General features: G+C 35.3%; 2 protein-coding genes across 3 annotated transcripts; one reads left to right on the top strand and one right to left on the bottom strand.

Annotated features, from left to right (window-relative positions):
• The first annotated feature begins 22,169 nt into the window (after positions 1–22,169).
• On the top strand, positions 22,170–52,952 carry LOC120627137 (transmembrane protein 135-like). 2 transcript variants are annotated; one of them, XM_039895005.1, is made up of 10 exons: positions 22,170–22,272; positions 38,773–38,946; positions 40,254–40,387; positions 42,301–42,427; positions 43,422–43,573; positions 45,769–45,859; positions 47,435–47,587; positions 48,717–48,857; positions 50,154–50,320; positions 51,789–52,952. In XM_039895005.1, exons 2-10 carry the CDS (start codon positions 38,788–38,790, stop codon positions 51,844–51,846), a joined length of 1,182 nt encoding a protein of 393 aa, XP_039750939.1. In that variant the 5' UTR covers positions 22,170–22,272; positions 38,773–38,787; the 3' UTR covers positions 51,847–52,952. The 2 variants fall into 2 exon arrangements, with proteins under 2 accessions (XP_039750939.1, XP_039750938.1); XM_039895004.1 differs by lacking the exon at positions 22,170–22,272 and adding an exon at positions 25,451–25,524.
• A 1,094-nt stretch (positions 52,953–54,046) lies between these two features.
• LOC120627008 (BPTI/Kunitz domain-containing protein-like) lies at positions 54,047–58,871 on the bottom strand. The gene is made up of 4 exons (XM_039894846.1): positions 58,742–58,871; positions 57,714–57,902; positions 56,516–56,670; positions 54,047–54,429 (listed from the first exon to the last, which is right to left on the bottom strand). Exons 1-4 carry the CDS (start codon positions 58,869–58,871, stop codon positions 54,277–54,279), a joined length of 627 nt encoding a protein of 208 aa, XP_039750780.1. The 3' UTR covers positions 54,047–54,276.
• Between the last annotated feature and the right edge of the window lie 2,077 nt (positions 58,872–60,948).

The following is a 60,948-nucleotide window of genomic DNA, read 5'->3' on the forward strand; positions in this document are numbered from 1 at the left end:
TTTTGCGACAAACTGGGGGTATTCATTTACAAGACAGCATTAATGATAACAATTTTTACATCTTCGTCGCTTTTCTTCACATCACTGTGACTGTACGACTGTTAAACTGAAAAGCCATGCACTCGATGTTTATTTTGTAGATTTTATATTTAATATAATGTTATTCTGTTATTATTGATACTGTATTTAATTTACTTTTAGAGTTATAAATTTATTTATATTTTATTTATTTATATAGTAGTTATATAGTTCAAAATTTCGTCTGCTGTAAAAAACCTGTCGTAGCACAGGATTTCATACAAAGTAAATTTCGTCTTTCGCTATTGAGTCTTGATGTTACTACCTCGGTCCTACTGAAATGAAAGCACATAGCTTAGAAAAGTTAGTGTTGCGTGCTGGGATTCGAACTAGGCTCCCCGAAATTGAGGCCGAAGTTCTAACCACTAGGCTATAACCGCTTCCGATGGTTTGGCTTGGCTACCCAAATCGCATTTCAAATGATAGTTCAAAATGTCGTCTGCTGTAAACAACTTGTCGTAGCACAGGATTTCGTACAGACAGTAAATTTTTCGTCTCTCGCTATTGAGTCTTGATGAATAGCCAACTTTTGTTAGTTTAACATTTTCTTTCATTTGATGCCAGGATATCTTTTTTATAATACCATCATTATTTTCCTCCTTTCAGTATCCAAATTACCGCGTTGTTTCAATTGATGGTGTGGATTACTGGACGAGGATTTCTAGAAGTGCCAACGGAAAATTAGCATGATGGGAGCGACGTAGTGAGACTACCGGTGTAGCCTGGGCGCGGCGACGTGGTAACGATTGTATAGGAGTCAGCACTCGTGGCGTTGTAGTAATGTTCAAGCGAAGAGCGACGTAGTGGAAACAACTTCCCTTATTAATATGTCTAGATTTAATAGGAAATCTACCGACACTGCGTTTTCCAATACGCGCTACTCATCTACAATTTCAGCTGAGCTTGACCACGCCGTCCATTTAGTCTTTGAGCTAAGGTAAGCTATATAATATATATATTGGTACTCCCCTCACAATTATTTAAGCATATATGTATGAACGCTTCATAAGTGCCTGTGATAGGCCTACATGAATTAATTTTGAATTTGAATTTATAGTTTTATGAACTACCCCGTGGGAGGCACCGGGTTCGATCCCTGACAGCGGCAATTTAGGAATACATATTTTTTTATTTATATCTGGTCTGGTCTATTCACCAATGGTTTAAGCGTACCAGTACTATGCCACATAGTCACCGATTTCGGTAATGGTTAGAACTGCTATACATCTGGTAGAGGCTCACATCCACTACCATTTTATATTGCATGAGCTCTTACCACCAGAAGAAATTGCAGTGTTTAACTATTCCAGCTGCGCAAATCCTTGAGCATGAGTCTACGTAGATACTCGAAATATAGCGCCTGCAGATTATGGTTTAAATTTGCACTCCCAACTTATCGCGCGAGAAGTACTCCATTAGTGAACCAAAACTTAAGACACCCTATCCATACTCACTACTCATGTTATAAATGTGAAAGTGTGTATTTTTGTTCTTTGTTTAATTAAAAATAAACTTGTAGTGCAGTTTACTAGGCTGCATAAAATTAGTTATTCATTCAAGGGTAATTGTATATAATTTTATAACAAATTACCAGATGAAATCCTTGAGATGTCTCTCAATAAGTTCAACATTTACATAAAGTTCAAAGTTTATATAAAACGTAAGCTTATAGAAAAATCCTATTTTAATATTAAGGATTACATGTATGATAAAAAAGCTTGGGTATGAATTGCTCTAACTTCATAGCTCAAAATTAACTCGACTGTGAGATGGTGATAACATAAAAAAAATCTGGCTAAGTTTGTTGTGGACTCTTCTTAGACCGGGGCGGGTTTTAACCCTCCTAGCTTTAGTTTTAAGTTAACGAATGCAGTTATCACCATCACTAATGTTTGTGTAACATGTTAAATGTATGAACGCTTCATTAGTGCCTGGAAAAATGTCTACATGATAAAACATTTTTGAATTTTGAATTTTTGTTTCTTTGTTTGTTACTGGTTAAAGAAAAGGCTCACAATAAACTTAGCCGAGTCCACCTCTAAAACTGCCGATCGGGCTTAGCTTAGCAGCAGGTTTTTTTACTGGGGTGAGTATAAATAAGATAACTCTAGCTCTGAGCTATATAGAAAAAAAATAAGTAATCAATGCTTTTGAGAATGTATGAAGTGCACGCCACTTGTGTTTAGCATGTTCAATTATGGATCCTGGTTTCGATTCCCAATTTAAGTCAATAATTCTTACGGTCTGTGATTTTTCTGTTAAATAAAACAGAAAATAAAATATAGATGAATTCTCAGAATCAGTATTCTACTACAAGCTAACTTGTACCTTGACTGCAATCTCACCGGGTGCTAAGTAAATAAATAAAATAATTAAAAAAAAATAAGAAATAAATAAATATACCACGATAATAGACGCCATCTAGTCCCAAAGTAAGCGTTGCTTATGCTATGTATACTAAGATGAGTGATGAATAATATACATACGCACTTATAATCTATATATATATAATGAAAATGATCTTCGTTTGAGGCTCAATCACGCCTAAACCACTGATCGTATCGACATGAAACTACCACCATTCGATGCGAAATTTTTCCTAGATGGTTTATGGCTATCTATTTTTTGAATTCCAACATTCCTTCATTTTTTTATTGCTGTTTTACTTTTATGAACATTTATCCCGCTAATAAAAACAAAAGATAAGCATTTTCTCTTGATTCTTTTGTTTTCATGGATTTCAACAGAGTGTATTAAACGGATTATGGTTTTTTACATTCAGCTAAGAATCTACTCACGGTAGTGGAGAACGGCTGGACCAATTGGGCTTTTTTTTATCTTCAGAATTGTCAGGAGAAAGTTTTGTATGTAAGAAAATTTTAAAAAAGCCCGATAAAAAGTTAAAAATTTCGATGATAATCGAAGAATTCCCATCTAAATAGTCACTCACCACGAAATCTCGGGAACCATAAGACTTAGAAACGTGAAACTTGGTAGGAATATTACTTTTGCTATGTAGAGGTCAGCTATGAATAGATTTTAAGAAATTCATTCCCCAAAGGGGATTGCGGGGGCGTTAACAATGAACAATTCCCGTTTTTAAACTATAGCTCCTATAGACTTCAAATTTGGTAGGAATCTTCTGTAAGAGGTGTAGAAATAGGCTATGAACGAATTTTACGATAGCTCACCCCACAGGGGGTTGCGGGGGTGGGTATTAACAATTAATATTTTTAATTTTCCAGCTAAAGCTCCTACAAGCTCCAAATTTTGTAGGAATTTTCTATAAGTGATGTAAAAATGATTTATGAACAAATTTTACGATATCCCACCCCAAAGAAGATTGCGGGGGCGTTAACAATGAAAATTTTCAATTTCCAAGCGATAGCTCCTATAGACTCCAAATTTAGTGAGAGTGTTCTATATGTAATATAAAAATGATCTTCGAGCGGATTTTACAATGAATCACCTCCAATAAGGTTCGCGGGGGTGGGTGTTAACAATAAAAAATTTCAATTTCGAAATATAGCTTCTAAAAATTCTAAATATGGTAGGAATCTTTTATTATTCACATAAAGAACATCTCAAAATGGATTTCAATAAAGTCTACTTCCGACAGGAATTGCGGGGGTGGGTGTTAAAATCTAAAATTTTTATTTCTAACCTGTAACTTCTACAGACTCCAAATTTGGTGGGGATCTTCGTGTATGTAGGGATATTCGTGTATTTCCTTACAACAATCGTCTTTTTGGCAGCGGAGAAAAAGTCATTGAGAGGTTTCAAAAACTTAACTTTACATGTAGCTATCCAATCAACGGACTAAGAATTTTACATTCATTTTACTTTTGCAGACTACATAACCGACGAATTCTTTTATTGCGGGATCGCGGAAATGTAACAGATTAAAATGAATGCATTTTCCAAGCACATGAGATGTGGAAAAGAAATTTAGTTACTTATTCAAATAGAATTCATAAAAAACATGCACAATTAATTTTCTATAAAAAATTGATGTCACGGAGAAAATTTTAGTTAACAGAAAATTCGGCGCACTTGAACCTAGACAGATTTCAACTTAAACTTTCAATGCTCATTTCAAATTTTTTTCTTCATGTCAATTATTATTAATTTTTGGAAGAAAGGCACGGAAATGTTATAATGATTGCACATTGAAAGTTACAATGAATATTAGTGAGAAAAATCACCTGGATGAAAGATACAGGCTAAATCGATGGAATTTGGAATTTGAGTAAGTCTAAACAATATCGATGCTTACAGTTCTATCCGCGGGGCCTATTTATGTTCATACAAAAATAAAAAAAAAGGAGAATAATAAAAATATGAAAAAAATAAATAAAAATGAAACATAAAATGTAATTTATTTCCTTTTTCAATTCGCCCAGCGAAGCGGGCTGGAAACGGCTAGTATAAATATAAACACCCAGACACTGAAAAACATTCATGTTCATCATACAAACATTTTCCAGTTGCGGGAATCGAACCCACGGCCTTGGACCCAGAGAGCAGGGTTTCTGTCCGCTGCACCAATCGGCTGTCAAAGGGCAGTGAGGGCCGTCGAGTTATGTGATGAGTCAATCTCAGTTTCTATAACAGGGGATTATATATAATCTTTATTAAAGAAAACATGAGTAATTATAAACAAAAAGTCGATATAAACAGCCGACTTAGTAGAAACGGCCATAAATTAGTGATATCTGCATATCGTCTAAGAAAAGTACAGAAATCCTTTGTGGGGATAGGTATATGCTTTTTTACCATGATACCGAAGGTAATATTAGATCTACCTTTACCTAAGTTTAAAAAATATATTAAAACACATTTACTAAATCGTGGATACTACACGATTGATGAATTCCTTAACCACAAGGCTGCTTGGAAGCAGGCCACTCCGCTCTCACCTCTCACAAAACAGAAAAATTCTAAAGATTGTTAAAAAAACCTAAACTATAAAATGATGTTGGAAAAGAGCAATCTGCTAAGTTACTTGCCGGCTCTTCTCAGTGGAATCTGCCCTCCGAACCGGTGGTAGAGTCACTACAAAAAGACTGACTTGACGTTTCAAAAGTGCTTATGTATTAGGCCTACTTGAAATAAATGAATTTTGAATTTAACTAGCATCATTACCATTGCAGTTGTTAACTTCCTTCTTCATAACAGGTCTCTTCTCTCATAGGAGAAACGGTTTGGGCGTATAGACCTGTATGGTAGGTCTCCGATGCGGGTTGGTGGGCTAACACAAAATTATTATATATTGACGGCCTAGTGGCGCAGTGCGCAGCGACCCTGCTTTCTGAGTCCAAGGTCGTGGGTTCGATTCCCACAACTGGAAAATGTTTGTGTGATGAACATGAATGTTTTTCAGTGTCTGGGTGTTTATCTGTATATTATAAGTATTTATGTGTATTTCATTCATAAAAAAAAAATATTCATCAGCTATCTTAGTACCCATAACACAAGCTACGCTTACTTTGGGGCTAGATGGCGTTGTGTGTATTGTCGTAGTATATTTATTTATTTATATTTATTTATTATAATCGTTAAAGCCTACCAACCCATAATGAAGCAGCGTGGTGAATCTGTCCTCTTTAATTCTCTTTCCTATGAGAGATAAGGTCTGTGTCCAGCAGTGGGTCAACACTGGGAATGTAAGTTATAACTCTGAACATCTCCCAATCGTAGTTGCGAGAAAACATAGAAGATGAGGCGCTGTGAGATAAATTAATAATATTGCAAATAAGTGAAAGCGGGTGTTAATCTACTCTCTAAACAAAATAACCTCAGAAGTTTAAACACAACCCTAAATAGCCGCAAAGCGATATTTACAAAAGCGCAAGTTCGTATATCAGTGTTGTAAGTTACAAGCGATTCTCAAATTCAGTATAATGATAAAAAGCCTTGGTGACGCCATTTTTACTTTCGGGGAATCATCACCATAAAATGGTATTTATTTTCTTTGTAAATTTAGTGGACTGTATATTTTAGGTTTTGCTGGATTCTTTTCCCCTTTTTAATGTTTAAACTATGGCCTTAAAGGATATAGAACAAGGGATAACTAGGGTTGGACAGAAAAGTATTTGCACGTGGACTTACAGTTCGTCGTAATGCAGTTCTCTTGATTTCTCGTCACTTCACAAGGTTTCACAGGTTATCACTAAACACTAAAGCACTGATGTAGGTTTAAATACTATTAATCGTCCAGTATAAGGTTCTTTGGCCGGCCGACCATGCGGTTTTATTGAGCGGAAGATTGACGTGCGTTTGCCGCGGATATAGGTGTGCAACTAATTGGCGGCGTGATGCGGGCAGATAAGGATGCGGAAATATAAAAAATGGAGGATGGAAATCCATAGTGTAGCTATTATCTATTACTTCGACCACAGATTAATGAGAATTTATCAAGCATCCCCCCGGACATGAAGGAACCCTTCATAAAACGGATATAAACATAATTGCAACTTATAATACGACCTAATATTGTAAGTATACTATACAAGAGTAATGAGTAAAGATAAATAAAATAAATTAACTAAAACATAATAAGATTAAATGAGAACTAGTGATAAAAATTATTGAGTTGGCAGCGGACATAACTTAACGATAGGCCGGATATAAGTCCCGTTCTTAGTTTTTATTTGAACTACGCGGACAACTCCATCTTTGCCAGATAGCACCTTAGTAATGACCCCAAGTGGCCACTGTAAGGGCGGCGCGTTTTGTACAATAACTATCACAACAGTCCCTATTGTAAGCGGATTCGTGGGAGTGTTCCACTTTTGACGCACTTGCAAATTGTGCAGATATTCCGTTCTGAATCTCTTCCAGAATGACTGAACCAGAGAATCCAATAAAGAAAATCTAGACAAAAGACCAGCGCGTTCTCCAGTTACGTCTGGAGCTGGAATGAATTCCAAAGGTACGGTTGAAAGAAAATGCGAAGGCGTTAGCGCGGAGGGTTCAGAGGGATCTGAACTTAAAACATACAGAGGTCGACTGTTAAGTACAGCCTCAATTTCATTAAGTACAGTAAGCATTTCCTCGTATGTCAGAATTTGTTTGCCGATTACGCGAAAAAGTAGAGTTTTAACACTTTTAATATTACTCTCCCAGACTCCTCCAAAATGGCTTGCAGTTGGTGCATTAAGTTTCCAATCTATACGATATTTAGCTAATTCGGAACTAAAGTCCTTATAATAATCTTCTGACTTTAAAAAGGTATGTAACTCATTCAAATAAGCCTTGGATGAAACGAAATTGGTCCCTTGGTCTGAGTACAGGACTTCGCAATTTCCTCTCCTGGCCTGGAATCTTTTAAAACAATTTAAGAAGGCGGAGGAACTCAGATCAGAGGCTAGCTCTATATGAACCGCCTTTGTAACCAAACAAACAAATAGGCATATATATGCCTTCTGACTACGTATGCCGCGTTTCCTAGTCAATGTGATATAGAGAGGTCCAGCGTAATCTACACCTGTGTGTAGGAATGCCTTACTTTTCTCTATCCTACACTTAGGAAGGTCAGACATAAGTGGAAATGTAGGCTTAGGATTATGCCTAAAACATGCATTGCACTTATGTATGCGTTGACGTACCACACAACGAGCGGATAATATCCAATATTTTTGTCTCAATATAGACAGAAGCAATTGAGGGCCAGCGTGTGAATGATTACGATGATAGTGATCAATTAACAGATCTATTATGTGTCCCTTCTTGGGTAATAAAATTGGGTGTTTATGCGAGTAATCTAACGACGAGTAAGCAAGACGTCCACCCACCCGAAGAATGTCCTCAGAAACAAAAGGAAATAATTTTCGTAATTTTGACGAACATGGTTTATTATTTTTAATGTTGTCAATATCAGTCTGAAAGACTGAGCGTTGTACTGTGCGAATTATCAGTAATTCAGCTGCATTGATATCTTCAGCTGTAATAATATCTCTGCGCGGAAGTTTTTTCATGAATCTGAGTACATAAATCGTGGCGTGAAGAAATTTAGTCCAAGAAGAACATTTAGATCCAAGCTTTATAATTGTATATTCATCGTGCGATATTATTAAGTGCGTTGTAGTTTTCTCCTCAGGTAATGAAGAAACCTGCTGAGAGGAAAACTTTATTATGGGCCACTCTTCTGAAGATAAAGACAACCATGGGGGACCCTTAAACCAAAGGTCGTGTTTTGAAAACTGTGTGGGCATAAGGCCACGAGACACACAGTCCGCGGGGTTTTGAACACCAGGTATGTGATAAAAGTTCACCTTAATTGATGTCAATAGCGTATGAATTTGAGAGATGCGGTTAGCCACATATGTATTAAACCTGTGTGGCGAAGAGAGTGCCCAACAAAGGGCGACTTCTGAATCAGAAAACGCGAGTACTTCCTTTATTTTTATGCGGGTTGACAATATATTATATACTGAATTTACAAGTCGAGCAAGCAATACTATTCCATTTAACTCTAACCTAGCTAGCGTGACCGTTGGTTTTACCGGTGCTACGCGGGATTTAGAGCAAATAAGTGTAATTATAGGCCTTTGATTTCTGTTTTTAACGTATAAGTATAAAACAGAGCCAAATGCTTGCTCACTAGCGTCAGAGAATGCGAGAAGATAAATTTCAGAAGTGTCTTCTATTCCAACATGACGAGGATACTTAAGATTCTGAATAATAGGCAGTTCAATTATATAATTTTGCCATCTTTCACATATGTGTTGAGGGGGACACTCGTCCCATCCTATTTTTAGAAGCCATAACTCCTTTATGAGTAATTTAGCGAATAAAATGACTGGACCAACAAGACCTAGAACGTCATAAAGACGCGCGGTAGCTGAAAGTATAGCTCTTTTGGTACAATCACCTTGCGGTTGCGAAACTCTAAAAATAAATTCATCAGATGCGGGAAGCCAATGAAGACCAAGAATCTTAAAAGAGTCATCAGTGTCAAGAGAGATCGACTCAGATTGGCGGTGAAATGAAGGAATGTGTCCGAGCAATTCAGTCGAATTGCTGGTCCATTTCACTAAGTCAAATCCACCAGCCTTAAACAGTTGTATCAACTCTTGAGCTATCTTTACCGCTTCATCTAGAGATGAGGCGGAAGAAGCTAGGTCGTCCATGTAGACGTCTCTCTCAACCACTGATGCAGCGAGAGGCCATTGCTGGCGCTCGTCACTAGCCAGCTGGCGCAGTGTGCGTAATGCCAAAAAGGGCGATGAGCGGAGACCAAAGGTCACTCGAGTAAATTCATACATTTCAAGTGGGTCCTTTGGTGAAGATCGATAAATAATGCGTTGATATTTGCGGTGCGGAGAATTGACATATATAGACAAATACATTTGTCGGACGTCAGCAAAAAATGCGATGCGGAAAATGCGGACATTCAAAAGAATGTTAAATATGTCTGCTTGCAAATTGCAACCAGTATACAAAATATCATTTAAAGATAATTTCCTATTTGCGGAGGGTTCTTCTATTTTAAGAAGAGAATAATCAGTGGGACAAGAACCATCTAGTACGATTCGTACCTTGGTACTCTTGTCTTCGCGTATCACTGGATGATGCGCTAAGATATAACCTGGTGAAGCAGGTTCATCAGGTGGTAAGCGTTTGAGGATACCCTTATCAAGGTAATCCTTAATAACTTCATTATATCTAATATGAAGTTCGGGATCTCTAATGAATCGTTTTTCCAGATTGAGAAAACGCTTCTTTGCGGTAAAATACGAATCACCTAATAAATTAGGATCTTCTTTAAAGGGAAGATCTACCGAATATGCTCCGTCCTGTTGGCGTACAGTGGAAGCCGTATATATGTCCTCACACCTTTGTTCATCAGGACTTAAGAATTTGCGGGAAGGAGGCTCTTCTATTGTCCAAAATCTCTCTAACATTTTATCTAAAGGTTCACTCGTGAAAAAACACAAAGCGCGGGAATTATTAGGTTTAGATAAAATAGGTGCATCGCCCATAATTATATAACCCAAAGAGGTTTCAAATGCGGAAGGCATATTTTCATAACCATTTATTTTATCAGCCATTGCTATTTTGCGATACACATTTACCCCTAGTAATATATCAATTGGACCAGGTTCTGCGAAATCATCATCAGCCAGAGGTAAATTTTTAATAAGACCATCAATGGCTGTGATGTCTACATGAGAGTCAGGCAGTTGAGAAGTGATTCGCTCAACTACAAGAGGGCGTATTGAGTATTCATTCGCGTCATTAAAACGAGATTTAAACGTAAATTCTGAAACACCAATTATTTTTTGCGATACTCCGCCGATGCCTTGAACTTCAGAAAAACGACTCTGAAAGCTAATAGGTAGCGAATATTTTTCACAGCAACTAATTGAAACGTAATCTCTTTGCGATGCGGGATCCACTAGGCATCTTATAAGATGTGCACAATTATTTTTGTCATACACTCTTATTTTCGCAGTACCTAACAAAGTGGTTGTTGTGACGCGTTCTAAACAATCATATGATACGTTACATACCAAAGTGGTATTTGTGGTCTGAGATATAAAATTATTTTTATTTAGTGTATTTTCACTAGAGGAGCTTGTCGAAGGTGCCTCAGTAATAACTGATGACACGCGAGGCGAATTAATTGCGTTAGGAGATGAGGGCGGTTTACCTATGTTAGATTTGGACGTTTTAGGTAATAAATCTTTAGCGTTGTAATTATTGCGTTCAAAATGCAATTCAGTATGATGTGATGCCGATGAGCACCTTTTACAGTTTCGCTGAGAAGAGCAGTTTAAAGTTTTATGATGAGTCGATAAACATCGGTTACAAAAGTTATTATTTTTTACATGTAAATGCCGCTCATGCGGAGACAACTTCATAAATGCAGGGCAAGAATAAAGATGTGTGTGTTGACCAATTTTACACAAACTGCAAGCTGCACTATTTAAAGTATTTACAGTTTCTGTACTTACAAAACTTTTGGTAGAAGGCTTCGGAATCGAATTCCCCTTATATCTATTTTGAGGTAATTCTAATCCTTTATTAAGAGAGCGCGACATTACTTTATTCTGTTCCTTCACAAATTCTATAAGACTCCTATAGGTAGGAATTTGTTTTTTGCGATTTATTATCTCAAATATTTTAACTGTATCAGCATCTAATTTAAGCGTGGCTAAGTGAAAGAATATAAAAATCAGTAAGATCGATTTTTAATTGTTTGAGAGCTTCTACTGAAGAATTAAATGTATTTATAAAGCTATCTAATGAATTAGCATTAGTACTAGCAAGCGGTTTAAATTGCAATAATTGGTTTAAATAAGCGCAGGCTAACGAACGCGGATCGTCGTATTTTTGTATTAACGCCTCCCAAATAATAGGATAATTTTCTGCGGTGGCTGGCAATCCTGCACATACAGATGCGGCTTTCCCTTTTAACCTACCAACTAAATAAAATACCTTTTCATTATTGGTTAAGTTAGGATTATCATGTATCATGTTTTTAAACTGCTGGTAGAACAAAGGAAATTTAGTTAACTGACCGTCAAACTCCATTAAGTCTATAGGCGGAAGATGGGATTTTAATTTAGGAAAACTAGAGATAGGACGTGCGCTGTCATTCTCTGAACTCGTATTATTAACATTAGAGTGACGCTCCATTATTTGTTTGACATAGCAAAACATTTCTTCAAATGAAGTCCACGATTGGTAATTAATCATAGCCTTTGGATTCAACATTAACTGCGCCTCATTGAATAAATCTAAATTTAACTCAAACTCTTTGCGTAAAGTGTCTATGTTTGAAGCCTGAGACAATAAAGAAGGCAGCTTACTGCTGTCCGATTCGACTTGAATAGCGGTGTCAAACATTCTTTGCATACGAGCAAATATAACGTCCCGTTTGCCTTCCAACAACCGTAACTTACATTCTTCCTTGCTATATGGACTTGGTGAAGAAACCGACTCTGGTTTATTCATTCTGAAGGAGTAAACCGAATTATAAAAATAAAAATATAATAAAAAAGGTGTATATGTGTTTGCAAATGCGTCAAGAAATGCGTAAATTATATAAAGTAGTTGCAGTCTTATAATAATAAACACACAACCCCTTTATAGACGCGAGCGGTTAAATAAAAGCGTTATAATGCTATTTTAAAAACTAAACCGGGCAAAGAACTAGGTATAACAATTAACAAGTTAGCGGTCATGCGTGACCTTGAATGCAGCGAGCGACAAAAACGACTGCGGCCGAGCGCATTGTTTGGTAGGTATGATGCGTTTGAAATAGATATCTTTACCTACGATTCATCCGTTTTTAATACTAAGTAGCGGGGTAAAACTATATAGAAATACGAAGCAAGCGGTGCGGAAAAGAGATATATAATTATAAAATACTTAGTACTTCTTTACTTAGTAAACAAAACGTTAAATCTATTATGTAGACAATATCTTAGCGGTATTAAACTTACAAACTGAACTAGTGAATACCTACAATATGGCGTACTTTAAGTTGCATAGACTAATAATAATTCCGAACTTTAAAGTCATAGAATGTAATGATTAACGATAATTTAAATCCTAAAATTATGAATTTAAATCGAATCAGCCGATCTTCGGATCGAATGACTAAAATTTATGAAATTCGATGGAAGTGATCAAATATTTTTTATGAAATCGGCTCGAAGTGACCAAATTTTATGGTGACGCCATTTTTACTTTCGGGGAATCATCACCATAAAATGGTATTTATTTTCTTTGTAAATTTAGTGGACTGTATATTTTAGGTTTTGCTGGATTCTTTTCCCCTTTTTAATGTTTAAACTATGGCCTTAAAGGATATAGAACAAGGGATAACTAGGGTTGGACAGAAAAGTATTTGCACGTGGACTTACAGTTCGTCGTAATGCAGTTCTCTTGATTTCTCGTCACTTCACAAGGTTTCACAGGTTATCACTAAACACTAAAGCACTGATGTAGGTTTAAATACTATTAATCGTCCAGTATAAGGTTCTTTGGCCGGCCGACCATGCGGTTTTATTGAGCGGAAGATTGACGTGCGTTTGCCGCGGATATAGGTGTGCAACTAATTGGCGGCGTGATGCGGGCAGATAAGGATGCGGAAATATAAAAAATGGAGGATGGAAATCCATAGTGTAGCTATTATCTATTACTTCGACCACAGATTAATGAGAATTTATCAAGCAAGCCTTTTAATACCCTTTTTATTCACTAACAGACTGATTGATGTGCGTTACTTTGTCTGCATTTTTTTTTAATCGCGAGGATCCGCTTAGTTTTCGTGGATAAAAAGTACCCCGTGTCCTTCTCCAGGATACAAGCACAATATCTTATGCAAAAAATTAGCCAAGATAGTTTTAGCTTTTGATCCCCAGCGACATTTGACGGCCGATTAGTGCAGTGGGCAGCGACCCTGCTTTTTGCGTCCAAGGCCGTGGGTTCGATTCCCACTACTGGAAAATGTTTGTGCAATGAACATGAATGTTTTTCAGTGTCTGGATTTTATCTGTATATTATAAGTATTTATGTATATTATTTATAAAAATATTCAACGGTCACCTTAGTACCCATAACACAATCTACGCTTACTTAGGGATTAGATGGTGATGACGTGTGCATTGTCGTAGTATATTTATTTATTTACTATTGATTTATAACCCTATTACTTACTTATTACTGTTCCAAGATAAAAAGTATCTTATTATATTGTTCACCAGGTTGCAAGCTTATATTATATTTTTTTTCGACCTATTTTTCTTTTTTTAAACTGATAATTTTTGGCCCATGCATTTGGTTTACCTTTTAAGTACCATCACCTATAAACAAAGCAGACTGCTGCTAGGCGATAGAAATAATCATAGCGGCGAACGGACGAGCTTTGTCCGAAAAGCTTCCACTTCTGCAGAAAGTATTTTAGTAGAAGTATTTCTTCGCACGAGATTCATAGTTATATCCAATCAGATTGTTTGAATTGATTGGAGCAAGATTCAATAAAAAATAGGGTAAAATTTAAAGAACAAAATGTACCATTTCATTTATTATGTAAAAATGTAGTTAAGTTGTAGAAATCCTAATATACAAAGTTTGAAGGTAACATATGGAATTAAAATTGGACCAACGCCAATATAATTTCAAAGTAAGCTAGTATTTATCGCTTTGTGCGCGAAATGTTTATATCCGAAGCGTGCAATACACCTGACCATAATTATTACTATTATATTATGTAGGGCCGTGGATTTTTGAACTCCCTGCTATAACCTATATCCAGCAGTGCACGTCAATCGGTTGAATTGATGATGACTGCCACACAAATATTTTCCCGAAAATAGAATCCAGAGATAAATAAATAATAAATAAATATACTACGACAATACACACATCGCCATCTAGTCCCAAAGTGAGCGTAGCTTGTGTTATGGGTACTAAGATAACTAATGAATATATAGAAATTTTGAAGAATAATATACATAAATACTTATAATATATAGATAAGCACTCAGACACTGAAATCATTCATGTTCATCACACAAATATTGCCCAGTTGTGGGAATCGAACCCACGACCTTGGACTCAGAAAGCAGGGTCGCTGCCCACTGCGCCAATTGGCCGTCAAAAAAAGAAAAATATTCAATCAATCAATCAATCAAAAATACTTTGTTGCACACAAGAGTTCATCTCTTGTGTGCAACAAAGTATTTTTAAAAGAGAAGAAAGGTACAAAACATTTAAATTTGTGTAACAAAGGCACTTATAGTAATTTCTTCCAGGCCACAGATATGAGGTATTGGCTCACATATGAATCCTTATCCTATTCTATCCGTGGGCAGCGACCCTGATTTCTGAGTCCAAGGCTGTGGGTTCGATTCCCACAACCGGATTTTTTAGTGTGATGAATTTGAATGTTTTTGAGTAACTTGGGTTAATCTGTATATAAGGTATATAATAAGTTTTGTCTCCTAATAATTGATTAAGTTAATTTTTTTATTGTAATTTAGCTTTAAATATTTATACTTTTATACTTTTAAAGGTTTATATTAACTGACTAATAATTAATTATAAATAATTTATTGTAGAATGACTGTTTTACATTTTAATGCATGCTGTGATAACCTGTAAATAGTTGAACATTTACTATGTGACTCATTCCAAAAAAAAAAAGCTCGTTTTAATGTATCTACTGTTGGTTGTCCTTTATAAATAAATAAATAATAATCGCACAAATTATTCATCAGTTTTTAGCAAGAAAATATCCAAGAACGTAAGTCTATCACATCTATTGGCTGCATTTATACACGCATGTGGTGGAGAATGGCTAGTTTTATTTTTATTGGTTGTTGTTCTTATCTTTATATGATGTCATGATCTGTTTTGTGTGTTAAAAAAAAAAAAAAAAACTGTCATCTTAGTACCCATAAAACAAGCTACGCTTACTTTGGTGCTAGGTAGCGATCTGTGGCATGCATAAAGGGTATGCACGGGGTAGGCAGATGATATAAAATGAAGAAAATCTCCAGTATGACTTTTTAAAAACCTAAGGATAGGCATTGTAAGAGTTAAAAAAGCCGACCCTTAAGCATTAATAACTCGTACTGGACATTTTCTTCATTTTATATCATCTGTATACCCATACCCTCTATGCACGCAGCTGGTAGCCATGTGTGTATCGTCATAGAAAAAAAAAAACCATATACCATAAAGCAATGTTACGTAATTATAACGTACCTAATAATAATTATTTCCTTATTTGGGGTCGAGATAATTAATTGTGACAAAATGTATCGTAGCTAGTACATTACGTATTTTAGGGTTATACTTCAGTATGAAAGATCCTGTGTTCATCCTTATGACATACATACACATACATATTACATCAGACCTCTGTCAGACAGACATACACCCCCGTGTCTGCCAGACACCGCGTCGTTTTTGCGTCGGTGTTCATAAAATTAGGTGTATCCTAACTATTATAAATTAATGTAAGTTTGTTTTTTACGCCTAAACTTCTTATCCATTCAATTATGCAATCACGTTTTCAGTTGTACAGAAAAAAATCATTTCACGAAGGATGCAAAAATAATTCGAATTGATTGAAAAGCAACATTAACATGAGTGACGCTGCGGGCAAAAGGTAGTATTATTCACACTGATATTATTTAACCACAGCGTGTATAATATCTTAAAATTTCCAAATTCATCATTCAATCATTTGTGGAACCCTCTTCATACGAAAATGACTGTATTTTTTGAATTGTAGTAGATACCTAAAAATACATTATAGTAGTATTATTCACGTGTTTTGGCGGTTTTACCAACTGGATAAACAGAATCTGCTTCCCTATGAGATTGCATATGTAACTACGCACGTAACATGGGTTTAACATAAACTGCTATACCCCTAACAAGTAAGCCTGCTACCATCTTAGACTGCATCATCTATTACCGCCAGGTGCGATAGAGTTGACGGGCTAACGCGTAGTAGGATAAAAAATAGACTCTATACACTGTACAAGATAAGAGTATAATATAGTAAATGGACTGGTGGGAAGTTTCAGCCGTCGCTAGTCACCACCCTGCCGACAAAGCGATTTAGCGTTCCGGTACAATGTTGTGTAGAAACCGATTAGAAGTATTAGTTAAATAATGAAAATGAAATGAAAATGAAATGGAATGAAAATACACTTTATTGTACACCTAACAGAAATTAAATTATAAAAAAAACAACACAATAAAGCACAGGTACAATTTTTTTAACCTTAACGCTAAAAAGCGATCTCAGCAAAAAAAAAAATATAAATATATTATCGTTAAGCGATAAGACCGCCTTTGCGCAGTTTATATATATATATTTTTTTGCTATTTCTTGTTTTCACTTTTAACTTATACAATAAAGACTTAATCTATCTATCAGCCCGTTACAATCTTATATCATAACTTACCACCAGGTGAGACGACTAACTTGTAGTGCAATACAAAAAATAAGTGTCTGTACTTACTACTTATGTACACGCGTTAGAAGTTATACTACTTTGGCGTATGGAAAAAAAATAACTGAAATGCAGTAATGATTAACGATAAATATTAAAATTAATCAAACAGATTTTATTTAAATAAAAAAGGTTTTAGTAACGTAATAATATTTATTTATTCACACTGTTTGTACTGTTACGAAACACGTGTTCTAAATATAAAAATACTAGAATATATAACTTGAACATAGTTATCGATTTTCATGCCACCTAGAACTAACTTTACGATGTAGAATTCAGCCGTAAAAATTCACTCTTATCATTTTTCTCCATCGCGCCAAAAGAAGTAAACTTCAAAAAAAATAAATAAAGTGAAAAGTATTGTCAATAATATTGACTGTGTGCGGGCAGCCTAAGACTACGTGTATGACGTAGTCTGTGACGTAGGTGTCAAAACCCATTTACGCTTGTATCGCGTGTACATTCATACGATAAGGACAGACGCACACCTACGCATACTCTTCGAATAAATACCTAATCTATGCTAATATTACAAATGCGAAAGTGAGTTTGTTTGCTTATTTATTTATTTGTTTGTTACCTATATACGTACGGCTCACCGATCTTTTGGAGACAGAAATAAGATACTATCCCGTTTCCATACTCCTGTTCTTCTTTCATTAAGGGTTGTCTGGAGGAGATCGCTTAAAGCGATAAGACCGCCTTTGCGCATTGTTATTCGTCTTATATTTATGGTTTCAATTTATATTATAAATTGTGTGCAATAAAGAATTTATCTATCTATCTATCTATACTTGTTATCCCGCAATAATACCTTAGGATGTGTTCGAGTAGAGCAGATGTCGAAATAATTTTAATAGCCGTAGGTTGCATTTTAAGAACAGCCAAAAACACGTAGGCAAATTTTTTCCCAGAAAAATAAACGATTTGCAAGATTTTTTATGGAATTGAACTACGTTGTGTAGGTTTAAAGACATTTATTCTCAAAGAAACAGTTTCAATTAATGAGAAATTAAAATCATCGTAAAGAAGTGGTAATATATTATCTAGTTAGCAAAACTAGAAGCTTAAACTGATAACAGCTTTAAATAGTAAAATAAACAAAAGGTGGCGCGTTAATAAAACAAATATTATTTTAAAGATTTTTATTATTTGTAATACTAACAAAGAAAAATAATATAATCTGGGCAATTAAAAAATAGATTAATAATAGATGTGCGATGTCGTGATATATCTTTCACACAATATATTTGCAAGCGAACAATAAATAGCGCATTAGTTAGGAGCCCGACTTCACTTTAGGGGGGCCGAGTTTGAATCCCAGCGCACCTAACTTTTCTAAGTTATGTGCGCTTAAAGTAATTAAAATTTCGCTTGATTTAACGGTGAAGGAAAACATCGTGACGAAACTTGTAAACCTGAGAGTCCTACATAATGTTCTCAAAGGTATATGGAGTCCACCAATCCGTACTGGGCTGGCGTGGTGGACTACATCTTTAACCCCATTCTCATTATGGGAGGAGAAGGCCAATTGGATTGATGACGATGATCACCATATGCTATTTTCAACAGACTATCTACGCGGAATGGTGGACTTCACACCCGTTCGAGAACATTATGTAGAACTCTCAGACATGCAGGTTTCCTCACGATGTTTTCCTTGACCGTTAAAGCAAATGATATTTTAATTCCTAAAAATAATGTGATAATTATCTTTAAATCCCGACAACCCACATTATAACAGAATGGTGGGTCAGCGCTAAGAGGCCTGTGACCAGCAGTGAGACATTTAAAGCTGAGGATTACGTTCAAAACTGCCATTAAACTTTGCTTGTAATCAAATAAAGGCGCTATAATCTCGGCTTTGGCGAGTGGTAAAGCCCGAACCGCGAATGTGTAATAGGATTGTGCTAGTATATTAGAAACTACATTATGGGTTAATCAGCATGTAAACAATGTCTATTGTTTAACTAACTATTAATAACCTCTCTGCGCTGTGGTTTTATAAACGTAACCGTAGATTCGATTCCCGACCCAGTAATTAGGAAATCTAAAATAGGCATGATGACAGTAACAAATAATCGCTAAAATATTGTATTTATCGAATGAAATATGATCAATCAAAAATACTTTAAATCACTCAATAAAGAAGTAAAAAGGTTACACGTATTTTAACTTTGTGTAACGAAAGCGGCCCAATCACTTATATAGATTTCCTCCAGGCTACCATTATGAGGTATTGACTCACATATGAATCCTTATTGCGGTGCGCAAAGCTTTAAAAATATACATACATTTTTAAAATGCGAAAAACAGTACATATATAAAATAAACAAACACATATTTTTTTATATTACTTGAGATAAATTATTTATTTAAATAATTTGATATATTATTTATTTGAGATAAATAACATATTTGTATAATTTACTTACATTTTATACTTATTTATTTACTTAAGTACATTAATAACTTAAATAAATTATTTACTTATATGATTTACTTACATAATATACTTATTTATTTACTTGAGATAAACTATTTATTTATATATTTTACTTACATTATATACTTATTTATTTACTTACGTACATTTTTTTTTTAAATACATTATTTACGTAAGATAAATTACTTAAAAATAAGTAATTTATCTTCACATCTAACATAATTTACTTGCATTGTAGTACATTATTTACTTACAAATATTATTCACTTGCTTACATCATTTACTTACGTACATTATTTACTTGAGATAAATTATTTATTTATATGATTTACTTACATTATATACTTATTTATTTACTTACGTTCATAAAGATGCTTTTGATATCCTTTAAAACAATCTGTATTGCCAAATAAAATTGTAAATATTTTTCTTTTTGTAATGATGCCATTTCGGGTCATGATCTTGTATTACGCCTAGAGATATTAGTCTGTAACCGGAGGACTATAATAATACATAGCTGGATTTCCGATGCTACATTGATAGTAAATTTCCTAACATACTAGCCTACCACGCTGGCCCAGTGCGGATTTGTGGACTTCACACGATATGGAGAACTCTCAGACATGCAGATTTCCTTCAACGTTTAAAGCAAGTGGTTAAAATTGCTTAAATTAAAAAAAAAATAGCTCCGAAACGTGACTAGTGCGTGCCGGGGCTCGAACCAAGTCTCCACGTAAGGAAAGCCGCAGCCTTACCCGCTAGGCTATCACCGCATATATAATAATTATTATTTAAGTACTATACAGATGAATTTTTAATGGTTTTTTTATGTCTATAAAATGTGTAAAGTATCCATAAGCAAACGTCATTTTGATTCAAAATTACTTATTATTTTATGTGAATAAAACCTACCTGCCTAGCCTGCTGCTGCTAGTGATAGCAGGTGAAGCAGGCTATTTTTGGTCACGTTTTATTTATATAAGTCGGAAACGAGATATATATATATGGTCACAGTTCAGCTACGTGAAAGCGGAAATGAGAATATCTGTGGATGAACTAAACCGCCCAGTAAGTTGCAAAGTGTACCGATATTGGATGTAGGTGGCATGGATGGATCATCATATCAACATTACCGGCCCACTACAGGCAGTGGCGTGCATTGGGTTCCTTACGAGGGTATGCATACTGCAGGAAAATTGAATATAACGGCTAAAATTCTCCAATTTTAGGGTATGCAGTGCTTTTGTGCGTATATGAAGTGCACGCCACTGACTACAGGGCACGGGTCTCCTCCCACAATGAGAAGGGGCTGAGGTCGTAGTCCACCGCGCTGGCCTAGTGCGGACCGGTGGACTCAACACACCTTTGAGAACACTAAGGCATGCAGGTTTCCACACAATATATTTTTCTCAGTTGAATCAAGTGATATTTAAATTTCTTACACTAAAATTCAATTCGCACATAACTCCATTCAATTTGAATGAATGCATGAATGAATGAATATACTTTTATTCCACACCACAAAAAACATAAAACAAAAAGAAAAGTATAACAAACAACGTATACAATTCGGCCTTATCGCTACATAGCGATTTCTTCCAGGCAACCCATGGCGAAGATAAAAAACAGTTACAGGAAATAGTTAAGTGGTGCATATTATATACCTGGACCCATAAAATACATATTTCATTACTGAAATGTATAGGTACATATAATATATATAAATATCAATATATTGTGAGATGGTGATAACAGAAAAAAAAAACACCCGGCTAAGTTTGTTGTGGGCTTCTTCTTAAACCAGGACGCGTTTGGAACCCTCGTAGCTTTAGTTTTAAGTTTACGAATGTGGTTATCGCCATCATCTCACTACCGTGTGGTTCTTATGTACGCATCAAAAGTGCCACTTGTGGGGCCTACTTGAATAAAGATATTTTTGACTTTGACTTTGACTATGAATATCAACTCACTTCTATGTACATATTTTATGTACATAGAAGTGAGTGGATATTGATAACTACATTCGTTAACATAAAACTAAAGCTACGAGGTTCCCAAAGGCGCCCTAGCCTAATAAGAAGCCCACAACACACTTAGCCAGTAGTGATATTTTTTTACGAAAAAATCCGACATTTTACTTTCTTTGCCCTATCTAGGAATCGAACCCAGAACATCGTTATCTGCAGTTGACAATGTGAACCACTTGACCGATGTATTAATTTTTTTTTTGATATATCTAAAATTTTATTACATTGGCCTTTGAATTGATACCTGGTCACTTGACTGTAAAAGATCTAAATAAAAATATTATCGTGGTATGTACCCGTTGAACTATATTTAAGAAAAGTAAAAGATCAATTTATGTAATAAGGCTGCCTTTGCACCCTAACACTATGTACTTTTGTCTTTGTATTGTATATTTTTGTTTTGTTGCAATAAAGTTATTATTTCTATCTATCTATCTATAGCTTCCTATATTGTCACCAAGGAGGTAAAACTGCACGGTAAACCCGTAAATGTTATATAAATAAATAGTGTGGGCAAAAGTATACTCTAAATTGAAGAGGATAAGTTTTAAATTAACATTATTTTGATAACGAAGCGCTCATTTATAACTCTTATAAATACACTGATTTAAAGTTCAGGGAATCATTTATACTAACAGTTCAAAGACAGAGTGCGTGGAGTATAGTTTAATTTGCTTGGTTTTGATTTAGTTTATTTTATTTATAGTTAGTTAGTGCATCGATTTGACAGGTTAGTAATAGTTTAGTTATTGTAACAAACCTCTGGATTTAGTGTGCATTTAAAAATAACCGATTATCCTTTGCTTTCTGGATTTTTTAAGGATTTCTTTAAGGAACTCTAATAAGTCCAATTGAAATATAAATCACTGTGTCAAACACTGGATCTACCTCTTTGGGGGTCACCAATATCTACGATATCATTATAATTTGATCACGTAGAGATACTCCCAGACTTCAGCTTCAAGAACTGAAGGATTTTGGAAGAAAATATGTTTACACTGATGGTGACAAGGTGTATTCTGATCTGCCGTCAAAACACGGCCGCCACTCCACCGTTACTCTCATTACTGCATTGTATATAAACGCAATGCACTTCCCAGTTAGAGTATTTCAAAAGATAGTAGTTTATATGACGTGTACATCGGTCGATAATGAGAACTGATTATCAGTCCGCCGATAGTGGCTATTAGGCCTCAGCCTCACGCACGAACATGCTCGACGCTTTTTTTGATCCAAGATCTCTGCATTGAAGGTAAATTTACACTATTTATCCATTTTTTTTTTGACGGCCGATTGGCGCAGTGGGCAGCGACCCTGTTTTCTGAGTCAAGGCAGTGGGTTCGATTCCCACAACTGGAAAATGTTTGTGGCATGAATGTTTTTTAGTGTCTGGGTGTTTATTTGTATGTTATTTATGTACGAGTATATTATTCATAAAAATATTCATCAGTTATCTCAGAACCCATTACACACTACGCTTACTTTGGGGCTAGATGGCGATGTGTGTATTGTCGTAGTATATTTATTTATTTTATTTATTTATTTTGGTCGAGCATTGACAGTATTTGTTACTGTTATGTTTAAAATTGTATACATTTTATGTTTGAGGATCTTCGTCTAGGTATTTATTTATTATTGTATATAGTATTGTTAGTAGTGTATTTATATGTTGTAGTACCTATATGATTTTTTTTGTACCATGTGCCATGCATCTAAAGCTTTTTTTTTTTTATGTAGCAATAAGGACGCCAAATTGTCCTCCTTTTGTATCTGCAACTTTTTGTTTCCTGTGTTATGTACAATAAAAGTATATTTATTCATTCATAAATTATCAATTAAACCACAATTGACGTCCACTGCTGGACATTGTAGGGAACTGGCTTTTGTAGGGAGTACCACAATCCTTAGTCCTGGGCCGCTTGCCTTCAGCGGCTCCCAGCGTCTCGCTTGATGTCGTTTGTCGCCACCTCGTTGAAGGCCTGCCTTTACCGGTGCGGACAGATTTATAAACAGATAAACAGATTTTTAAATGTCAGCTTTGTACTGGAAAGCTAAATCGCTTAGTGGCACAACTTTGTGGAAACTACCACCATGGTAGGCTTCTCCCGTGGCTTGTTACCATTGAGAAAATTCTGAAATCATAAATTCCCAAACGGGGTTGAACTCGAGCCCTCCCACTTAAACCCACACTGCTCCCTGTTGCGCCAGGAAGATAAAAATTAAATATATCTCAAAAAACTGACGGCAAAGGTTTTTGCCAGAAATATAAATAACTTGACCAAAATGGCAGTCAATCCGTGTTATGCGAATCACAGTGTAACAATTTCCACGAATCTTTATTAGCTTGAAACGGAAGTGTTATGATTTAATAAGCCTATTGTAATTTTGACTGGGTCGTTGTTCCATTGGTTAGCATGATTAACTACGGATCACGAGGACCTGGGTTCGAATCCCGGGCCAGGTAAAACTTTTGGGTATTATATTTAAATTAGCAGTGTCAGAAGAGCACTTTTAGCCGTCGGTCTCAGCTGTTAGCCAAGTCTCAGAATTGTTAGTTATTGAGATTTTATTGAAAATCCTCAGCATTAGCTCCGAATTAGGAAGCTGTTGGTCTCCATACCACTTTCTTGGATATGACGTTAACATGTCAGTCTCAACACTAACATGTGATAAGAGTAGCTTAAGTCCCCTAATTTTCACTGGAGTAGCGTGATGGATTTATCTTTTAAAAGCGTCTGTCCTATGTCCCATTTAAACACACCTCCCGCATTCGAAGACGCTCTTCGTCTTCTTCAGTGGTTCTATCATCAAAACCCCTATCTTCCGTGATAGTGGAGGCCTATGCCCAACTGTGGGATATTAATAGACCAAGGTTGATGCTAACGATGACTTTTGTATGTTAACACGTTGATTTTCCTTTACGTTTCATTGTTTAAATTTCATATGACGTCACAACAATTAAATATGGCAATGAGATATACGCAATAAATTATTAATAATACATTACATATTAAATGACTTCCGTATGGAATGTATGTGCGTTGCTACAATGCTATAGAACTGATTGCAATTGGTTTTATAATGTCTCATGATAAGTTTACTACCTTCATTAAATCCCTTTCAAATTGAACCACTTTCATGGAGAAATTTCAGTTGAAGGGTAACTTCATCGTGACAACCCATAACCGGCCCACTACAGGGCACGGGTCTCCCAAAGTTATAAGGGTTTAGGCTCGTGTCCACCACGCTGGTCCTGTGCGAATTGGTGGGCTTCACGCTTTGGACTTTGAGAACATTATAGACAATTCTCAGGCATGCAGGTTTTCCATTAAAGTATATATAATAAAGTGATATAGTAAATTGCTTCAAAACGCACATAACTTAGAAAAGTTAGAGGTTCAGGCTGGAATTCAAACTCGGCGCCCCGGAATAGACGCTGAAGACCTAACCACTATGCTACCTGCGCTTCAAAGTTAACTTGAAGTGGATTTTATTTTTCACTACACCACAAGTGAGCCCTTGACTGCAATCTCACCTGGTGGTAGGTTATCATGCAGTCTAAGATGATAGCGGGCTTACTTGTTAGGGAGTATGGTAGTCGTATTCCTAATTGATGTCGCGACATCGCACCGGAACACTATATCGCTTCGCGGCACGTCTTTGTCGGTAGGGTGGTAACTAGCCACGTCGCCAGGCCTTCCACCAGACCAGACCAGGGATAATTCAGAAATTATAAATTCCCAAATTCAACCTGCCGGGAATCGAACTACTTAAATTGACAGCGCGCACCCCGTCAAAATAAAAAAATAACCCTAGAGGTAATGTAAAAGGATTGCTCGTCGAGCATGTTCGGGCGTAAATATCAGCTTAAGATACAAGGCAATGTTTGTTCAATAATTCAGTGATGCCTCAACGCTTTCGTAGTGCAGTTCGCGTCAGTGTTTAAAGGGATATGAAATAGAATACGAATAATAATTATTTGGTATGTTAATGATTTAACTCCTATTTGGAAGCATACTTTATTTTTTTTTATAATAATATTTAACAATAATAATATTCTTCATTTTGGTAACTATAACCCAATTTCAGTTCTACACTATTGTTTAAGCGAATAAATTAGATTATATATTAGTAACAATCAAAAACAAAATGAGAAATTTTCGTTTGATATTATATAAAATTAAAAAAAAACCAATTAAGTATTAAATAAATAATAATATAATAATAAAAAACTAAATTATAATACATAAAATATGGTTAAAAATACCTAAAAATTCATTTATTGCAAGTAGGCCTAATATAAGCACTTTTGAAGCGTCAAGTCTTTCTGTTTCTAGTGACTCACCGATTCCGAAGTTTAAATAAGTTCGGAAGGTCAAATAGTTAGTTTATTAAAAAAATGATAATTGTTTATTTTTTTGACTACTTTATTGCTAAAGTTTTTTGTTTATTCCCGTACAAGTTACCATTTGCCTGAAATCTCACCTGGTGGTATACAATTGATGATGTATTCTTAGATGGTGGCGGGCTAACCTGTTAACGTTATATAATCATAATAATCGTAATAGCTTGAACTTCGAAAATCTCTCAAGTAAATATATGATAGTAAGTATTTTGTGATTTCAAACTAGTAGTTTCTAAGTTTTTTGTTATTAATACCAAAACCAATAAACTTTAGCTAGGAAACTAGGACTATAAAATACAGCTCTAATTTGCCTATGACGTCACCAGTACGGCCATGAAACCCGGCGGGAAATATTTTTTGAAATATAATTTACAATTTGTATTAACAAATCCTTTTGTTTCTGCAAATATTAGATATTTTTTTTGATATATACTTCCGAATATCTTATGGCAATTTTTTTTTTAATTATTCATTATGCCTATTCTAGTCATAAATATAAAGTACTATTATTCATGCTTATAAATCGCATTAAAAGTAGAAAATCCACTTTGTTTTTTCGTCATCATCATCATCTTCATTACCCATTACCGGCCCACTACAGAGCACGACAATAAGCACATAAATAAATAAATAAATAAATAAATATACTACGACAATACACACATCGCCATCTAACCCCAAAGTAAGCGTAGCTTGTGTTATGGGTACTAGGATAGCTAATGAATATTTATATGAATAATATAAATACTTATTACTTATAATATACATATAAACACCCAGACACTGAAAAACATTCATGTTCATCACACAAACGTTTTCCAGTTGTGGGAAACGAACCTTTGGACTCAGAAAGCAGGGTCGCTGCCCACTGCGCCAATCGGCCGTCAAAGGAAATGAGAAAAGTTTAGGCCGTAGTCTACCACGCTGGCCAAATGCGGATTGATAAACTTCACATGCCGTTTCCTTACGATGATTCCCTTCACCGTTAAAAGCAATTGATATTTAAATTGCTTAAATTAAAAACGCACGTAACTCCGAAAAGTGAGTGGTGCGTGCCGGGACTCGAATTCGGTCTCAACAAAAGGAAAGCCGAAGCTTTACCCACTAGGCTTCTATAGAATTTAGTTTAAATCGGTTCATAAGGTTATCTTGAATCGTGAACATTCATTTACTTTACATGTGTTGATAGTTTTTTATTGCCTTGGTCAATGAAATTAATAAAACTATTGAAGGCCCAACTACTATAAGAAAAATAATAACGATGTCTCCTATCGACAAACTGAGAAACACCTTGTCACTCTACGTCTATGTAATATCCACATCATGACGTAGATATGCCTAGCTAAGGTGGGATTTTGTTAAAATGGTATCGTACTCATATTTTTGTATACTTTTATATGAATTAATTTGGCTCTATATATTTTGGCATATTGAATTAAGTCTTTTCATTTGTGTAACACGCTCTGACTTGCAACGTCAGCAAATTTTGTCATGTAATAGCTTTAAGTTTTCATGCAAGTGAATGCTGTTCTAATGAAAACAATTAATTTCTTAAACCGCAAATAGAGGTTATCCATCATCATCATATCCACCCATTACTGGTCCCATACATTCTTTGTATGGGACCAGTAATGGGTTGGGTTAAGGCTTTTAGGTTTAATAAATAAATATAAATACATAAATATACTACGACAATACACACATCGCCATCTAGCCCCAAAGTAAGCGTAGCTTGTGTTATGGGTACTGAGATAGCTGATGAATATTTTTTTATGAATATAATACACATAAATACTTATAATATACAGATAAACACCCAGCACTGAAAAACATTCATGTTCATCACACAAACGTTTTCCAGTTGTGGGAAACGAACCCACGACCTTGGTCTCAGAAAGCAGTTTCGCTGCCCACTGCGCCACTCGGCCGTCAGATTTATATTTAATATATTGGAGTATAGTATTTTGATGTCGATTTTTTTAATATTAACCATAGCATACTGAGGAAAACTTTATTTTAGTTGTATATTAAATATTACAGGTTTATGATCGTGTTATATTTAATATACAAAGTTGACTTAATGTTTTTAATAAAATATGATAAATGCACGAGCCACTAGCATCTCGCGTTACAAATTTGTACGCCGGTAATAAAATGCAGTTAAACTTAAATACTTCTCTGAGTTAGCTGCTATTCTTTCCGTAATAGGATCTATATTAGTATCTCCAATTATCACAATGTACCTACAATTGGAATAGCTCTGAACTATATTATTTAAGGATATCAGGGAAATATCAATTTGTTTAAAAGATGGCGATCGGTGAATTGCAATCACTAAAATTTTTTTGTGATATTAAAACAAGACAATTTTCGTCTTGAAATTATGGTTCTAGCCCAGTGTGGATTACTGGAATCCACCAACTTTGAGAACATTATCGATAACTCTCAGGCATGCGGTTTTTCTCACGATATTTTCCTTCAACGTTAAAGCAAGTGTTGCCATGGCCCACTGGGCCATCACCGCTTCAACGCGGACTGCCTTGTAGTGGAATAAAAAAAAAAACGTCTTATTGTGGTTAAAAGCTTTTTAGGTGATTCAAGGTTTTGCAGTCGAAGCCGGAACTTTCGGAAAGTTGTTAAAGACCACGTATATGTCGGCGTCACTTTATATTATTGAATTACTACTTTTATTTTAATAGTTCTCGTATTTAAAATTAGCATTTTACTTGACTTAAGTAATCACAGCGTAATATTACACATTCGTTATTTGGTAAAGAAAAATGATACATATCTTCAAGTAATTAAACTTTTTCCAACGCTTCAATGAAAACCCAAATAACACTTCACAGGCTTTAGAGGTATGTGTGTACTATCTCTGAGTCTTATCGGTGAAACCGAAAACCTAATAGTTTTTGAGTAAACTACTGCCATAGTTTCTACTGAAAGAAATCAGATACAGCCCTAACAACACATGCAAAATTAAAATCATGTGACTCATGTCACTTTATTAGGTAAGCGTCGCGTAGCGTAGGTACTATACGCGTGTCGGTCTTTTGATTTCGATAGGGTTGTCAAAAGCTAATACTTAGATTTTTTTGAATTCGTTTGTATGGAAATAAATATGCTTCTTTTTATTTACACTATTATTTCGTAATTCTGTTACACGTTGTGTAAAGCACTAGCGGCTTCTAAAGTGAAGGAGTCCAAAATAAAACCAGTTTTCAAGGCAGTTACGGACGGTAGGAGACTATTCAAAAAGCGCAGGCTGGTATCACAAACTGTAGCTATTGAGCCCCTTGGTAGACCCCAGAAAACATAGACTTAATCGTTGGCAATCTCTGAGCATATACGGTACAATACCGTGTAGCTAATAAGCACTGTAGAAACATCAAGTCTGGATGTTTATACCGAGAAGAAACCAACTTTTCCAATCACAACTATTTACGTTTTACATTTTAACATTAATTTTGAGTGAGAGTGAGAGATTAAAGCGGAGCCAGATGTTTCAACGCAACCTTGTCGTTACTTACGTGTGTCGTGGTAGCACTTTTTTATACTGATAGTTGACAGACCAAGCAGATGTCCCACCTAAGTGGAGAACCAAGGCAACAGAGAATGCAAGGAACTCCCCGCATAGGTACAAAGTCTCATATGCCTGTAATTACAGGGGCACCCACGCCCGTATACGCAGAAATAAGCATGGCGTTAGTACTTACCCGGACAAGATCGGTCAAATAAGGCTTTACTACCTTACAAAAGACCCGTCATGCAGTGGGCGTCTATAGGTTGAAATGTATGTTACAATGATGTTTAATACGTTTCTATTTAGACATCATCGTTACACAAAATAATTGAAGCTATATAAAAAGACTGCTTTTTTCAATATTTCCAGTTAATGAGCGTCTTAAGAGTCACTAATTACTTATCAAAAGCCTTTGTATATTTATTGCTATTAATAAACCTGAATGATAATTACAAAGTAACAAAAATAGCAATTCCTAATAATGTATCGCCCACGATTACGTCCACGCTTTATTTTTGTTTCCCCGCTGGATCTAAATTATCTTCTGGGATATAAATATCATTAGACATTAAGGCATGCTATTCGGATATTCAGTTTTCATTTAAATAACCGACGTTTATACGGATTGAGGTGTAACTGTACAAATGCTTACCTTAATTAATAATATAAATGTGAAGTGTGTCAATTTCAATTTATTCAGCACAATACATAATGATACATTTAAAATAAATCTAATTATATAATGTAACGTAATTAAACAATGTGTGTCTGTTTGTAACAAATGTTTGCTTTAACTAATGCACCGATACTGATCAATCGTTGACGTTGCATCTTGGAGCTGGACAAAGGCTACTTTTTATGACACAAAAGCACCGAGAGATGATTCCAGCCACCAAAGGTTGGCTGGGAGTGATTGCTTAAGCGATAAGACCGCCTTTGCACGCCAAAATAACAAGTTTTTAAGTTTCTATGGTGCTTCTTTACTTTCCTTGTTACGTGCACATATTGTGCAATTGTGAATTTAAACAAAACAACTTATATTTATTAACCCCGGGCAAAATCGACGGGTGTTATAAGTCTGACTTGTGTGAGTGTGTCTGTCAATGGCTTCGTATTTTCCGAACGAATGCACCGATGTGTTCCTAGCTATGTATGTTGGAAATCGGTGCAAGACTTTCTCACTATGGGTATCAAATTAGTGAAATACTGTATGTGCACTATGACAAATGTTAAATTCAGTATAGACTACACCACAAAATAGCAAAATCCCTATCCCTACTAATATTATAAATGTGAATGTAAGTTTGTTTGTTACGCTTTCACGCAAAAACTACTTAACCGATCCTCATGAAACTTTGTACACATGTTCTTGGAAGAGCTAGAAGTAATATAAAATACTTTTTATCCCGACATTAAGCTCGGTTTTTTGCGAGAGAGGATGAAAGTGTTTGACGATTTTACACCAAAACTGCGACTAATTATAACCGATTTAAATAATTGTTTTTGTACTATAGAGGTTATATATGTTTTTAATTTTGTCCAAACTGTGGTTTAAGTTAGAGAACAGAACTCCTCAGCGGACAGAAGCAAACCTCTCATTCAAAAATAAAATTAAAAATTTTTTTTTTTTTTTTTAAGATTTACAACTAAATTTAATGCCACATCAGAAAACAAAATCAAACGTAGACGAAGTCGCGGGCAACAAGCTAGTGCATTATAAATAAATAATAATATTAAGGTAATAAAGCCTACCTACACTATATTTAAAAACAGGAGTTTTTTTAAATTTGGAATTTATATTTTTTATTTATTTCTGCGGTGTACATTAAAAGTGTATTCATTCATTCATTCACAATGTGAACGTTAAGCCAAAACTTGGATTATGTCACTGCCATGCACGTCGACAACGTTGGTGTTGAAGCCAAATTAATCAACTTCAAAGAAAGAAATAATTTCTCAACGCTCGATACAGAATACTAAGCGCACAGAGCAATTGACAGGCCATTTTTCTAACTCCAGTATATAAAATTTAATATTTATTTTGTAAGTCCAAGCTGACACGTATTAATGCGTTTCCTGGAAAACTTTCCTGTAGTTTTGTTTCAGTCGTTTATGTTTAAATTTTTCATATTCGGAGTTTGTTGTGGTTTATATACCTAATACTAGATATTTACTGCTTCCTTTGTCTATGTTTTTACCAATCCCGTGGGAACAGTTTGTTTTCCTGGAATAAAAAGAGAGGCCTATGTTACTCTCCGTTCTTTCATCGCACTCTTATGTCAAAAATCATGTTGATTGGTTGCTTAGTTCTAGTGTTAATGAAGGACAAACAAACAAACAAACACACTTTCACATTTATATTATTTATAATATTGTATGCAATTTAATTTGAACCGGTGATAGCGCAGTGGGTAGGAGCGCGTCATCTCTTTTGGGGGGCCGAGTTAGAATCCCAGCACGCAAGTTATGTGCATTTGAATTAATTAAATAATACTTGCTTCAACTGTCAAGGAAAACATCATGAGTAAACCTGCATGCCTGAGAGTTCCACATAATGTTCTACATAAGGTATGTGGAGTCCACCAATCCGCACTGGGCCAGCGTGGTGGACTACGGCCTTGAAGTGGGCTGGTAATGGGTTGATATGATGATTATAATGATATTTAATTTAAAATAAGAATTCTAATTTCTATTTATTTTTTTAATTTGCATGCCATTCGTGGTTTATTGTGGCTTGGTATTAACTTTAATTTAGTAAGATCTTTGTAAATAAAGGAGTGATAAACGACCAAGACACCGGGAGGTATCTTTGCCTCGTTCGAGTCCATGTAGGACTGGAGTATATCGATAATGCAGTCGTATTTATATCAAAATAACCACCAATTCCATGTCATGAACATTGGTTATTAATGAAATGTTCAATTATTTACCCACTTTATAAATTTACTGTAAGAGGAGTTATTATTATTATTATGATTATTGTTATAAAATTAGTTAGGATAATATGTGAAGAACCTTTTTTTTTTTATTTGAAAATCCAAAAACAACCATTTATGTTCATCACAAGCATTTTCCAGTTGTGGGAATCGAACGCACGGCCTTGGACTCAGAAAGCAGGGTCGCTGCCCACTGCGCCAACCGGATGTCAAAAGTTTGTAAGATTTTCTACAACATGATACACTCACACACAAAAGACTGTTTGCGATGGAAACGGAATTATACGGGCTTAAGATGTAGAAAGACGCCATTGTGACGACAAAGATTATTTAGACGTCGGATTAGCGTTAATTAGAGCGGATTCCGCTGTATTTACAAGGGACTGAGATGGCGGTTCCTTAAAGGTTTCATTAGGGGGAAAGTTGTCGAAAAATGGGGAAAGAGTTTTCATTTCAGTTATTTTGACCGTTTCAAAGATGTTTAATGATCACCCTGGCGTAGTGGAGAGCGCTGTGGTTTTACTTAACAGGTCTCGGATTCGATTCTCAGTAGGGGTATTCCCAATTCGGTAATTCGGTAATTAATATTTTTTGAATTTTCATTGGTCTGGTCTGGTAGGAGACTTCGGCCGTGGCTAGTTACAAGCCTACCGACAAAGACGTGCCGCTACTCTTTAGAAGCTTGTTAGGGTATAGGTTTAATACAACTACCATACTCCAAAAAAAATAACTTAGGCTGCCGAATCACTTACGAAATTGCAGTTAAGGGCTAAGTTATATTATTATTACTATCGAGATTTACTCTCACGCCCGTGCACAAAATAAATACATATAGCGAGCCAAAACAACATTAATTTACTTAAATACTCGTAGATACATAGAGATGAGTACACTTTAATGTATATTACGTAAATACATATTTGCACCGGGCGGAGGATTACACCCCGGCAGGGAAGACCAGTGGCCGGGGGTCAGGGCGACTGGCTAAGAAATCGGCGGACTATCCCCGTCCGAGTCGAGCAACACCACTTTCTGCATCTTGGCTGACAGTGAGCTGCCACGGAACTCCAGTCGCCTTAGATGTTTTTATTTTTATTATTATTATTTTACTTTCTATTTGTATACTACATCATTAACATATATGAAATAAAATAAAAACAGAAAAGAAACATGAAGAAAGAAGTAGAATAGAAGAGGCAGCCTCTCACCCTCACACTCTCTCTTCATCTCTCTCTCTCTCTCTCTCTCTCTCTCTCTCTCTGCCAGGCAACCTTTAAAGTAGGAAAAAAGAAGAGGATAACAGACAGCTGGTGGTACAAATTTTTAACATGGCACATGGCAATATCTACATACTAAGTAAATCATAAGGAATAATGAATAAATATAAAAAACAACTATCATATATAATAACAACACATAATTATTTAAATACTTCAAAGTATGTTATACTTATATGGAAACAAAAAAAAAAAACTTATGATGAAGTAGGAAGGAACATTGTACGTACTTTCACAAGTATGCGATATGATAATGTCGTGATTGGATTTTATTGATTCTTGTTTACTCGAGCTAAAAGATAAGTATCTTTGCACTGTAGTATATCTATACTTATAATAAAACTGTAACTGGAAGATTTCTGTACATATAATATATTTTTTTTAATTTTTTACCGGGGAATGCTTTATAATCAATACTGAGTCCAAAACAGATTTTTATTTAATTTTTGTCCGTCTGTCTGTCTGTCTGTCTGTGTGTCCGGGCATCACGTGAAAACTTATGAACGGATTTAAATAAAATTTGATATCGTGGTAGCTGATATTCCGGGTCAACATATAGGACACTTTGTATCCCGATAAACAACAAGTTTCCTACGGGATTTTTTTTAAAAAATTTTACTTCATAGTTCCGTTAAATTTGGACCGATTTTAATAATTCTCTTTTTATTTGAAAGTGTATACTATCAAGCATGTTTTGTTTAATTTTTATAAAGAAATTGTCGGAGATAAAGGACATAACTCTTCGCAAATAACAGCAAGTCGCAAGGCATAAGGTGCAACGATCGAATACATGCGTACCATTCTTCTAATATTATAAATGCGAAATTTTGTGAAGATGGATGTATGTATGTATCAACTAAAACAATGACAACTTACTAACTCAGTATACCACGTAAAATAAAAGTAGGTACCCGTACACGGTACATAGCTAGCCACGATGATAACGAAGTTAGCATCAGATCTATTCTAGCTTCTTTATTGACTCATACGCAAACGAATTCGCGTGGGTCTGCTAGTAATAGTATATAATAATAACTCGCGCTTCATACAAACAGCCAATCAGGCTATTTAGTACAAAAATATATATTTATTCTAGCTGATAACCGACACTTCGTTCGCGTGGATTAAGGTTTTTTATTTCCGCCGGAACTCTCTTATTTCAAGGGATAAAATGTTGCCTTTGTTCTTTTCAATTTCAAAGGCTACATGAATGCCAAATTATATCCAAATCCGTTCAGCCGTTTTTGCGTGATTGAGTAACAAACATCCAAACTTTCACATTTATAATACTATATATATATATATATACATATATTTGTAAATATTCTACTGAAATATAATAATATTTACTTATCGGTATGCTAGTAGTTCCTGGGCGAAACACATTGCAATATTCATCCATACACTCTCATTTTGCTATATACATATAACATCAAAATGAATCAGCATTCATTTATTACAAGCAGGACTAATATAAGCACTTTTTAAACATCAAGTCTGTCTGTTTGTAGTAAATCATATTTAAAAAAAAAGTTTACTTATCACCGAAAAATGGTAATTGCCAGCGGATAAAAGCAAAAAGTACACTTCCATCTTAAAACCTTTGCATTTTCTTTCATCTCATACTTTCTTGTTCTTAAAGTTTACACAATATCCTGCCACTAGTAAAACTTCTAGAACTCTAACAGCGCCTTGATATTGTGAGACAAGTTCGAACGAGTTCAGGGAAGTTTAAATCCTATTTCTATACCTTAAGCACTACAGTTGCCTCGACCGCTTCAGAGTTTTAACTATACCTGGCTTACGAAATTGAAGATGCAAATTTTATTCTTAGACAATGCACGTTTCATGGCTGTACTTGTGTGAATATTTAACATTATTATATGACATTTCTTAAATAAAGTTCAACATACCACGATAATATTTTTGGATTTGTCGATATTTCGATATTTCTGGCAGAATAGGTTTTATTTAGGCTTTCGTCTTCTTTTTGTCAGTATTTCACGAACTGTTCGACACACCACAGTGACAACGTCACTTTTAAATTGAGAAGCTTTACGATGCTTTCTTGGTTTGCATAATTCTACCACTGGATAAGTGTGTGGAACACTTGCTAATTTAAAACCGTCCTCACGATTAAAGTTTTTGTGCTTCCGAATTTCAATTGCTTCATTAACATGTCTTGGAATATAGTGACGGTCGGTGGAGAGAACTTTAGGGTCATGTAGCTCTATCCAGTGCTGGGTGCCTTGGGACATCTGGGTCGAAATATCAACCAAAAATATTATCGTGGTGGCCCGTTGAACTATATTTAAGAATATTAACCATGAAAATCTTAGATTAAAGTCTTTAATTATTATTACAGTTATTTAATTGAACTTTTACCACGGACTAAGCGATATATAAGAACAAGAATCATCCGCATCAAATATATATAAGTGACGACAGTATCCTCAAATAAATAATAACACGAGAATACTATGTCACTCATGCCAGCTTAATAACGGCATGAGTGACATAGTATTCACCCTAATGTTGCGTCTAAACAGTTAGTCAGTTAGTCAGTAAGGAAATGCGTAAGTAAGTAACACCTAATGAAAGAACATTCCTAGGCATATATTTACCTTTCATTAATCGATTTACACTAGGCAACTCATATAACTTAACTTGTCTATGATCCTTATCGCAGAACTCTCTGGCATGCAGTTTTTCTCACGGTGTCTTCCTCCTCTGTTAAAGTAATGCTCGTTTCCACCAACAAACAAGGCAATGCCTAAATAAGTACCGCCTTAACCAGAGTTAGTGTTTTTTTTTCTATACACATCACCTTAATTATTAGGCCAAATTGTATACGTTTTTTATTATACTTTTTGTGGCGTGCAATAAAAGTATATTCATTCATTCATTCATTCATTCAATCATTCATTCATTCATTCATTCACTTTAATAATTAGGCATACAATTTAGGCGATGCCTAAGTTGAGTGAACACAGGAAAAAGTGATATTTAATTGCTTAAAACCTACAAAAATCCGACAGTAATATAAGGCCCGGGCACCCACGTTACCTACTCCGAGTCAGTCTCTTGAAAGGAAATCCTAAACTCTTCTAACCAATTCTATCACTGCTGTTAGGAAAACTACATTAACTTCATTAAGGTTGCCTGGCAGAGATCGCTACTGAGCGACAAGGCCGCCTTTTGTATCCTGCTTCATTCTTTGAGTGTTAGTTCTTTTTTTTTTCATTTTTCTGAGTCTGTTATAAAGAGTATAAATAAATAATAAAAAGAAATTAATAAATTAAAGTACTTGGTTATCAAAAAATAAAATAAAAAAACTCTAGAACAAACTACTGCAAAATAGCTTTGTTGGTTTTTCCATTCAGCAACACAACTTTCGAATATATTAATAAACATAAAAAGTGTAATAGGTAATAAGCGAATAGTATACTCGGGCAGTGCAATTTTTTTATATGTACACAGAATATGTGAAGCTAGAGGCACGTAACCGGTTGTTGTTACAGTAAACAAACTTTGCATACTGATAGTGGGGTGGCCGCAAATAGGTTACCCTCTTGGTTCAAAAAAACCAGCCTCGGCCTTTCAGTCTTTACCTCGGACCCTACTGTATTTATGCGTATTATTGAATGTTGAATGTATGATACATTCTTAAGCATCGACGCAAAATCAGGGTGTTATAGTAATTTGAAGAAGTCGTGTCTGTCTGTGGCATCATAGCTCTCGAATGGATAAGATAAACCGATTTTGATTTTGTTTGTTTTGTTTAAAAGGTATTTATTATTTTTATTTATACCACTACAAGTTAACTTCAATGGCTAACTTCTAGTGGAATAAATAAATGCAATCTCACCTGGTGGTAAGCAAAGATGCGGTCTAAGATGGAAGCGGGTTAAGCTGTCGGTAATCGGTAATCGGTTTCAACGCGACATCGCACCGGAACACTAAATCGCTTAACGGCACGTCTTTGTCGGTAGGGTGGTAACTAGCCACGGCCAAAGCCTCCCACCAGACAATTTGAAAGGTGAATTAGTGGGGTGTGTTCTTAGCAATGTTTGATGAAAATCTGTTCAAGATGGACGCCGCTATGAAATGCGAGATTACCTACATATTTTTTCACAACTGTCTCAAAATGAAAAGGCTAGACTAGTAAAATGATATATACACTTTGATAAAATTCGCGAATCACATTTTTTTATGGTTATTAATAAAAATCGCGGTTTTTAGTTTATTCTTTTCCAAAGAATCCAGACAACCGACTCAATTATTGTTCTCTCATTAGTTCTATATATCTATAACAATCAGTTACAGTAGATATAAATATTTCAATTATTTATAGCTAGCTTTTGACTTTATAAGTTCAATTTTTGTTTTGGTTCAAATTTTCTTCCCCTATTAGTCAGATGGAAGTGGAATTGGAATTTTTAAATTTGTGAAACACGTATTTCTTTATTTTTAAATCGAAAACCGTAAAATCAGAGTTTCACGAATGTAACTTGAAAAATGAAATGACAAATGAAGGATTTTATACAAAGTTTCATCCCCCATTTAACCTTACCTTAGAAAGGATTCTTTCTTAGCGGATGCCTACGTTGTAATAACTATCTGTCTGCAAAAATTCAGCCCGATCCGTCAAGTTTTTAGAGCTGTGTGTGCAGTCACCTTTGCCTTTTATACATATAGATTTAATAAGTGTTTCTATTATCTATTTACTCTAAACTAGTGATTTTCCACAAACCTTATTGGAGTTACCTATTCTTTGCTCAAAATGAGACCATATGATGTGGGAATAATTATACCATAATTACATCATTTTACCTCATTACCGGCCAACTACAGGGCACAGGTCTGTTCCCACAGTGAGATAAGTTTAAGGCCTTAGTCCACCACGCTGTCACAGTGCGGATTGGTGAGCTTTATAATATCATACTAAAATTAGTGTAATATAACCTATAGAATATAGATTTATCTCGACAGAAGTGAAATCTAATAGCCCCTAGTCTAGTAAAGTATAGCTAAAAACAATTCAAGTTGTTTGTTAAAAAGTAAAAAAAAAATGTTTTGTTTGTTAAAGGTAACGCGAGACAAGATGGTGGAAATAAGTAAACATCTATTCGACAGCACGTGTAGAGATGTCCCTTGCAACGTCCTTCTGCACCCATGGAACAAGCATTGCCTGCCGTCTTACGTAAGGACATATGCAAACTCCTTTATCGGAAGCGCAAAGTTTTACTTCATAATACACATGGTGAGTAAAAAAAGGTTTTACGAAAAAATATGTCTGTAGCCGTGTTCAGTGACTTGTGGTAGTAGTACTACTTTAGTAAAGCTTTTTGTGCCGGAGATGCCTGTCTATCCACAATGTTTATTTAATTTTACACTTATTTTAACATAAATTATGTTCAAAAGGCGGCCTTATCACTAAAAGTGAACTCCTGGAAGGCTACCTTAACTAATGGAATGAGGCAATGAGAGGCGGGAAATCGAAATTCTATAAAAAAATACACAAATAATTAAATAAAACAGTTGGAAAATCCAAAAGTGCACGCCTCATAACCTCATTCATTACAATAAAATTGAGATTATTCATAAATAATAATTAAACTACATCTAATTATACCGTGAAAAGTAATAGGCTTCTATTCGTCAAAATACTGAAGCCTATAAAAAAAACCAACTCGATAAGTGAAGTATTTCACTCGCTATCGTGACCACAAAATACGGGATCCGCAAATACAGACACACGGACGTCCAAGGCAGAACTTTTTTAAACAATAAGTCAAATTACCTAAAATTAAATAAAATAAAATAAAAAACCCACCAACCCACATTGGAACAGCGTGGTGGGTCTATCCTCTAAAAACATGTTACAGTTTACCTTACCTAGTTTAGTTGCCATAGGGAGCATTGTCAAAAGTATGGCTCTACTGTACGTGTAGGTCAGCATTTATGATATTGTACTTAATTCTGTAATATATAAAAAAACATCAAATTAAAAAAAAAAATTGAAGCACCAACCCTCATTGGAACAGCGTGGTGGGTATATCCTCAAAAAACCTCTCTCCTATGAAAGAGAAGGCCTGTGCCCAATTGTGGGACATGCATGACATTAAAAAGGCAGCCTTAAAATAGTTATAATAGAGAACAGTGAAAAAAGAATGGCTGTACTTTAAAACCAGTTAGCTTAGGATAGCATTTAAGACGTCATACTAAATTTTATAATATAAAATATAGAATAAAAATAACATCAAATTGCCGACTGTGGCCGATTATAACAAATTAAGCTTCTATGTTCAATGAATATAATTTATTCAATGAACTTTTAAGCTTAATTACACAATTAAGTATTGGTGTAATTAAAACATTTAGCTTTTAAGTCATCTTTTAAGTTAAAAACTCGAGTAAGCGAGTTCTCTTTACACAAAAAGTTATACCTACTCGTAGCTCTAAAGCTGTAAAACATATTTTACTAACTAAAAGTTAATGCCTAATAAAATTAAAGAGTTCTTCAACTTAAAATAACTCGCCGCCTAGTATCAAGTTACTGAATTTCAGGCGCAAAACTTAATGAAAGGTAGGAAAATACTTGAGCGTGAAGAGTTAATGAAGGCAGTCGAATATTATGCGAGGTCTACCCTCCTCGGGACTCTTGTGAGTGGTACTTGTGGAACGTTCGGCTGCTCTGTAAGGTGAGTCAACATTGCTTAGAATACGCCTAAGTCGACATTAAACGCGCGACCTCAGCAATCCGGTTCTATAGAATTCTTTACTGTTAGCCCTTTGTATCGGAATAAATCTATAGATGCACTCTTTCATTGTAACAACATGTTCCACTGAGGTCCGGTGTGGGCACCGCAAGTTCCAGTTCACTTCAAGACGTGGTGACGTGTGCACGCCGCGTCGGTATATGCATCATTTAAATTCATTTAAAATTGAAGTATTTGGTTTTTTGACACAGATATAGTAATAATAGTAAATAATTGAGCTTTTTTGTGATAGAGCTCGTCGGGAAAAGTACTACCGCCATATTTGTTTCTGCAAAGCAGCATTGCAATGCTGTCTTCCGGCCTAAAGGGAGTGTTTGCTGGTTTAAAAACAGCCACATGAGGCTAATACCTACGCGTCAGGCTGATGGACACTGGCGTTACGTTGTACGATATGTTTCTTGCATACTCTGCGATGCAAGAAACATATCGTACAACGTACTGAAGGGTCACTGAAAATAAACACAACTTACTTCTTTTAATATTTTAATATTTATTATAATTTTTCCTTTTTCTTCTTAATATTACACACTTTTTGTATTCGTCTTTCCACCTTCCCATCCACTACCCGTCCTCAACGTCGATGTCTTTTTTTTGCCGGTCCAATCACCCCACCGCCACCGCGGGTTGTGATTGGTCGATGTTTTTCTGCATCGATGTCATTGGCTGGTTTCATTAAAATCAGCCAACTAACCATCTAATAAATATTCTTGACGTAGTTAAAATCAATAAAAGTAACAAGTTCTACATTCTTAAAGTAATAAAACATTTTTAAATAATAGTAATTTATGTGGGATGACGGTGATTTAAAATCCGTATTTAACCGAACCTAACAGTACGATATGTTTCTTGCATCGCAGAATGTTTATTGCTCTGTTTATAGGCGGTGGTTTTCTTCTTAACATCAGGCGCGCATTTGCTTGGTCCGTGAATTATTAAACAAAAAAAAACACGAAAAAAACACAGATAAAAACACCACCTTTGGCGCGATTTTTAAAGCGCGTCGTCTAAACAGACAGCCTTTAATAGCCTCAAGGCGAGTTTACCACTGCTTAAACTAATGTTGTAAAATTTTGACTTCTCCTACCATAAAATTCCAAAAGTACGCCTATCACAATATATCTTCGTTGAAACATGTTGCACATTAAATCATCATTTTCAGTTTATTGAAGTACGTACTATGAAACTAACTATTGAAAAAATGTTAATAATTTATACCAAGCTTGCCAAGAGTATTCGCGTGGTGCTAAAACACATAACATAAAGGCTTTTAAAGCAGGCATAGACCACCCACGCTGCTTCAATGTAAATGGTTTTTAAAGATTATTATCATCACAATATGTTAGTGATAATAAAATGTACCGTTGACAAAAGTGTTCTCCGTCATTTAACTAGCTATAATAATCCACAAATACCGGTTAAATCTGTGTATTTTATTTTTTTCAATACTTTAACTGCTTCGTAGTTATTGGCCCTTGAAATTATTATGAGACTATCTTTATTGGTGTTTTTATTGATCATTAAAACTCACATAAAAATGTATGCATCATACATTTAAATTTTTTTATCTTTTTATTAAATTATAGAGGCATTGCATATTTAAAAGCATATATAGCACGTTTATATATGACCACCATCTTGTTTTTGGATCTTCTTTTAAAAGCCCGTCATATGCGCGTAGAAAAAACGTCGTGTGAAACGGCCGTAAGAATGCGGTCTAAGCAACGTTTTCTACCGAAAAACATTAAACTTTGGTGTCCAGGCATAACTATCTATCGACTGAAATCTTAGTTTATAACCCATTTTCCAGCTTTACGTTATCTATATCTTCTTTTCAGGAGGCTTTTAGGCAATAAATTGACTTATTATACATACATAATGATTCCTAACATGATAAATGGAATTTTTATACTGCTCGAGCCGCCATCGCGAAGAGGTCTGGTGATCAATTTGTTTGTCAATTTGGTAAGTCATAGACATTACTTTTACTCGTATATATAGAACCTAGTAAAGCTATGTGAGACAGAGCTCGTCTGTCGAACAACTACCGGCGTGCTTATTACAACTTTATGAAAATTAAGCTTAATTTGCTATACTCCGCGAACAGCAGGAGAATCTGTATGGTGTAATGATAAACGACTAAGACACCGGGAGGTATCTTTGCATCGTTCGAGTGCATTTAGGACTGCGGTGCATCGATCTTCGGATGGCCCCTTGCCGATAACCACCTGAGGGGTTGTTACGGCGTCACCGGGGGAGTGGGACGAGCGCGAAAGCTCGCGATGAGAAGAGCCCCAGGGCTCGACGACATCGGGGGAGAACTGCGGCGCATCGATAATGCAGTCGTATTTATATCAAAATACCCACCAACTTAATGTCATGAACATAAATATCTGGCAAATGTGAATTTATACTTATCAAAAGTTTAATTATTTACCCACTTTATAAATTTACTGTATCGGTAATTTATAATTTTTTCAATCCGTATATTCCATACCAAACAGATCCTCGGCAATGTACCCTCTACGCACGTTTCGCTCCGAAACCGGAGCACCCTCCGGAGATGTTGTTCAATGAATAATTGTGAAGTTCACTTACACCATACGGAATCTCAAGTCGAATCAAAGTCATTTTCTACCAGCCCACCTTTGTTGCGTTGCGTGTGCGTTTATTGACCCATAATGCGTTTATACGTGACATCGTAGCGGAACGCTGAATCACTTGGCAGCACATCTTTGCTTTGCCTACATAGTGGTTCTTAAGCCACGGCTCCCACTACACAAATAGAATATCAATTTTTTTTTTCCCCAATTGCCCTGCGGGATCGAATCCGGTACCTCAACTTGTAATACCGCAGCTACCACTGCACCAGGAATTTGTTTAATTGCCATTCAGAATCTAAAAATCTTTGACGTTAAAGTAAGGTTTTGCTTTTCTAATTACGATTGTTTTTTTTCAGGTTTTAGAATTTTGGACGAGAGCTTTGGAAAGTAAGGGCTACATTTCTATGTCGACAGGAAAACAAACGTTTTTGTTTATGATCGGTAGTGCTGTGCTCTTCTACCTAATGCGGTTAGAAGGGGAAAGCAATAAGCGGACACCATTGCTATGGTAAGCGTTTTACTCTTGGCAGTAATATTAAACTACATATAACTGCCATGACACTAAAAGATTAGCCCGCTGCCATCTTAGACTGCATCAACACATACTACCACGGGAGATTGCGGTGAAAAACTAACTTGTAGTGGAATAAAAATAACACACTAAAATAAAAATTGTTTTATGCTTACAAATTATCAGTCAACCAAAATAGATGTCTCAGATTAAACGGTGATCAATTGTGATTTGAATTCAAAAAGCTGATCAATATAACAGTTTTGTAGTGTTTTATAATACAACACGTGCTCTTCGAGATAAGTTGAATTCTAGGCCTAGTCGTTACGAAAATTAAACAGTCATCTGAGTACCCATAACACAAACTACGCTTACTTTGGGGCTAGGTGGCGATGTGTGTATTGACGCAGTATATTTTTATTTATAGTAGGTAGGTAGTGCGGCGATCGAATAAAATTATATTGTCTTAATGTAAATGACCATTTCAACATTTCCTTATGGGAATGGAAATGAGCTGGATTGTGTTTGGTTTGAGTTAATTTTATTCCGTGTTATTTACATAGAACTGTACAGCTTAACGCTTCATTGTATTCGCATTTTTGGGTATTTCTTCGAGTTGGCAAAAGTGTGTTCATTCATTCATTCATTAATTGAACTGTTGTTGTGACTACTTCTTTGAATTTGGTTTTGAATTGAATTGGATACTGTAATTGTATACGGTCATAATTTAATCATTAGCTACCGATAACGTCAAGTAGGTTGCAATACAAAATAGTGATTCACTGTAACAGCTGTTAACAATGATTTCGTACGATTTGATATCTACTCGTAAATCGGTACGAACTGGGTCTCGGGGCACTTGTACAATGACTTGGCATTGCTGAGTAAATAGACGCGTTATTCATCGCTGCGTTATCAATGAACCAGATATCGTAGGTACTTGGTTTTAATACCTATTCTTTATAGTTCAATTATAAGTCAACACAATTTTCCTGAGTATTTTCTCTATTATTCTAACACCTGTGACCCTTGGTTATTTGAATCGATGGCGAAATATTTCGAGATGTATTGGATTGAAACAGGTGTTACTTGGTGGAATTCCATGATATACAATGAAAATAAAGCTTAATTTCCTATACTACGCGATAAGCGCTTCTTTTCGCTATGAGTAAACCTTAACAAGAATGATTTTTCAGTAGTTCAACTTTTGATACTAGAAAATTTAGATTTTCTTTAAGGACGTGCCATAATAAAAGTATTTTTGGCGTCCAATAATATAGTCATCTATTGCCTATCTTATCTTTCATTGCGATGATATCCTAGTAGATAGGGATCTCATTAAAGGGCCGAGTTCACACCACTAACTTTTCGGTGTTTGTTTTTAATTCAAGTCATTAAAATATCACTTGCTTTAACGGTAAAAGTAAACATCGTGAGGAAACCTGCATGCCTGAGTGTTCTACATAATGTACTGAAGGGTGTGTGGAGTCCACCAATCCGCACTGGGCCAGCGTTGTGGACTACGGCCTTAACCTTTTTTTGGTGGACTCCACACACCTTTCAGTACATTATGTAGAACACTCAGGCATGCAGGTTTCCTCACGATATTTTTATTCAAATATTAATTTTCTTTTTATCTTATAGGAATTATAGAATTAATGTCTTTTGTTTTTACTAAAAAAAATATGAGCCTTGATGATGATTGAAATAGAGGTTATGATTATAACGTTCTCAAAGGCGTATGAAGCCTACCAGCACTTGGCCAGCTTAGCCTAAACCCAGCTTTTTCTAGGCAAGCGTGCTCCAACCTAGACCTCATCATTGCTTTCTAACGGGCATGATTGTCGTCAAACGCTGGCCTATCGTTAATAAAAAAAAAAAAAACTTTTCTTTACCTTACCATTGATTAATTGTAACTTTTATCTTCGTTTAAGTATTAAACTAAATATGACATCTTATTTATTTATTATTAATCTATATCGTTGTACGTCGATTTACTTATGTGTTTGTATTTTTTTAATCATGATATTAAATTTGTAATTAAAATAGAGTAGTTTTTTACTATCAGTGATTGTAGATTAACTTTTATAGTTTTAAGAATGTTTTCTTGTCATGTGTGGCATTTAATTAAACCTAAACAAAGCAATGAAATTAATATAGAAAAGAAATGAAATAATAAAATTTTGTTTTAGGCTATTTACACCTGAAAAAGTAAGACGAAAAAGCGACGAGTCGAAAAACGTTTGCCCTCACGAAGGGCTATGTCGCCCATTTATTATGAAGGTAAGCAATTATGGTATTATGTACAATGAAAATATAGGTTTATGGTCTACGCAAACATATCAATGTCTTTCTGGGCCGTGCTTCCACGTAGCCGTGGAAACAAGCAGTACCTTAAATCACCAAGTTTATGATTATCTTTTCTTATGCTAAGAGCACAAGCTTGGACTCTAAGTCACTCATAGTCTAATATTATCAATAAAATCTGCGTAAGAGTTTTTACAATTATTGTTTTACTACGTTTATCTGGATGGTGTCAAAAAACCTAGTGCAGCAGATACTGAAGAATCCAGATGCTCCTTATTCCATTCCAAATGAGAATTTCATTCTCGTACTGACTGACGGTGTAAACAAGTTTATAAAAATTCTACTTGTCCAAGCAATTTTCTTACTTTCTGACACAGCACTTACGGAATGACACTGACTTTGATATATTTGGATAGACCCTCTGAAAGTTAAGAAAATATTTTTTGTATCACTCATGCGGGGAAAGTAGTATCTTGACGCTCGCTGTTGCGGTTGAAAAAGAACCGTTTGCCCATTTTAAAATTTGAGTGCGACAAGAATAATTTGAGTGATACAATAGTATATTGTGCAACTTATAGTATATATAGTTGCACAATATACTATACTCTTACTGTAATAAGAAAAAAATATGAATTTAAATGTATTAATATTGCTATAGAAAAACAAACCTAAAATATTTTCAGAATATTACCCTCATGCCGAATGTTTTCTTTTTGAATCAACTAACCCACTTTCTTTTGACGGCCGCCTGGCGCAGTCGGCAGCGACCCTGCTTTCTGCGCTAATGGCCGTGGGTTCGATTCCCACAACTGGAACATGTTTGTGTGACACACATTAATGTTTTTCAGTGTCTGTGTTTATTTATATATTATAAGTATTTATGTATATTATTCAGAAAAATATTCATCAGTCATCTTAGTACCCATAACACAAGCTACGCTTACTTTGGGGCTAGATGGCGGTGTGTGTATTGTCGTAGTATACGGTTTTTTATTTATCTATGATTTTTATCAAATTTATTTTCTATTATAATAAAAGAGGTTAGTTTATAAATATAAGGGCTGAAAAAGTCTGTATCTGTACTTTGTCCCGGGTTCATCACTAAAACATGTGTACTTTTAAAACTGTATTTGTAATTAATAAAATGCTTACATCAAATGATTTTATCTGGTAGACATATTATCATTTTAGCATTAGTTGGGCTTTTTGTGACAATGCAGTTTGTGTCCGGGGCAGTACTATCGCCATGCTCATTTCTGCCGCTAAAGAGCATTGTTGCAATGCTGTTTAGCGGCAAAAATGAGTAGAATGGCAGAATAAGGTCCTTGCATGCCTTGTGATGTATGCTGTTTATAGACCTTGGTTTTCCACTTAACATCAGGTGGGCCATCTGCTTGGTCCGTCAACTATAACTATAAAAAATAAAAATAAAACTTTTGTTCCTCGTAAAATTTAAGCTTCGTAAACAATAACACGAACATAGATGGCGATACTAAAGCGCGATACTGTTTGGGGCATATCACTAAAGTTTATCTAACATTATGTTTTCAGGGTTTCCTAAAATACTTTGGGTTCGGTTTCGGGTTCACCATGCTGCGAGTTTTGGCACCTAGGCTGAAGACGCCAATAATGGCTTTATCTAAGCTGAGATGGAAGCACTTGAATATGGGACTGTTTTTTGGCAGTTATATTGGTATTTACAGAGTACGATATTATATTCTTATTATAACTACAACTTTTTTCTAATATATCAGAACACCAACAAAAATATTATTAAGAGATAAAAATTTTAACATCAGACTAGCGTACTACTTTTGCGTAGTTATTTGAATCGATGGCGAAATAAGTCGCGATGTATTGGATAGAAGCAGGTGTTACTTTGTGGAATTCCATGATATAGGTACAATGAAAATTAAACTTAATTAACTATACTCCCCGAAAAACTCTCTATTTTCTAGTAGTTCAACTTTTGATACTAGAAAATTTAGATTTTCTTTAAGCACGTGTCGTAATAAAAGTAATGTTTTTCGGCTCTGAATAATATAGACATCAATAGACTATCACAGTCCACTGCTAGATTAAATGCTGGTTTAATAGGCCTCTCCCAACGGGAGGGTTTGCTCATAATAACCGCAGTTTGCGCTGGGCGGAAGGGTTCGTGGTCGCGGCAGATTCTAGAAGTTGCATGAAGGACACTGTTCCCCATTCTCCGTTATATTCCCGAAGTCGCCTTGTTCGAAACCCGCGCGAGGTTTTCTGACAGCTGCATTCTTATCTGCCTTCAAAACATATAATAAAATAAACGACTTAAAAATTTTCCCTCGTGTTTTAAGGTAAGGTGGGAGTTCATAACTGACAACCGTCCGACTTTAAAATAAGAGTGTTTATGGATGATGTTATAAAATGCTTTTTATAACTAGCTCTGTTATCAAAAGAATATACCCTTGCACAGAACTACTGTGAATTTTTATCTATAGTTGCGCCATGTTTTGTCACACTGTCAACTGACGGCACCTTCCAAATGTCAGAGCGTGGCAAAACACTGTGTTACTACTTTACACGCTACACCATGCCTATTAACAATGTAAAGAAGCGTAAAACTAAAATATATACCATTTAAAAAAAACCCAATAGAGTGTCTTTCCTATAGCTACTTGCGTTAAGGTTCCTTTAAATAAGAAAAAGTAGAAAAATTCTTTCTTACGTAATGCTGGTAGTTTCTATCCACTACTTCGTCTTCCTTAAGTAACTAACTTATTTTCAAATACCAGTATCCCCATGTGTCTTTAGCAAACAAACTTTGTGTTTTAATCTTCTTTGTTATACATTGCAGGCTGTGATATGTTACTTATGCCGCAAGCATGGTACTGATTCCGCCGTGTATGCTTTACCAGCGGGTTGCCTCGCCGGATTATCTTTCTACTTCAAACCGTCCCTGGGGTTTGCGATAGCGTCATTGACAGGAGCTTTTAAGGTGAGATCTTGTTAAAGTTACATTAGTATTTACTCTTATATATGTGTGTGCTGCATTCGACTATATATAACGTGTAAATGAAAAACGAAATAATACTTCACGGGCTTTAGAGGTACATTATGTACTGTCTTTGAGACTTATCTGTGGAACCGTAAACCTAGTAGTTTTTGAGTAAACCAATGCCATAGTTTTTACTGAAAGTAACAAATACAGCTCTAACATCACATTTTTTTCACGAAATTAAAATCAAGTGACTCCGATCACTTCATTAGGTATGAGTCACCTAGCATAGGCACTATGCGCGTGTCGGTCTTTTCTCTTCCATAGGGTTGTCAAACACTAAGAATGTTTTAAATTCGTTTGTTTGGAAAAATAAATATGCTTCTTTTGATTTAATATTTTTACGGCGTACAACACAATATTATTTATTATAATATTACAATATTATTTCGTAATTCTGTTACTTGTTGTACAAAGAGGCGCTTCAAGGAGGCAAAAATTGAAGTGCCTCGATGATCGAGTGGTGAGCATGTTTGATTGCAGGTCCTTGTTTCAACCCTTGGTTGGGCCAGTGAATGATATTGGTTTTTTATCTCAATAAATTCTTAGTACCAGCCCGGAGTTTGAAAGTTGACAGATACAAATTCCCGTGGCTCGGAAAACACGTAAAGCTGTCGGTTCTATCCAGTCATGTCTGATCTGATGCACCTGTATTTGCGCACACATTTGTGCACTATGATATCGCCCGCGTAGTTTGAAAAATCTGTGGAGATTGACCACCGTGGCCGAAATCGGTTAAAGAAACGGTTTGTTCATACGGCAAATGCCTACACCGTGATATTCAAAAGTAGATGCATGAAAATCATTTTTAACACACGACCTACTTTAGTGATATCTGGTGTGGTTAATAATAAAATATGAAATTGAAATCTCTGTCCAATTCCTCTAAATATTTCTTGGATCACAAATAAAAAACCGAATCTTTCTATTGACGGCCGATTGGCGCAGTTTGCAGCCTGCTTTCTGAGCGCAGGGCCGTGGGTTCGATTCCCACAAGTGCAAAATGTTTGTGTTATGAGCATGAATGTTTGTCAGTATCAAGTGTTTTTACTTATTTATATTCGAAGTATTTATGTATATTATTCATAAAAATATTCATCAGTCGTCTTAGTACCCATAACACAAGCTACGCTTACTTTGGGGCTAGATGGCGGTGTGTGTATTGTCGTAGTATATTTATTATTTATTTCCATTAGAGACCTGTGTAAAAAATCAGTGTGATACATTTTTTTGCAGTTGTATTCAACTATTCTGTACGAGAAGAAAATTTTACCTGAAAGCATTCCGATACCTCTGCTGCTGTACTGCTTCAGCCAAGGTCTATTGTTCCACGCCCGTTTCATGCACCCAGAGGACTGTCCGGGATACATTATGAAGCTCACGAACAACGTCACTAATGGATTGTAAGTAATTGACTGTAGCCACGTCTCTAAAGTCCATTTTTAGAAGAAGAAGAAGAGGAAACTCTTTATTGCACGTATAATATACAGGAAAAGAAACAGTAAGGAGTATACAATGTAGGCCTTATTGCTGCAAGCAATCTCTTACAGGCATCCTTTGTAGATAGGACCTACAGCAATAGAACATATTAGTTACATGTCTTTTAAAATAATCATCATCGTCGCCATATCAACCAATTATCAGCACAATGAGAAGGGGTTAAGGCCGTCGTCCACCATGCTGGCCCAGTGCAGACTGGTGGACTTCACACATTTTTGATTTTGAGAACATTATGGAGAACTCTCAGGTATAGGGGTTTCCTCACGATGTTTTCCTTAACCGTTAATGCAAGTGATACGAGTACTGTAATTGTTTTTAACGCACATAACTTAAAGAAGTTCGAGATGCGTGCTGGGTTTCAAACTCGACCCCCCGAAGAAGTCGAAGTCCTACGCACTGGGCTTCCATCTTCATCGACTTATAATATATACAATTTTTTCTTTACTTTTAGTGTAAAGTCTATTTTAAATTGTTTGAAAAATGATAAAAATACACTTTGGCAAAATCGCTTCTTTTTTTTTTTAATCACACTTTTTTATATTTTTAAAACGTACTTTACACTCAAAAGGAAAAAAAACGATTTTTTAATTTATAAGGCAAGTAAGAAGAAAATTTAGTGTAATTATTCGCTGAATTAAACTAAGAGTTGCGAGGAAAGTACGTTTGTCCACACATATATATGACCTTCTGAAATAGAATAAGTATATAAACCTGAAAAATATAACAATGCTAAGAATAATGTGTACCTTCGCTTATAAAGTACATAATTACTTACTTTAAAATATTTATCAAATTATAACAGGTACGAGTACATAATCAATCGTAGTAATAAAACTAATTATTCTGTTGAGGATAACCGTCTATCTACCGTCGATGCCGAAGTCAAAGTCAAAGTCAAATATTTCTTTATTCAAATAGGCATAGATGGCACTTTTGATGCGTTATTATATACAAAATGTGTACATAGCACTGAGTAGTGATGGCGATAACTACAATCGTAAACTTAAAACTAAAGCTACAAGGGTTCCGATCGCGCCCTGGTCTAAGAAGAAGCCCACAACAAACTTAGCCGGGTGTTCTTTTTGTTATCACCATCTCACATTGTCATTAGAAAATATTTAAGAAGCAACCTGGTTAGAGCAATTGTTTTGCACCCAAGCTTTTTTATCGTCGCCGAAATTAGTATATGCCATTTACATCAGTTTTCGTCAGTATAGCGACTGTAACGCCATCTTGTAGTTCATTATTTTCATGTATCATCAACAATTTTTGCGACGCATGCCATTATAGTTCCCAATCCCAGTATGGTTTGTTACGCAGTCTCAAATTCAACTGCTTGTGTATATTTTATTAATACTTCGTTTTTTTCAGAGATAAAGAGATACATGCGAGTTTGATGGAAGTGGTAAAGAGGACAGCTTTACAATAAACAGAACAAGAATTATTACATGTGACGTCAATAACAACATCATCGTCGTCGTCGTCATGGCAACCAATTGACGTCCACTGCTGGGTATAGGTCTTTTGTAGGGAGTTACCGCGGTTTTGTGTCGCTTTGGTCCAGTGGCATCCTGCGACTCTTTTATTATTTATTTATTTTCAACATACGACTATTACAGGGGTGTTCCTTATGCACAAGCGTAGACTTTAATATATTGATGTAACTTAATACATTAGAAAATGAATTTTGTATAATTTCATGCGAAATAACGTAATAGTAACCTTTGTAAATTCAGTCAGAGTACAACCAAACATAACCGTTCTCTCAACCATGGTGAGGGTGCGAAACGCGCGCGTCAGCGAAACTTTGTTGTACAAGTTGGTTCGATAACCATAGGGATTTTGGCGTTAGAGAGATAGTTTTTTTTTAAATAACATGGAATATGCGGCCTTGTAATCCCGTTTTTTTGGTTTGAAATATTCGTTGACGCGATGTAATCATTTCCAGAACTATTTAATTCACATTAGTTATATTTGCGACAGTCGGTTGGCGCAGTGGACAGTGACCCTGCTTTCCGCGTCCAAGAACATAAATGTTTTTCAGTGTCTGGGTGTTTATCTGTATATTATAAGTATTTATGTGTGTTATATTTATAAAAATATTCATCAGCTATCTTAGTACCCATAACACACGCTTACTTGGGGCTAGATAGCGACGTGTGTATTGTCGTAGTATATTTATTTTTTTATTTAATTCACCTCGATCAAACAGCCCACTTTAATGAATTGAACGTATTTTATTTTATTATATTGTATTTTATTTTGTTTAACATTTTGAATAGTATAGCCTATGCTAACATCAAATGAACTTGCTGGATTTCAAATAGGAATGAGGAGTAGGGATGTTTTGAGACATTTTTATTTGTTGTAAATGATGTCGGCTGTTGTCTTACTTACTTCCTTAAACTGACTGACTAAACTGACTTTCTATTGAATACTTAAACAAACCTAATTTGTGATTAACTCCAAAGAAGTAAAACATCTGACGTGCGTGAAAAAAATACACACACTATTTTATTGTTTTAATATAAGTTAGTTTAAATATTTTTCAGAAGTGTTAGAATAGTTTAAATTTTTTATAATTAATTAAAGTGATCTGTGATGGTATTTAAGTTGTGACATTCGTGAAAATATAATATATTTGGTTTTATATTTTTATAATTTCTGTTTCATTTACCTACTTTCTTTCTGTGCCAAACTGAACTGTACTGTGGGTATTTGTGAAGTTTGTATTATTTGTGTATTTGTAAAGTACCTAATTAAAAATTTTATGCAAATGCAAAAGTAAAATCAAGTGACAAATGTCACTTTATTAGGTACGCGTTGCGTAGCGTAGGTACTATGTACGTGTTGGTCTTTTATCTTATAGGAAGGTGCTAAGGTCGTAGTCCACCACGTTATCCCAGTGCGGATTGGTGGAATCCACACACCTTTGAGCAAATTATCAAGAACTCTATGGCATGGCCTTCACAGGCAAGTTATATTTTAATTACTTAAAACGCACATAAGTTAGAGATGCGTGCTGGGATTCGAACTCGGCCCCTCGAAAGTGTAGTCGAGCTCCTACCCACTGGGCAGATTTAGGTTATGGATGGTAATAAATAAAATAGACCAAAAATAATTTAATAACAACAAATCCGCTAAACGACACAGTGTCTGCTCCGCTGCCCATATAGCTATCTCTAGACTAAGTCGCAAAATTTGTGTCCACGATAGCGTACAAGTTACAACTAATGACAAGTCGCATTGCTTTGAGAAAGGCGTTTGATTGGTCGCAAGTATAACGCAAAATAACACGGTATCGCAGACGCGTTTTGGCGCTTACATATGCTTTGGCCACGTGACATTCGCTGATTACGCTGGTTGGCCACCATGGTTGCTTCACATTTATCCATACATTTGTTTGAATTGCAAGAGACGTGGCCATAATGCAAAAAATGACCTGTAGCTAAGAGTTAATAATTTAAGTCTGTTGCTTGAAAACTTGATCTCTACTTAAGAACATATAGATAATAAAAATAAAAATAAATAAGGTACTAAAAGGCGTCATAAATGAGCACGATTATATGCTATTACCGCGTTTTTAAATTTAAAAGCGATTTAAACATAAAAAATGAATAACTCTACCATCAGATTAAAGGTACATTTAATACTTTTGAGACAATTTCTCCTTGTATTTATATCTTTTAAAATAAGAGGACAAAGCAAGACAAAAAATAACGAAGCGAAGAAGATCATACCTGTTGCTGATTATAAAAGTTATAAGTTGCTTCACATGAATCCATACATTAGTTTTAATTGCTAGATGCCTGGCCATAATGCATAAACTTGAGCGGCGCGAATGTCCCGTAGCTAAGAGTTAATAGTTTAAAGTCTGTTGTTTGAAAACTTGATCTCTACCCTTCCTGGTGGTGGCGTTGAATGAGTTAACGATCAAAACCTTTTTAATACCACTCCTGTCATCGGCTGCTGTCCTAATAACACCCGTGCCATATCGACATACTGCATCACACTGCGGATATAATGCATAAATATTAGTAGGTAGCTAGCTATAGCTGATAGCCTACAGTTTCCTCTTCCTGGGTACCTGTTTCGATCCCCGGCACGCAACTCTAATTTTCGGAGTTATTGATTTTAGCATATTTTTTTTATAATTATAATTTATGGATCCAGCAGATGGTAAGTTGTAAACCATTGCCTGTAAACGGAGCAAGAATTCCCAGATTATACCCGGAACACATCCTGCCAAGTGTTGCACTGAGTCCATCAAACTGAGGCGTAATTGTTAAGTCTCATGTGCCTGTAATTACACCAGCAACCAGTGGCGTGCATAGAGGGTATGCAAAGGGTATGCAGATTATATAAAATGAACTAAATCTCCAGCACGAGTTATAAAAACTTAAGGATGTGCTTTGTAAGAGTTATAAAAACCAACCCTTAAGTTTTTATCCAGTAAGAACTGGATTAACATAACTCATTTTATATCATCTGCATACCCTGTGCACACCCTGTATGCACGCCACTGCCAGCAACCACATCATTCCCACCGGAACACAGCATTGTGACAATGCTGCTAAGCGGCAGAAATAAGCATGGTGGTACTACTTCCCCAGACGAGCTCTGTCACAAAAAGCTCCAGAGGCCTGAGAGTTCTCCATAGTGTTCATGCGTGTAAAGTCAACCAATGCGCACTTAGCCAGCGAGATGGATTACAGCCTTCTCATTCTTGGATAGAAGCAGGCGTTACTTTGCGGAAATCCATAATATGTTATGAAAATTAAGCTTAATTTACTGTACTCCGCGAACAGCAGGAGAATCTGTATGGTGTAATTTATTATTTCTTCAATCCGTGTACTCCACACCAAACAGATCCTCGGCAATGTACGCCTCGCCTCAATGCCACCCTCTACGCACGTTTCGCTTCGAAACCGGAGCATCCTCAGGAGATGTTGACTTTACAGTGAATAATAATTAAGTTAACAATTATTCATTGTAAAGAGAGAGGGTATCTACAACAACCCTTGTAACTAAATAAAAATAAATAAATATGTAACTACCAATACCAATATAAAAATGATATATATACTTAAAAAAATATAATAAATAAATAACTAACCTCAAATGATATTATTATTATTATTATTATTTAACTCTTTATTTGTACACAAATATGAAGTAAGGGAAATAAAAGAAGAATAGAAATACAAATACGGAAGTAGAATACAAAAGGCGGCTTTATCGCTTAGTAGCGATCTCTGCCAGGCAACCTTAGGATTAGAACAACAAGAGCGAGAACGGACAGGTGGTCTAAAGTTATTCTATTTATAAATGTAATATATACTGAATCATATTATATACATAAACACTACATTTAGATAATATGAATAAAAACAAATTAGGTACTAAAAGTCGTTTAATGTAAAGAGCGATTTAAACATAAAAAATAAAAATCCTTTTAAATTAATCCTATTCTGTAATTTGGGAATAAGCTCTACCATCAGATTAAAGGCTCATTTAATACTTTTGAGACAAAATCTCCTTGTATTTATATATATATATATATATATATATATATATATATATATATATATATATATTATATTTATATATTATCATATTATTATATTATATATATTTATATATTATTATATATATACATATATTAGAGAAAATGTGTGGGAATGTTCCGTATAGGCTCCGAAACGGCTGGACCGATTCCAATAAAACTTTCAGGGAATCTCCGGATTGACCTGGCTAGTAATCCTGTAAAGTTTGGTGACGATCGGAGCACTCCTATTTTTGAACTGTCAAACTGTCAAATACGACTTTTATTTACTATGATGATATTCTATTGTTGGGTGTACATGGGTGTATATAATGATCTTCCGCTCGAGAAGAGAATAGAAGAGAATGAATACGGAGAGAAATAAATGATTTAATATATTATGAGACTAAAATAAAAAATTTAATGATGTAAGTTTATTGTTAAAATAAAATAAAGCAAAATCTAGCCCGGCGAAGCGGGCTGGATACGCTAGTATCTTTTAAAGTGAGAGGATAAAACAAGACAAAAAATAACGAAGCAAAGAAGACCGTACCTGTTGCTGATTATAAAAGTTATTTTTGTTGCCTCCACATCCAGAATATATTCTCTGCTTACACACCTTCCACAGCGGGTCGTAATACCACCTGTTAAGGGCGCCAAAGCAAAACCCGTAGTCGAAAGTCAAACTGCACCATTTTGGCCTTGTTTCTTTGAAGAAAATAATTATAATAAATGCTTTTATTTCAGGCCTATTATTACCCATGTGACAAAAATTAAAACATAAAATACGGTAAGAATTAGCAAATAAAGACTACGACAATATAACTTTAACCAAATTAAAATTCCCAAAAATATATATTAAAATAAATAAATTATATTTTAAAAAACTAGCTGTCCCGGCGAAATTCGTACCGCGCATCATTGTTTTTTTTAATGTTATTATTTTAATTCTTATTATCCTATTCCGAACTAAGAGGAATCCAAAAAATCAAATATCATAAAAATTGGTCCAGCCGTTCTTGAGTTTAAAATGGTGTAACTGACTTTTTATGTCAACTCACACGGGAACGCTGTCGAACGGGATAAACAGTATCCTATGTCCGTTTCCTGGCTCTAAGCTAACCCACCCTACAATTTTCTGCCATATCGGTACAGCCGTTCTTGAGTTATAAAAGCTATAATCTGGGTACCTTCAAATCAAGAGTGAATAGGCATCTTCTAGGCAAGCGCGCTTCATCTTAGGCTGCATCATCATTTACCATCAGGTGTGATTGCAGTCAAGCACTTGTCTATAAATTAAAAAAAAAAAAAAAAAAAATAGTGTAACTAACACGACTTTCTTTTATATATATAGATACTTATATAAATATAATATATATTATATCATAATATTCTTCAAGGCGTGTAAATTCTGGTGAACTACGGCCTAAACCCTTCTCATTCTGGGAAGAGACCCGCTCCCTGTAGTTCGTTGGTAGTAGGTTCAAATTCAAATTCTTCATTCATGCAGGCATCACAGGCACTTATGAAGCGTTCATACACAAATATGTTTACATAATTGTAAGGCAATGGTGATAACTTCATTTGCCAACTAAAACCTAAAGCTGGTCTAAGAGCCCGCAACAAACTTAGCCGGGTATTTTTTTTGTTATCACCATCTCACATCCAATCTCTTTTTTTATTTTAAAGTAATCCTTAATATTATAAAAGGACTTTTCTGGTTCGCAACGAAGATCAGAAAATATACTTACTAGGATGATTAGGCCTGCTTAAGCAAGTTGTGCTACACTCTTGTATCGTATCGAACCGGTTTCCATTCCCTTGGCAGCCTCCCCATTCGAAAATAGAGCAGGTTTGGTGTGAAGGTGAAAAATAGTACATTGGTATTTCCGCCCTGCAAGGACCTCTGTCTGGTTCCAGTAAACAGGTCTTGGCGATGACTAAAATTAACAATGTCAGCATACTCGTAATATCTATATTATTGACGGCCGATTGGCGCAGTTTGCAGCGACCCTGCTTTCTGAGCCAAGACCGTGGGTTGGATTCCCACGACTGGGAAATGTTTGTGTGATGAGCATGAATGTTTTTCAGTGTCAAAGTATTTATGTATATTATTCAGATAAATATTCATCAGTCATCTTAGTAGCCATAACACAAGCTACGCTTACTTTGGGGCTAGATGGCGATGTGTGTTTTGTCGTAGTATATAGAAAATGTACATATAGGCAATATTTCTGAACATGAATGTTTTTCAGTGTCTGGGTGTTTATCTGTATTTTATAAGAGTTGAGTTTTTGAAAAGTTTTTTCTCTATAGACATCGCCTGAATCATCAGGCATTTGATTCAAGTGATATCTAGGTTTAGTGAAAACGGGAATAAGTAAAATAAAAAGTTACCGATTAAATATATATATATTTAATCGGTAACTTTGCTATGGTAGGTATATTTACAATATTCGAAATTCATTAATTTTTAGTAGGCCTAATATAAGCACTTTTGAAACGTCAAGTATGTCTGTTTATAGTGACTTTACCACCGGTTCGGAAGGCAGATTCTACCGGGATGAAGCCGCCAAGAAACTCAGCAGTTGCTGTTTTCCAACATCATTTTACAATTTAACAATCGTTATTCTATCTTGTGTAACATGAAAGCGGAGGGGCTTGCTCCCAGGCCAGCTTGTCATTTTTATACTTTAAATATTGATAGTTTGTCTACATCAGTATCAAACGTGATATTGAAAGACATGATTGTATCGTCATTATGATTTGAATTACTTACCATAAGGCCGGTAAAGAGTCGCTCTTGTTACATCGTTCCTATACGTAGCATAAGAGATTTTGGCTTCGACAAATACATTATTATAAACTATAAAATACACTGCGCTTATCGACGCAAAACTCGCTAGCATTTCTCAATATTGTATTTTATTTATTACATATTATAACGGCTATTTCATGTGCAAAACATACAAATATTGCATTCAGCATTCATTCAATATAATTTTTATTGTATTTACGTGATGTTCGATTAAAATCTCTACTTTCAACTGTAAATGGTTTTGGTTTATTTGTTATGGTAGAAAATACACAAAATCCCAAGTTCCAGAAAAGAATGAGAAACTGGCGACGCAGCTACCGTGCTTACACGAACCATTTAGAGCCACTTTTGCCCTCTTAAAAACTAAAAATCTATTTTTGGTTTATCAATTGAAACTTCTTATTACGAGAACCCCAAATTACGTAATCACAGCTCATACGGTATTTGAGATATTAACGTTCAAAATGTCTCCTAAATAATCTGCTTTTTTTAAAAAAAAATCTGTTTAAATTTAAACAGTAATATATTTAAGTAGCCATCATTTTTTAACAGAAAAAAGAAATTATTGTATTTAGAATTTAAATTTTTAGAATGTGTTATGTTCTTTTTAATAAATTTTAGGATTATCTACAGAACTTGGCACTCGTTTAGATGTCCGCAAAGCTGGAGTGGCAATTGGCGGGGCACGTAGCACGGATAACGGGTGGACGTTGGGGTCTTAAGGTGCTGGAATGGCAGCCCCGCAATGGTAAGCGCAGCGTTGGTCGACACCAACAAGGTGGACATACGACATCCAGCGCGTCGCAGGGAGCCGTTCCACGTCCAGCAATGGACGTTTATCGATTGATATGATGATAATGAAACACTAGCTGACCCCAGCGCCATCTGTCGGGCTGATTTGTTAATGTAAACTACCCAAACGCATACCGAAAAATTCATTCAAATCGGTCCAGCCGTCTAGGAAGAGTTCAGTGACATACACACGCATATATAAAGATAATACATACCTATTTTATTTATTTATTAAAATATAATTATGTTATTGTGATGGGGCATTTCTATCGACAAGTGATTAAGCGTTCTGGTACAATAACGCAGAGAAACCAAATAGCGGTATGGGTTAAATATAACTGTAGGTAAGCCCGCTGTCATCAAAGACTGCATCTTCACTTACAACCAGGTGAGATTACAGTGCTAATATCTGTATCATGTTATAGAAGAATATACTCAGTCCCACAAAGGTTTTTAGCACTTTTCAAAGACGATATGCTGATACCACCTATTTTGTAAGTCGATTGTCATATCCATTTTTTTATAAAGACTAATGCTAATTTTAAGTTAAAGGCGTGTGCCGGGATTCAAAAGGGGAGAAAATGAGAAGGGTTAAGATCGTAGTCCGCTGGTCCAGTGACAGTAGTAAGATTATGGAGAACTCTAAGGTACGTAGGTTTCCTCACAATACTATCCTTCACCATTGAAGCAAGTGATATGTTTATTGCATAAACGCAGATAACTTACAAAAGTTATAGGTGCGTACCGGGATTCAAACTCGCTCCCCCGAAAGTCGAAGGTCTACTACTGAGCTACCACAGCTTGCCCACTATATTCTCTATTCTGCAAAAAATCCAATGATTTAGACAATCCACCCATCTGTCTGTACAGACGCTCGTCTCCACAGATATATTCCTAAATCCGCACTGCGCAACTACAACGGTGGTGAATTGGAATTTGTGTACAGACGGTAACTGTGTAAACGTTTTATTTAAATGTACTTCCCTGATATATTATTCATGCGATCTATAAAATAGAATTACTATTGTAAGTAAACCGTGTTGTTACTTCAATATGAAAATGCCACATATTCATTTTGTATACACTTTTTGTGTGAACAAGATTTGTGATACGAAATATACGAATAAAATACCTACTATATTTTGTTTCTGAAACTAGATTTATTTAATACTAACATACTGATCATCATCATATCAACCCATTGCCGGCACTAAGGCTGCAGTCCACCATACTGGCCCAGTGTGGATTGGTAGACTTCACACGACTTTGAGAACGTTACGGAGAACTCTTAGGCATGCAGGTTTCATTACGATGTTTTCCTTCACAGTTGAAGCAAACTTTTTGAATTCCTTAAAACGTTAAATTAACCTAAGACC

The sequence above is a fragment of the Pararge aegeria genome, chromosome 10, assembly GCF_905163445.1.
Source record: "Pararge aegeria chromosome 10, ilParAegt1.1, whole genome shotgun sequence".
Lineage (NCBI taxonomy): Eukaryota > Metazoa > Arthropoda > Insecta > Lepidoptera > Nymphalidae > Pararge > Pararge aegeria.

What these genes read in the sequence shown, in the direction of transcription:
- LOC120627137 (XM_039895005.1), top strand. Translation starts at nt 38,788, where the DNA reads ATGGTGGAAATAAGTAAACATCTATTCGACAGCACGTGTAGAGATGTC. An exon ending in TTTACTTCATAATACACATG is followed by an intron (nt 38,947 to 40,253) that starts GTGAGTAAAAAA and finishes ACTGAATTTCAG; the next exon opens with GCGCAAAACTTAATGAAAGG. An exon ending in CATTGACAGGAGCTTTTAAG is followed by an intron (nt 48,858 to 50,153) that starts GTGAGATCTTGT and finishes ATTTTTTTGCAG; the next exon opens with TTGTATTCAACTATTCTGTA.
- LOC120627008 (XM_039894846.1), bottom strand. Translation starts at nt 58,871, where the DNA reads ATGCTAGCGAGTTTTGCGTCGATAAGCGCAGTGTATTTTATAGTTTAT. An exon ending in AAGCAGGCCTAATCATCCTA is followed by an intron (nt 56,671 to 57,713) that starts GTAAGTATATTT and finishes TTTTCTTCAAAG; the next exon opens with AAACAAGGCCAAAATGGTGC. An exon ending in ACTTTTATAATCAGCAACAG is followed by an intron (nt 54,430 to 56,515) that starts GTACGGTCTTCT and finishes TTATATCCGCAG; the next exon opens with TGTGATGCAGTATGTCGATA.